The sequence below is a fragment of the Gorilla gorilla genome, chromosome 8 (assembly GCF_029281585.2).
Source record: "Gorilla gorilla gorilla isolate KB3781 chromosome 8, NHGRI_mGorGor1-v2.1_pri, whole genome shotgun sequence".
Taxonomy (NCBI): Eukaryota; Metazoa; Chordata; class Mammalia; order Primates; family Hominidae; genus Gorilla; species Gorilla gorilla.
Genome location: NC_073232.2, coordinates 113,471,011 through 113,541,426, shown reverse-complemented (window position 1 = coordinate 113,541,426; position 70,416 = coordinate 113,471,011). Strand labels below are relative to the sequence as shown.

Below are 70,416 nucleotides of genomic sequence, written 5' to 3'. Positions count from 1 at the left end.
TGTCTCAATTAAATAAAGAAATACATATTTAAAAATAAAAGTTATTTCAAAAAAAGAATAGGAGATCCTGGGGAAAGAGGCAAAAGGATCCTTCTGGGACACTAGAAATGTGCTGTATCTTCATCTGGTTAGAGGTTACAGTGTGTGTATAAAAATTCATTTAAAATTCACTTAAGGGCTGGGTATGGTGGCTCATGCCTGTAATCCCAGTACTTTGGGAGGCTGAGGCAGGCAGATCACCTGAGGTCAGGAGTTTGAGACTAGCTTGGGTAACATGGTGAAATCCCATCTCTACCAAAAATACAAAAATTAGCCGGGCACGGTGGCGTGCGCCTGTAGTCCCAGCTACTCGGGAGGCTGAGGCAGGAGAATTGCTTGAACTAAGGGGGTGGAGGTTATAGTGAGCAGAGATCATGCCACTGCACTCCAGCCTGGACCACAGAGCAAGACGCCATCTTAAAAAAAAATTCACTTCAGATTATTGTACTTTACTGTACATGTTATGCCTCAATTAAAAAATAATTATGCTACAACCTGACAGATAAAAAACATTATGCTATCAGGCAGCCTAAGATCAGTGCCCAGGAAGGAGTATAAAGGACTATGGACCTCAAAGGAAGAGATATGCCTGGTGGTCATTGTGCTTGGGGAGGATGTTCAGGAAAGGTTTTGTAGGAAGAGCCATTTCCTATAGGACTTGAAGGAAAGGTGGGGTGTTAATAAGGAAGAGCTGTTGAGAAGGAGTTTTCCAGTTGGGGTGTAATTGTGAGCTGGGTGGGCAGCAGAAAGAAGGCTGCAAAGGCAGTTTGAGTTTAGATCAGCAAGACCCTCTCTGAATGCCAGCCAGCTGAGAAGTTCTTACTTAACTGAGTGCCATGGCTTTTGAGCAGAACAGGGACGAAATGGAGTCAGCTTTAGGTGATTCATGTGGTCACTGGTGGATTGGCTGGATGGAGGGCAGAAAGGCATTTTGGCTGCTGCAATGATCCTGAGAATGAGCTTGCAGGCCTGCTGCAGCCCCAGGGCTGTGGGATCCAGGGTCTCAGGTCCTTTGGGTGTCAAGGCCATGCCCCAGGAAGAGATAGAATGCAGTGATGGGAGTTGGTGGGAGAAGTGGGCATTAGGTGAGGGCTCAGCTGAGAGTAGAATCCTCAGGGAACCTACTTCCCAAGCCCCTGCTGGCAGCATCTCTTGCTGCTTCTTCTGCATTGCTTTATCCCTGGGCAATAATTTTGTTCTCTGGTCCTTGCTCTAAAGGACTGCTGGCAGCTGGGCCCTGGAAAGCTTCTCTGTAGCTGCCTCCTGCCTCCCAGCAGGGCCCAGCATGATGCCCAAGACAGAGGAGGTGAGCAATAAATATTTGTAAAGTAAAGGCTAGAGATCTGGCTCAACTAAGACAGCAAGAAGCTATAGGAAGCCAGCAGGAAAGTCCTCAGAAGACAGAATAGCTAAAAGACTGGAAGGAAAGTGGAATTTGCCCAAGTCACATCCTTCTTATATCACTCACTAGCTGTATGATCTTGGGCAAGGTACCGTCCATGCTTCAGCTTCTGTTAAGTGGGGATAATCATGGTACCAGTTTCCCTGGGTTATTGTGAGGATGAAATGAAATAAAGCATCCGAAGCATTTGGATACAAAACTTGATACAAAGTGGCACTGAAGAAATGTTAGCAATTTTTATAATTGCCTCTGAGTGGTGGGATTAAAGGTTTTCTTTCTCCTGCTTCTTTACACTTATTTTCTACTTGGCTAAGCAGGAAAAAATAAAGTAAAAGAGAGAAGAAAAAAGAAACTGGTGACAGAAACATGCTTGGAGGGGCAGCCAGAGAAACAGACACTGTTATTCAGAAACATTTCTCCAGCCCCAGAGCAGGGAGAAGGAGCTGTACCCACAAGCCTGGGTAGGAACAGGCTGGGTTTTAATCTTACAGGGTGGGAGACGTGTAGATTGATCGGCAGGTAGATGATGTAGATCTATGAACAGATTCAATGTCTTTTTTTTGAGACAGAGTTTCACTCTTGTCACCTGGGCTGGAGTGCAATGGTGAGGCCTCGGCTCACTGCAACCTCTGCTTTCGGGGTTCAAGCGATTCTCCTGCCTCAGCCTCCCGAGTAGCTGGGATTACAGGCATGCGCCACCACACCCAGCAACTTTTGTATTTTTAGTAGAGACAGGGTTTCACCACATTGGCCAGGCTGGTCTCAAACTCCTGACGTCAGGTGATCCGCCCCCCTTGGCCTCCCAAAGTGCTGGGATTACAAGCATGAGTCACCGCGCCCAGCCTTTTCTTTCTTTTTTTGAGACAGAGTCTCTGTCTCCCAGGCTGGAGTGCAGTGATGCAATCTCAGCTCACTGCAGCCTCGACCTCCAGGGCTCAAGCGACCCTCCCACCTCAGCCTCCTGAGTAACAGACTACAGGCGCACACCACCATGCCCGGCTAATTTATGTATTATTATTATTGAGATGGAGTTTCACTCTTGTTGCTCAGGCAGGAGTGCAATGGTGCAATCTTGGCTCGCTGTAACCTCCGCCTCTGGGATTCAAGTGATTCCCCTGCCTCAGCCTCCCAAGGAGCTGGGATTACAGGCACCCACCACCATGCCCAGCTAATTTTGTAATTTTTAGTAGAGTTGGAGTTTCACCATGTTGGTCAGGCTAGTCTCGAACTCCTGACCTTAAGTGATCCACCTGCCTCGGCCTCCCAAAGTGTTGGGATTACAGGTGTGAGCCACCATGTCCGGCCTATAATAATAATAATAATTATTATTATTTTTGTAGAGACGGTTTTACCATGTTGCCCAGGCTGGTCTTGAACTCCTGGACTCCGGCGATCTGCCTGTCTCAGCCTCCCAAAGTAGATCCAATATCTTTAATAAAACATCATCATTCATTGAGTGCTTCCAAGGTGCCAAAGTTTTTATATGTTACTACTGATCACCACAACCCTGCAAAGTAAATATTATTACTCCAATTATTGCACTACTCTGAGAAGTAACTTGCCCAAGGCCCTACTGCAGAGCCGAGATTTGAACTCAACACTGAGATGACTTATTTCCACTAAACTTCAGGGCCATTTTCCACATATGAGATGCATGAAATATATGGACCTCATATATAAGGGTCCCTATATGAGACCCCTAAAAGAAGAGAGGCTGCGCAGCCACGCCCTCAGGCCCGAACTCCCTGCCCCAGGCAGGACTGAGCTGTATTGGGCATTCCCTCTCCCCATCCCTTTTCTTCTCTCAGGTTATTGCAGAGAACGGCCAGTTCCTGCACTTGTCCCCAGACCTCCTCTCTGAAAGTGGGCACCAGACACTGGTCCCTGCCCCCAGCCCAATCAAAATTCCCTCTTCTGTTCCCTCTCCACTGCTGCTGACATCTTCTCTCCCATGCCTGCCACCACCATCTATCAGCAGCACTTTAAGCTCTGCCACAGCCTCTCGAAGTTGCTAAATCCCCTATTTGGTTTAGTTCCACTCCAACTCCCCCTGCACAGAGGGAACCGATGGGACGCAGGGAAATGATACACATAATAAAGAGCCTGTTTGCTCCAATAATTCTGATAATGACACACACCTCACTCCTTCCCATGCACACACAGCTGTACACACACGCACATATCACACCCCATACCTCCCAATCCTCATGTCCACCAAAATACTTTCCAACCTGCTGACATGCAGCTCACATCCCAGAGGCGCCCCCCAGACCAGTGTCTATACTCATTCACTAAGGTACACACCCTGTTCTTGGGAAATTCTCTGGGTCACTTTGCCTGTTCCCAGCTCCCATAGTACATGGCATTCCCCCTTCACGGCATTTCCCAGCTATGTCCTCAGGGCCTGTCTTCTCTGGAGCTCATCAGATTGTGAGCAGTGATAGTGTCTGTGTGGTTCACTGTTTAACCAAGTGCAGTGCTTGGGACATGGTGGCGCCTCCATAACCTGGTTGAGTGAATGATAGAATGAATGAATGCACACTTTACTACATTCATCCCCTCACAGACACACATCACATCTTGGGGTATCCCCCATCCCCACCCACCCACACATCACCCCTCTGAATTGCATCTTACGTAGATACACACACATCGTGGGTAATCACACACATTCCTGGAGATCCAGGACTATTGCGAACAGCTTCCTAGGATTCTCCTGGGTGTGTGTATGTGGTTGGGGAGTGGCAGGGTAAGAGGGAACATGTGTTTAGGAGGGATGCCAGTATGAGTATGTGTGCGTGGCAAGGGAAGAGGCATGTGAATGAGGGCTGTGTGAGCATGTGTTCAAGAGGATGCGCGTGTGAATCAGTGAGTGCAGGTGTTCAAGTCAGCACAGGTCTATGTGGGTACCTGCATGCATGTGCGCCTGCGCACACGAGCCTCAGAGTCCACAAGCTTACCTTATTCCCCGCCTGCTTACAAATGTTGAAAAGCACGATGGGTGGCCAGGAGTGGTGGCTCACGCCTGTAATCCCAGCACTTTGGGTGGCCAGGAGTGGTGGCTCACGCCTGTAATCCCAGCACTTTGGGAGGCCGAGGCGGGCGGATCACGAGGTCAGGAGATCGAGACCATCCTGGCTAACACGGTGAAACCCCATCTCTACTAAAAATACAAAAAATTAGCCGGGCGTGGTGGCGGGCGCCTGTAGTCCCAGCTACTCGGGACACTGAGGCAGGAGAATGGCGTGAACCCGGAAGGCGGAGCTTGCAGTGAGCCGAGATCTCGCCACTGCACTCCAACCTGGGCGACAGAGTGAGACTCTGTCTCAAAAAAAAAAAAAAGAAAAAAAAGAAAAGCACGATGGGGTTCCTGTTCAGGTTTCCTCTTCTCTTCTCCCTCCCGCCCCTAAAGTCTGGCTCCTTCTAGAGAGAAGTTTTCTTCTCAGTCTCTCTATTTTTCTAAAGCCCAGGGATGCTTAGAAAGAAAAGGGGGATGATGTAGGGGTCAAGTGAGGGGTCCTCACTTTCAGGTCAGCTTCGTTCCGCCATCCTGGTCAGTGTTCTCCCACCGGCCTCCACCAACCTCTACTACCACTGCCTCGCCCGTCATACCCAGGAGAAGGTGAAAACAAAGCATGGTGTCTGCCCCCTGCAGACTGGGGGGTTGGACTTGCGGAGCCTCCAGGCTTGCCAATGACCCAGGCGGCTGTCCCTTCTCCGTCCCCACTTACAAACCCTGTCACTGCAGCTCTGTGCTCTTCCTGGTCCCCTTCCTGCTCCTAACCTTGTGTCTTTGCTCGGTCCATCCCCTTCCAGCTTGCCCTCAACCACTGTCCCTGGCTCCTTTTCCTCCAAGCATGCCAGGAGTTCCCCAAGGCCTCGTCCTTGGACATCTTTTCTCCAGGGGACCTCAGAGACCATTTGAGTCATTCAGACGTAGCCATTTTGCCAAGGTGGAGCCCTCTCCTGGGCAAACTTAGTTACTGCCGCAGCTTTGTGCCTCTGGGAGTGACTCCAGCCCTGCCTTCTCTTCCAGGCTCCAGCCTCTGCCCGCACTGCTTGCAGTACCCTACTCATGTGGCCTCTTCATGTGCCCCTCCCCGGTCATATGGGTCCCTTCTGGCCCCTGCCCAGCTTATACTCTGTCCGATCCTCACAGTCACCCTGTCCCCTTTGCTTTTCTCTGCTGCCACTGCAGGCCCACCTCAGCCTCCTGCACACTCTCTTCAGATCAGCCTCCCAATCTCCAGCGTCTGGAATGTTCTGGGGCTGCCTGAGAGAGAGAGACATGAATACATGTCACCCTGCCTTCCTCACATGTACCAGGTTTGATTTTTTTTTTTTTTTTTTTTGACTGAGTCTTGCTCTGTCACCAAGCTGGAGTGCAATGGCACGCTTGGCTCACTGCAACCTCCACCTCCCGGGTTGCAGCGATTCTCCTGCCTCAGCCTCCCAAGTAGCTGGGATTACAGGCATGCACCACCATGCCCAGCTAATTTTTGTATTTTTAGTAGAGACAGGGTTTCACCATGTTGGCCAGGATGGTTTTGATCTGTTAACCTCGTGATCCGCCTGCCTTGGCCTCTCAAAGTGCTGGAATTACAGGCGTGAGCCACCACGCCCGGCCCTGATTATTATTATTATTATTTTAAACAGTAATCTGGGCCAGGCACAGTGGCTCACACCTGTAATCCCAACACTTTTTGGGAGGCTGAGGCAGGAGGATTATTGAGCCCAGGAATTTGAGACTAGCCTGAGCAACATAGTGAGACCCTGTCTCTACAAAAAGTAAAAAATTAGCCAGGCATGGTGGCACATGCCTGTAGTCCCGGCTACTCAGGAGGCTGAGATAGGAGGATCACTCGAGCCCAGGAGTAGAGGTTACAGTAAGCTGTGATCTGGTCACTGCACTCCAGCTTGGGCAACAGAGCAAGATTCTGTCTCGAAATGTAAATAAACACTGAACTGACCATGTCACAGCCCTTTCAATGGCACCTCTCTTCTAGGATAAACTCCCAAACCTTCCTAGAGCCTGCGGGGCTCCAGCCTCTCTTCACACCATGTTCCCTGATACCCAGCCACAATGACCTTTTCCCTGATCCCCTCCTGCCCTCCTGGGGCTCCTGATCCCCCCAGCTTTCCTCTGCAGGCCACGGGGCTTTGGGGCATGCTGCTTTCCCTGTCTGAAATGCTTTTCCCTCTTCTCTTCATCCATGTAATGCCTCTTATCCTTTCAATATCAGCTCAGCTGTGGCTTCCTCAGAACAGCCTTGCCCTGACTCCTAAGGCAGGTAAGCCTCCCCACTGCTATATGCACTCCTGGCATCAGGAGCACCTCTTTAGTTGGACTTATTGACACTTGGAATTTTATGTTTGCATGGTTACTTCATTTAATGCCTGGCTCACACACTAGAGGATTGTAGGATGAGGAGTATGTTTTTGTGCATCACTGAATTCACATGGCAGTGCCTGGTACATGGGAAGCCTTTGATAAATATTTGAGAGATAAATGAACTAGTCAGCAGTCTCAGGCTGGACAAGGAGGAAATTTTCACCAAAAACCAAGTGGTACCTGCTCAAGATCTGAGTCCCTTCATCATGTCACTTACCTGCTCAAGAACTTTCTGTGACTCCCTATACCCTCACAACTAAGTCTAAAGTCCTCAGATTTTTTAGATTTTCCAAATTTATTTTATTTTATTTTATTTTTTAGAAATGGGGTCTCACTATGTTACTGAGGCTGGTCTCAAGCTCCTAGGCTCAAGTGATCCTCCCACCTTGGCCTTACGGGTGTTAACCACCATGCCCGGTGATTTCCTTTATTTTCTATCACTATCCTTTGCTTCCACCAAGCAAACTTATTAGCCCTTAAGCATACCTTGGTTAGTTTGACCTTCATGTTATTTTCTTTGCCTGGAAGAACTCTGATTTCATCTTTATCTTCACTTAAATCCTACTCATTCTTTAAGACCAAGATCGTGTCCCACAAAGCCTTCCCTGTCCATGTTAGCACTTGCTGAGCTCCTATGACCTATACTGTCTGTACATCCAGAATATCAGACATTGTTAACCTTGGAAGGGTCTCAGAGATCACTGGTTCAACAAGAGTCTGAGCAACCTCTAAATTCATGTTTCCCAAACTTTCCACATTCGAGTACCGGTGTCACAATTCATGCCAAATCCATATTCTACCTAAAATGTTATTTACTTGATATTTTTCTTTAAATCAACTTACTATTTCTTACTCAAGTATGTTTATTGTTTTTTTAAAAAAGCCTTCTAGCACTACAGTAACTGCAAAACCACCCGTTACTTGCCAAAATCAAAAGTAATTATAAAAATAAGTAAAACAATAACAATGTGTTTCGATTCTAGTTGGACACCATTGCCTGCTGAAAGCTCTTGCAGTTGAATCTTCCTCTCTGTTAAAAAGGGAAAGAAGAGACACACACGTTAGAGAGGTGTTAAAGACATACTAGCACCAAACTGAGACATTCTCTTCTAGGAAACTGGAAGAATCAAACAACCCAAATGCCCATTGATGGGAAAGATATGTTTTTGTTATTATAAAATGTACATAACATAAAATTTTACCATTTTTAACCACTTTTTTTTTTTTTTGATAGGAGTCTCGCTTTCTCACCCAGGCTGGAATGCAGTGGTGTGATCTTGGCTCACTGAAACCTCTGCCTCCCGGGTTCAAGCAATTCTCCTGCCTCAGCCTCCGGAGTAGCTGGTACTACAGCCGAACGCTGCCACGCCCGGCTCATTTTTTGTATTTTAGTAGAGACGGAGTTTCACTGTGTTGCCCAGCCTGGTGGCAAGCTCCTGAGCTCAGGCAATCCGCCCGCCTTGGCCTCCCAAAGTGCTGGGATTACAGGCATGAGCCACCGCGCCCGGCCCATTTTTAACCACTTTTAAGTGTACAGTTCAGGGGCATTAATTACATTCACATTGTTAGGCAGCCATCACCATCATCCAACTCCAGAACTCTTCCCAAACTGAAACTCTGTACCTATCAAACGATAATCCCCATTCCTCTCCCCACCCCAGCTCCTGGCAACCACCATCCTACTCTCATCCCTGTGCATTTAACTATTCTAGGCACCGGGTGTAAGTGGAACCATACAGTATTTATCCTTTTGTGACTGGCTTATTTCACTTAGCATAATGTCCTCAAGGTTCATCAATGTTGTAGCATGTGTCAGAGTTTAAGGCTGAATAATATTCCATTGTATGTGTATATACTACATTTTTTAAAAGTTTTTTTTCAAGACAGAGTCTCATTCTGTTGCACAGGCTGGAATGCAGTGGCATGATCACGGCTCACTGCAGCTTTGACCAGCAATGCTCAAGCAATCGTCTTACCTCAGCCCCCTGAGTAGCTAGCACTGCAGGAGCACACCGCCCTGCCTGGCCAATTTTTTATTTTTTGTACAGACGAGGTTTCACTATGTTGCTCAGGCTGGTCTTGAACTCCTGGGCTTGAGGGATCCTCCTGCCCTGGCCTCCCAAAGTGTTGGGATTACAGGCATGAGCCACCTCACCTGGCTATTTTGTTTATTCATCTCTTGCTGGGCACTTGGATTGCTTCCAGCTTTTGGTGAGTGTGAATAGTGCTGCTGTGCTCATGAGTGTAAGGAAAGTGATATCTTTATAATAGCCTGAGCTAATCTCACACAATGGAATATTATAGTGTAGTCAAAACAAAGGAACTTAAGTGACATGCAATAATATGGATGACTCTTAGCAATATAATATTATGTGAAATACCAAGTCAAAAAAAGTTATATATAGCCTGATACTATTTTTTAATAAAGAACAGTTAAAATTTAAAATAAACTTTAAAGGAATAAATAAAAGTGCTATAAAACTATTAAAAGGAAAGCAAGGGAATGATGACTATGGGATTCAGGGTTGTGAGTTGGCTGAGATGGGAGGCAGAGAATGGGATGTGGTACCATTTGGTTAGTTGTCAGTTATTGTCAACGTCTGAAATTTTGTTTTGGGTGATAAAGTCATGGATGCTTATGATAATATTTTAAACTAATTAAAAGAAAATCTAGGCTGGGCGCTGTGGCTCACACCTGTAATCCCAGCATTTTGGCAGGCCAAGGCAGGTGGATTGCTTGAGGCCAGGAGTTTGAGACCAGCGTGGCCAACGTGGTGAAACCTCATCTCTACTAAAAATACAAAATTAGCTAGGCAAGGTAGTGCACATCTGTAATCTCAGCTACTTGGGAGGCTGAGGCACGAGAATCGCTTGAACCCAGGAAGTAGAGGTTTCAGTGAGCCCAGATTGCGACACTGCACCCCAGCCTGGGCGACAGAGTGAGACTGTCTTAAAAAATAACAATAATAAAAGAAAAAGAAAAAGAAAAGAAAACCATGCAACGACCAATGGTGAGAGTGTATCATGAAGCAAGGAATGTGATTAATCCAGTTCTGTGAACCCAAGTTCCAGTGGAAAAAAAAGAGGGAAATAAAGAAAGAGAATTGACAAGGAAATAGCTTTCTCACTATGAAATTCAGAGTGATTTAATGTCTTGTCAATGCACCATTGAAAATCATCTGGCATTCTGCCAGAGGTCCAGGTCCCCCACTTGGGTAAGTAGTTCTAAAATATCTGTACCATGAGGCCTCCTGCTTCCTCTGCGGCCTTGCTTACCTCCAAAATGAGGGAACTCAGAACTTCTGGGGTACTTGCCTGGACAGATACTTGTGTCAGGAAATTTTTCCTTGCAGAGAGACAATTCAGCTTCTCCACAACTTCTGCCCTGCTGTCTTATTCTCGTCTTGGTGCCCGGCACAAGTTTGGGCACACAGGAACCTGGAATTTACATATCAATTGCTTCGTGCTTGACCCTGCAGCCCTGGAGCAGCAGCCAAGCCGGAATTTCCAACTGAAGACGAAAGGCCCCCAAGCTTGTCTGGGACACAGCCTTTTTGCCAAGTGTAATTCATTATTTCCTTCTGGGAGGAAATCAGCCTTGTTGTTAAAATGCTTAAGCAATTTTCAGATAAACTTTTAATAGGATTTAGATTTCTTCTCAGGAACCAGTTTCCTATCCACCCTGCCATTTGGAAGAGTTTTATATATTTTATTCAGACATTATTTTTGTATGTCCATTTTAACAATGCTGCTAACCACTCTTCTTGCCTCTAAATGTATCTACCAAGAAGTCATCTTGAAGCGGCTGGCCTTTTATAGGTCTCTTCACTTGTAGCAAGATTGAAATAAAATTTTGACACATGCTCATAAATAAATAGTCTAAAAAGCCTTTTGTGTGTGTGTGTGTGTGTGTGTGTGTGTTTGTGTGTGTGTGTGTGTTTTCCTTGAACACAGCTGAATACTTGAAGGTGGGCTAGAATTTCTTAGCCATATTTTTACTAAACCCCGGCTGGGATTAACTGAGACTCCTTGGTCCAAAACCCTGGGCCCAACCCTGTAGGACCCCCTCCCAGCTCTGATTAGTCATTCTTTCCCTGAGTCCATGGTCTTGGGAGGCCTGGGGTGAGAGAGGGAATGGGGCAAATCTAGGCCTAAACACAGCTCCATAAATCCTCACTGAGCCTCAGAACTGGGGATATGGCCATCTTCACCCCCTCTCCTGTATCTGTGGGCCAGAACCAGTCATCGGGGTGGTGGCTGAGGATCCTCTGGGCAGAAGCTGACTCTGAGGCCTCTGTCCTCTTTTTAGGCGCAGAGGCTGGGGAGGAGCTGTGAATACCGGTGCCCCAGGTTGCTGCTTGGCCCTAGACCTGGCCCCCATCCAGCTCGGAAATGAGCCCCCCACCTCCCATTGGACACGGATTGTCTCCAGGCACAGCTGACTCCCAGCTGGCAGGCCTCGGCCTCACGGGCTGCCATAGAAGGGGCCAGCCAGGGATCCCTGAAGCAGACCTAGGACTAGGCAGAGGGCCTGGGGTCTGCCAAAATTCTGGGTCTACTTTTAGGGTGTCAGCTTAATCCCAGAATTATCTTCTTAATCTTTTAAGTAATTTCTTAATTATAAATGTAAATGTTGATGGTAGAAAATTTGGAAGCTATAGAGAAGTATACAGAAAATAATATCATATGAAGTCTTACCACCCAGAAATTATCACTGTCTATATTTTGCTGATTTTATTCCAGTAGTTAAAAAAAAAAAAAAAAAAAAAAAAAAGCTGGGCATGGTGGGTCACGCCTGTAATCCCAGCACTTTGGGAGGCCGAGGCGGGCAGATCACGAGGTCAGGAGATTGAGACCATCCTGGCTAACACAGTGAGACCCCGTCTCTACCAAAAATACAAAAAATTAGCTGGGCGTGGTGGCAGGCGCCTGTAGTCCCAGCTACTCGGGAGGCTGAGGCAGGAGAATGGCGTGAACCCAGGAGATGGAGCTTGCAGTGAGCCGAGATCGTGCCACTGCACTCTAGCCTGGGCGACAGAGCAAAGACTCCGTCTCAAAAAAAATAAAAATAATAAAAAAAAGTAAATATAAAAAAGGCTGGGTGCAGTGGCTCATGCCTGTAATCCCAGGATTTTGGGAGGCTGAGGTGGGCAAATCACCTGAGGTCGAGAGTTCAAGACCAGCCTGACCAACATGGAGAAACCCTGTCTCTAGTTAAAAAAAAAAAAATATATATATATATATATATATATATACGCACACATATATATATACACATCATATATATATATACACACACATATATATATATACACACATATATATATATACACACACACAAAATTAGCCAGGTGTGGTGGCGCATGCCTGTGATTCCAGCTATTCGGGAGGCTAAGGTGGGAGAGTCGCTTGAACCGGGGAGGCAGAGGTTGTGGTGAGCCGAGATCACGCCATTGGACTCCAGCCTGGGCAACAAGAGTGAAACTCTATCTCAAAAAAAAAAAAAAAAGCAAACTATAGGATTATTTTTGCTCCATAAATGGGATCATTCTATACCTAGTGCTTTGTATCATATTTTTAATTTTCTCTAAAAATGTTCCTGTGTGATTAAAAGTTTGAATTTTTAGTGGGCATTAAGGTGCACAAGCTCCCCTCTCTTCCAATTGCAATTCCCTCTCCCCCGACAATCCCCCAGCTTTCAAGGGCTCCTAGTACCTGGTCTATGGAGCTGTAGCTGCATACTCTTCCAGGGGTTTGGGATCTCTTTGGGGGCAAGAGGAGGACCAGAGCCAGGCCACAGGGACTCTCAAACTCATGGTGGGGGCAGACCTTTTAGCTCTGACTGGAGCCTGCTGCACCCACTCCCCATACCCAGGCACAGAGAAATTGGAGAGATTCTTTGCTTTGGGTTCATGTTCCCACCCTAGTCATGCAAGAAATATTACCCTGTCTCCTTTCACCTCCCATTTTCCTTGGGAATTGGGTCTCTAGGGTTTCTGAGGCTGCCCAGTAGCTCCAGGCCACTTTGAGCAGCCTCAGCCATTCCCCACTACCTCCCCACTTCCCCTTGGCTCTGGCAGCCCTGGGCTTGAGCTGACTTTCCTGGGAACCGTTGGTGGGAACAGTTAAATGGAAGGAAATGGTGGGTAGGGGTCAGAAGACAAAAGGGGACTTAGGGCTAATGTTTGATGTTTGAGGTTAAAGAAAAACTCTCACCCCTCCCCTTCTGGGGAGCTGCTGGGAGCCTTAGAATGGCCCCTGCAATGACACAGGGTGGGATGGGGAGGGAGAATTGGTAAGACCTGGAAAGAAATGGGGCACAGCTTTGGTGCCTTGACTTGGTTAAGCAGAGACAAGGGGCCCTTCCCTTCCCCCTCAAAAGCTCCTCCCCTCCCAAGCCCCCTTCCCAGCCCCCAGGCCCCTGTCCTTACTGTGCATGTCCACCAGCCCAAAGCCTTTCCTGGAGTCATCTCCACATTGTGGATCCTTTGCACATCTGGCAGCTGAGAGAAACGTGCAAATTCCTTTCTTATTCCATGAGGAATCTCTAAGCTCAGACTCCAGAGGCAGGCCAGTGACAGTCGCCCATCCTTGTTGTCCAGTTTAACCTGACCCAGAGAAATAATGGGGCTTTGAGAGTTGTTCCCAGAGCTCCTTCCTTCGCCCAATTCAGTAATAATTGTATCCATAGCTCATCTTGTGCAGTACTTTATTTTATTATTATTAGTTTTTGAGACAGGGTCTCACTCTGTCATCCAGGCTGGAGTGCAGTGGCATGATCTCAGCTCATTGCCAACCTCCACCTCCCGGGTTCAAGTGATTCTCCTGCCTCAGCCTCCCAAGTAGCTGGGATTATAGGCGCCCGCCACCATGCCCAGCTAATTTTTGTATTTTCAGTAGAGAAGGGGTTTTGCCATATTGGCCAGGCTGATCTCGAACTCCTGACCTCAGGTGATCTGCCAGCCTCAGCCTCCCAAAGTGCTGGGATTACAAGCGTGAGTCACCGTGCCCAGCCTTGTGCAGTATTTTAAACTGCGTGTTCACATGTATCTTCTGACTTGATCTGCTAACCTTGCTCTCAGGTAAGTAGAACTGGTCTTATTTTCCTTATTTTATAGCTGAGAAACTGAGGTCTGAAGTCAGACTGTTGGTAATGTCAAAACGTGGATCCCCTGATCCTCAGACCCCAACCCCAGCCCTCCTGCCTCTATACTCAGCTCTCCGGGACACTGAGAGGTCAAGTTACCTCTGTCTGTGGTTTCCATACCTGCAGATTTCAGAGTGAGACAGCCTCTGGCTCTTCCAAATCTAAATGCTGCTGAAATCTCCACCCAGAAAAACCTTTCTGTCTCCAGACATCTCTGTCTTAATCCGTTCCCCTTGGTGGATCGTGGCTGGGAGGAGGGAGGAGGAGCTCTCGTTGTGAAGCCTCTCCTAATTGATTTCTCTCTGATGAGGTGACATAATCCTTTCTGGCTGCCCCTACAGCTTCTCCAGTTTCTTGAAACAGCTCCATATTCTTTCTCCTGGCCTCCCACATATTCCCTGGGCTAGAAATCTCTTTCTTGATTTTAATCTTGGCAGCCACCCTCCATGACAGCCTTAGGTCTGCACATTCATCGAGAGAGCCTTGCTTCCTTCCCAGAACCCTGCACACAGGTGTACATGGGTACACATACATGCACACACACATGCACACACGTACACACTTACATGCACGCGCGCACACACACACATATACACACACACGTCCTTTGTTAGGAGTGAGTTTACTACTACATTCTGGCCTGTCTCCCACGTTCAAGTCAGGCAAAGGGGAACAGCAGCTTTGAAGATGGATTTAACCAGTTCTTCCTGAGGTGAGGCCTTTCTTGCCAAATCTATCAATGGCTTGTTGGGGGTCAAGGGAAGGTTCGAGGCCTGCTGTTTGTTCTTTGCTCAGTCTTGGGACAGCTCGGGGAAACAGGCTTGCCTGGGCGGTCCTGACCCCATGGCTAGGAAAGTCAACATCATTCTCCTAGACCACTGGCTGCCTTTTCCTTCAAGACCCCCAACCCCTTTGCCAAGCCCCTCACCAGGAGGAGAGCCCCAGAGACCAGGTGGGCTGAAACAGAGGCCTGTGGCCCCAGACCCTCTGAGCCAAGCTGGGTCAGAACTCAGGCCTCCCACCCTATCATTCTTGTCCCCCACTTTCATCCAGCCTGCTCTGGGGGAGGGAAGAAGGAGATTGGCTGGGTGTAGTGCAGTGTTTCTGGGGACTGGGGGGGCAGGGGAGTCCATTCAAATTGACAAAAATAGAACATCAGCCTCATATCATTTTTCTCAAAACAAGATTTATTGAAGTTCTGTCGGTGAAAATCGCTGCTGTGTGGAACGCTTAACTTATAGATTAGATTACTCAGTCGTGCCTTACTACATTTTTCATTAGAAAAATATTGGCTAGGAGAGTTTGACCTCATAATCTCTGCATTTTAAACAATAACCAGAGGAAAACCAAATAGAAGGCACAAGTTAACGGTTTTCTCCCCCCAGCACTTCCCCCTGGGAGAGATCGGAGCGAGAGCCCGGGAAGGGAACAGGAGTGGAATCTGCTGTGTGAGCAATTCCCCATCTCCCGGCCCAGTCCCCAGAGGCGGCGGGAGGCGGCTGGGGGTGACAGGAGGCGGTGGGCTGCCCTGAGTCCTTGGGGCTTGGGCCCTGCCAGATCCCTGCCTCAAGTGGCCCAGAGCTCTGCAGGGACCCAGCCCAAGGTAGGTTAGCGTACATGAGGGGAGGAGGGGCTGGAGCATCAGGAGGGAGAGGGCATTTTTTCTGTCCCCCAGGGAGAGCTCAGTCTAGGTAAGGACACAGGAGCCCTAAAGATTCAGGTGAGTGTATCAAATCCTCACATTGTACCCTGTGAATACGCTCAATCTTTATTTGACAATTAAATACTTAAAAAAAAAAAAAAAAGTAAAGACCCAGAAGAATCCAGAATCCCAGGGCCACTCCGGAGCTCTATAGGAAGCTGCAGGAGTGGAGAAGTGAGGACAGAACTACCCCTTGCTTCTCCACCAGAGGGGGAGAAGTCTCCTTACAGGGGGATTTTATGAAGGAAGGAGCAACTCCAAGGTGAGGCTGAGCTGGTGCAGTCTAGGCTGGCCTAGGGCATTCTGCCCATTCCTCTCAGCCCAGGGGCAAAGGTACCTAAGGCACCCTAGGCCTGAAGCCCCCAGGCTGAGCCTGCAGGTGCTGGCTGCTGGCTCCAGGGAACGCAAGGGGGCCATCCAGGTGCAAGCAGATCCCAGGCCACTTTACGACTGCTGATCTGATTCCTTGGAGAGTGGAACCCCCACCCCCTACTCGGTTTCTACTTTCCGAGGCTTTGGTGATTTCCAAGTTCTGACACAGTCATTAGTTACAAAGAGCAATTATTTTTTCTTTGTCATTAAGTCATTTTTTAAATGGCTCCAGGCGACATCACAGAACAAAGAAACAAAATATCCATGAAAAGGCTTAATCACAAATTACTAATTATTTAACCCCCCCCCCACCAAATCGTGAAATCTGAACCCCATGAAAAAAGAGAAGGTCTCCCGTCCTTAAGCTCGCCATGGCTCTTAGGCACCTAATTCATCATGATGGGGGGGGGCGCTTCCTGGCCCCCTCTGAGCCCCAGGGGAGGGGGTGGTAGGGAGTCCCCAATTGCTGACCTTTGAAGTCACCTTCTGCCCATAGATACAGCCCTTCAGCCAATGGGGGGGCAGCTTGAAAATGAGTGGGGGACCCAGCCAGAGCCCCCGTACCTTGGGCTTGCGATGCCTCTACCCCTCCTCCCAGGCCAGCAGCCTCTGGCCGCGGCATTCCACTCTGGGCCCTTTGAAGCCTTTGGGCCACAAGCGGAGGAGCCGCCCCCTGCCGTGGGGCTCCTAGAATCTCCAGCTGGAAAACAAACCGGAGGAGGAAGTAATCCTGGAGGGGAAGCTCCAGGGTCCCCAGACGTGAGGAAATAAAATGTGTTTGACACCAAGATATATGGGAGGAGGGGGGACGTCCGGGGTTTGGGCCCCTCTATCGGCCAGGCTTTCTCCTAGGGCAGATTGCGGTCTCCTTATCTGACCCTTGCTGAGAGAGAAGGAGCAGCGTGGAGGAGGCGGCAGTCGGGGAAGCCTCGTCTCAGTCCAAGAGCAAAGGTGAGTCTGCCAGGGCAGTGGGTTCTGAGGGAGGGCCGGCCTCCGAGGAAATGCCCACACTTGCCTCACCTTTCTGCCCACTACCTCCAGTTTCCCTAGAGCAGCCTATCCCGAGCTTGAGAGACCAGCAGTCATGGAGAGAAAGAGCCTGGGAGGATGGGATTGAAGGTTCAGATGCGGGCCATGGAAAAGGAGGGGTAGGTGGGAGGGCGTGGTGGAGCCCCAACCTCAAAACCCACATAATCTCTCCTCACAGCTCAACCTCGAACCTGACTTCAGAGAAAATCCACTCCTCTTCATTCATCTGTTCAGCAAACTCTTACCAAACGCTTGTTCTGTGCCAGGCAACAGGAATACGTTGGTGGACACGATAGAGCTAGGTCCTGTCTTCATGGAGATCAACTTTACTTGAGTATTTTTTTGTTGAGATCTGGGTCAAAGAGAAAGTCAGAGCTATGCCCAGTGTGTCTGTCCCAGCCTTTGCCCACTGTGGCTGTCTGGATAATTGTCTTTGGCTGTTTTCTGACTCCCAAGTCACACTACTCTCTTAAGTACAGGTCTTGTAGGTCTCCTGGGTTCACTTCCGTGCCTGTCCTGGGCACCTGATAGAGAGGTGGGGAAGGTCAAAAGTGGAAGGAAGAAGGTAGGCAAGCAGGAGTTTAATAAACAGAGCCTACTTAACAAATGGTTGGAGCCATTGTTTCTATATCACATGACCTATGAAGACCTTGAGTATAAATGTCCGAAGTACTGGAATCACAGGCGTTGTCCCAGCAAGAGAGCTTACAACTCAAACAATAGTCCCCAGCCATGCACCGTCCTCATTCTCCCTCTTTCATTTTCTTGTCAAACTGTCTCCTTTCTTCCCTCTCTTAAAATCATGCTGATCAAGGAACATCTGAAAATATGCTGGGACTTGGGCTGTCTTTATTTATTTATTTATTTATTTATTTATTTATTTATTTTTTGAGATGGAATCTCGCTCTGTTGCCCAGGCTGGAGTGCAGTGGCGCGATCTCAGCTCACTATTCATTTATTTTTATTTTATTTTATTTATTTATTTTTTTTTTGAGATGAAGTTTCACTCTGTTGCCTAGGCTGGAGTGCAATGGCACGATGTCGGGTCACTGCAACCTCCGCCTCCCAAGTTCAAGTGATTCTCCTGCCTCAGCCTTACACGTAGCTGGGATTACAGGTGCGCACCTCCATGCTTGGCTAATTTTTGTATTTTTAGTAGAGATGGGGTTTCACCATGTTGGCCAGGCTGGTCTCAAACTCCTGACCTCAGGTGATCTGCCCTCCTCAGCCTCCCAAAGTGCTGGGATTACAGGTGTGAGCCACTGTGCCTGGCCTATTTATTTATTTATTTATTTATTTATTTATTTATTTATTTATTCTGAGATGGAGTCTTGCTCTGTCGCCCAGGCTGGAGTGCAGTGGCACAATCTTGGCTTACTGCAACCTCCTCCTCCCTGGTTCAAGTGATTCTCCTGCCTCAGCCTCCCGAGTAGCTGTGATTACAAATGTGCACCACCACGCCCAGCTAATTTTTTATTTTTAGCAGAGACAGGGTTTCACTATGTTGGCCAGGCTGGTCTCCAACTCCTGACCTCAAGTGATCCACCTGCCTAGGCCTCCCAAAGTGCTGGGATTGCAGGTGTGAGCCACCGCACCTGGCCTATTTATTTACTTTTTTTGAGAGAGTCTCACTCTGTTGCCCAGGCTGGAGTGCAGCAGTGTGATTTTGGCTCACTGACATGTCCGCCTCCCAGATTCAAGCAATTCTCCTGCTTTAGCCTCCCACTAGCTGGGACTACGGGCTCAAGCCACCACCACACCCGACTAATTTTTGTATTTTTAGTAGAGATACGGTTTCTCCATGTTGCCCAGGCTGGTCTTCAACCCCTGACCTCAGGTGATCCACCCGCCTTGGCCTCCCAAATTGCTGGGATTACAGGTGTGAGCCATGTTGCCAGCCCAGGCCATCTCTACTAAAAATACAAAAATTAGCCAGGCATGGAGGCGGGTGCCTGTAATTCCAGTTACTTGGGAGGCCAAGGCAGGAAGAATCGTTTGAATCCAGGAGGCAGAGGTTGCAGTGAGCTGAGCTTGCACCACTGCACTCCAATCTGGGTGACAGAGCAAGACTATGTCTCGAAAATAAATAAATAAATAAATAAATAAATAAATAAATAAATAAGTAAATCTCTTTAAACGGAACAGGCTTTTTCTTGGAGATTATCTGCTCCATCCTCCTGCTGCCAGTGATGGCAGCCACTCCTCAGACCTGTAGTAGGTATGAGCCTTGGGTAATAGCCCTCCTGTCCCCCAGCAGCCATTCTCCCTTTCTTCTTTTAATAATAAAATCCCCAAGTGTTAGCTGGAGCATGGCCACCTGGTTTAGGACTACATTTCCCAGACTCCCTTGCAGCTAGGTGTGTTTGGATAACCAGATTCCAGCCAATGAGATGCAAGCAGAAGTAATGTGTGCTTCTGGACTCTGCCCATATGAAGGAGTTGACACCCTTTTCTCCCCTTTTCACTGAGTGTAAATGGTTATAGAAACTAGAGCAGTCATCTTAGACCTCAAGATGGAAGCCATGTGTTGAGAATGGTGGAAGCACAGTAAAGAGAGACCCTGGAGCCCTGACATTGGAATGGAGCTGCCACATCTGCCCGGCAGCACTTCTGCTTAGATTTTATGCTAAAGAGAAACAAACTTATTAGGTGCTTAACTTACTATAATTTTGGAATTTGCCTTATTTCTTTCCTTTTGTTTCTCTGAGCAAACGAAAAGCAAATGAGCTAAGGCAGCACCATCTGACATAATGTGAACCACATATGTATTTAAAATCATCCAGTAGATAGCACCACTGCATTCCAGCCTGGGCGACAGAGCAAGAACTTGTCTCAAAAAAAAAAAAAAAAAAAAAAAATCTTCTAGTAGACACATTTAAAAAAAATAAAAAGAAACAGGTGAAATTAATTTATATTACATTTAACTCCATATTTTCAAAATATTACTTCAGCATGTGAACAATATAAAAATTTATATTAAAGAGATAAAGAGGTCCAGGCTCAATGGCTCACACCTGTAATCTCAGCACTTTGAGAGGCCAAGGTGGGAGGACCACTTGAACCCAGGACTTTGAAACCAGCCTGGGCAACATAGCAAGACCCCGTTTCTACAAAAATTTTAAAAATTAGCTGGGCGTGGTGGTACGTGCCTATAATCCCAGCTACTCAGGAGGCTGTGGTGGGAGGATCACTTGAGCCCAGGAGTTTGAGGCTGCAATGAGTTTTGATTGCACCACTGCGCCCCAGCCTAGGCGATAGAGGAAGACCCTGTCTCAAAAAAAAACAAAAAACAAAAAACAAAAAAACAAAAACAAACAGAAAGAAAGACAAAAGAGAGATAAAGAGTTTACATTCTTTTTTTCATGCTAAGTCTTCAAAATCCAATGTATATCTTACACTCACATCTGAATTGGACTAGCTGCATTTCAAAAGCGCAATAGCCACATTTGGCTAGTAGCCAGCGCAGATTAAGGGAATTGCCAGAGGTTGAAACCAATTAGAGATTGAGGACCAGCCGTGAGTTAAGAATAATAGTTACAGTAACCACTGTTCTTACTGCTGCAAGGGCCTTTTGGCAGCATTATTCCTTTTGCAGCCAGATGCTTGGCATACCCAGAGTGCTCTGGCTTCAGCCCACGAGGAACAACTATGCCTTAGTTTACTATATTGGACCCTGGAGAAGGACTATCTTAGGAAGCAAGTAGGCCCCTAGGAAGATGGAGAAACAAAAGGAAAAGCTAGGGTATGGGTTACCCTCCAATTTCCACTTTGGCTTCAATCAGAATGGAGTGGACCAGGAAAAACAGTGCAAGTCTGATCACAGAGGTGTTATGTTCAGGGAGACCCAGGGCCATGACATATGCCTCCTGAGCTCCTCTAAAGGATCAGGCTTATCTCATATATTATGTGGCTTAAAGAAAGAACAATGATACCACATGAAGAGTCCATATTTACCAATGTAATATTTATCACCTTATCACTCCCTCATCTGGATAACAAGTCAACTTCTCCACAACCATCACAATCACCTCTTCACTTGTGACCATAATTATTGTCACTATCATTCACTGATACTGCCATCACCCCTAAAATGATTGTTTCTGTTACTCTAGCTTCAATATCACCATGTCTTTCCCCATAACAATAGTTATCATCCTTACTCCCTTTATCCCCTTGGCAACAACCATTAACCATGGCAACACTATGACCACTCATCACTCCATTCCTGCTATTACCATAATTACTACAATCTCTGTCACTATCAATCTCACTACAACAACAACTTCCACCATCACCATAATAATGAAATTAGGCCCTGCAGCCTCTCTACCACCTCAGTATTGTAAGGACACCCCCAGATCCCTTTTTCCTGTCTGGAAGTCTCCGAGTATACCCAAAATTTCCATCTGGTCAAAATAAGCTCTTGAACCGCTTGTCCCCTGGCAGCCCCCTCACTCAATCATTCTTGCCTCAGGCTCAAGTTTGCATTGCTCTGTTTGACCTTTTAGATTCTGGACTCCTTGCCTGTCCTGACCACAGTCCATTGAAATCTGCACTGTCTTTCTGCCTGCTTGGATGCTCTGGCTTTGGGGCCCTTAGTTGATAACTAACTTGTGGCCACTTAGCTGTAGGCATTCTGCCATCAGTTATAGATGCCTGCCTGGCTGGGCCTGGGGAGCTCAGCAGTGCCTTGCCCTCTCAGGGGGACTAATATCCTGCCAACATCTTTTCTTGGATTTTTGCTGAGCACAAACAGGCTGGGTTTGTCTAGTTGATCCCTGAAGGCAGGTTGGTCCCTGAAGCCCAAAGGAAGCAAGGAAAGGGTATTTCCTGGCAGGACTTACCAATATAGAAAACCTGTCCTAGTTAGTATAGTGGTGAGTAATAAAAAAGGAAGAAGGCCAGGTGCGGTGGCTCATGCCTGTAATCCCAGCACTTTGGGAGGCCGAGGCGGGAGGATTACAAGGTCGGCAGTTCGAGACCAGCCTGGCCAACATAGTGAAACCCCGTCTCTACAAAAAATACAAAAATTAGCCAGGCATGGTGGCACATGCCTGTAGTCCCAGCTACTCGGGAGGCTGAGGCAGGAGAATCACTTGAACCTGACAGGTGGAAGTTGTGGTGAGCCGAGATCATGCTACTGTACTCCAGCCTGGGCAACAGAACGAGACTCCATCTCAAAAAAAAAAAAAAAGAGAGAGAGAGTAAAGGCAAAAAAAAAAATCCTGATGCATGGAAAGTGCCACAAGAAGGAGAAGAGGTTAGGGGCAGGAGATAAGCTCTGCTCCCCTGCTGTCTTGTCCAGTGGAGATCACAATGGTCTTGTTCTGGCTCATGTATTTTCCAGAAAGCTTATACCCAGAAAGAATGGAGACACGTTGCTCTTTTGTGGAAGGTGTGCTATAGAGAGAGACCTGGATATCCCACATCTCTTCCACGGACAGTGAGATCTTGGGCTCTGAAGCATTTGGGGAGAGGGACCTCCTCCAGGGTTAGCGATGGTAGTGACCATGTTAGAGGCAGCAGGAACTGTCACCTCTCCCCACCCCTGGACTCTGGCCAAAGCCCCTCCAGTCACTCTCTTGTCCTCTCAGGGATGCATAGGCACCTATGTTTTCTGCAAGCAGTCAACTCCTCCAGTTACACATGGTTTGAGTCCCTGCATGCAGAGAGAAAGGACCCAGTATATGCATCGGGATTGAGTTCAGATCCCAAAGCGCATCTCTTGACCTGATCATGTAATCCAAAAGGAATTGCTCTCCAATCCCCAGATCTGAATAAATTTTACCAGAGTGCTATGGCATGGAGGGGTGAAGTAGGAAGAAGGGAACTGGATTCTTGTTTGATGTTTTGAGACCAGATTCCTTCTCAATGCCTGGCACAAGGCTCTGCCCAAGGCAGAGACTATCTACAGAAAAAATGGGGTTGGAGGCTCCCTGGCATGTGCACAAGGCTGCTTACACTTTGAGGACAGCCCAAATGCTCAGTAGTTACCCCCTACCTCACCTCCAATGCTGGGCAAACAGATGATGGAGTGACCCTGGGAGGTGGCCAGGTGGGAGGGAAACTAGTAGCTTCCCCTTGCCACCACCAGAAGACATAATGGCCATAGACATACCAGTTAATAAGCACAACCTCTCCCCACTTCCATCACCAGAGAAAAGGGATACAGTCCTCCCTTTCCCCCTCTTCCTTTCATTCATTTGTTCCACTTTTAATTTAGTGACTACCGTGTGCTGAGCACTGGAGCTTGGTGACCCAAAGATGAATAAGACTCGACTCTTATCCTTAAGGAGCCTGCAGTCTGATCAAGTCGTTACTGAGAAGAGAGGAAGGAAAAGATACCCTTGGCCTTTCCAACTTGTCAAGGGTCAACTGAATTCCTGAGCCGGTCCCCCTGAGAGGGCAGTGGGCGAGATTCCAGCAGGTAATGGATGAGCACAGCTATGCCCTGACAGGGACATTGGCTGCAATTGGTTCCAGTCATATATGGAGCCAAACTGCTTTGAAAATTGGGGGGGATGGTGACAGAAGAGAGCAGGCCCGCCCCTCCCCCATCCCCTAGGAGCCTTGGGCCCTGTCTTGATCCCCCTTCTGGGAGATGAAACGTGTGGTTTCCCAAAGCTAGGAGCAGAGCAAATATCTTCTGCCTCGGAGGGGTTGGTCTCTGCACAGGCTGGGAACCCCCAGGGAAGCAGCACTGAGGGCCCTAGGAGAGAGGGCAGAGGCCAGAGGCAGGGTACTGCCTGCTCAGAAGGTCAGATTCCAGAGCAAACAGCAAGCTGTCTGCCTTTTCAGACTCTGAAAGGATGGGGGTAGGGGCAGGAAGGGAGGGTGAAAGTTTAGAGCCCCTGTGGGTAGGGAAGGGGCCTCCAGGGTCTGACAGGCACCCCCAGGACACTGTGTCTGCCCAAGCGTTTGCTGGGAAAGTGGAGGCCAGTGCAGCCACCGGTTGAGTGCAGCCACTGGGTCAGTGCAGCGGCTGGGTGAGTGCAGCCCTCGGATTTTGCCCCAATAACCAGAGTCCCATTAGCACAGTCTGAGCAGGGGGCCTGGCAGAACACTTCGTCCTCCTCTGTCATTTAGAGGGGAAACAGTTCACACAGGGACACCTACCATCTTGAGTCTCTTCTGTCAACTGCCCTGTGGTCTCTCTGGCCGCACTGAGACAGAGCATCACTCCAGTAAACCCTCTGAGCTCATTTCCCTAGCTGAGCAGGTTCCCGCCTCTGTTTCTAGAGCACCAGCATGAGTGAGCCTCAGGAACCACCCCAGATTTTAGGAGTTAGGAGTGGGTCTAGCTGTGCTGATGGCCACCTGGGGCTCTGGTGAACTCTAGCCTCCTCCCATCCACCCACCAAGGGCATCGTCAGGCCTCTGTGCTGAGCCATTTGCCTCCTGCTTTGCCCCAAACCTGTTCAGCCCCCAACATTCTCACTTTCCTGTCCCCTTCATGCTTCTTAGGTCATTTCTCTCTGCTTCTGCAAACCTCCCTGCCAAATGTTCCCCCACCCCAAACCGACCCTTTTCATCTCTATGTCCCCCCGTGTACACCTCTCTCAAAATGCAGGGTCACGGGGCCCTCCTTCTTAGGGACTAGGCCATGCCTAGGGGTAGGGCTGGTGTGGCATTAGTGACAAAAAACTGCTATGTCTACCCAAGTAAATCACATAAATATACAAGCAGGGGCCAGGCATGGTGGCTCATGCCTATAATCCCAACACTTTGGGAGGCTGAGGCGGGTGGATAACTTGAGGCCAGGAGTTCAAGACCAGCCTGGCCAACATAGTGAAACCCTGTCTCTACTAAAAATACAAAAATTAGCTGGGGGGGTGGTGGTGCACGCCTGTAATCCCAGCTACTCAGGAGGCTGAGGCAGGAGAATCGCTTGAACCCGGGAGGTAGAGGTTGCAGTGAGCCGAGATCTTGCCATTGCACTCCAGCCTGGGCAACAGAGTGAGACTCTGTCTCAAAAAAAAAAAAAAAAAAAGCAAAAATTAGCCTAGCATGGTGGTGCAGGCCAGCTACTTGGGAGGGTAAGGCTGGAGAATTGCTTGAACCCGAGAGGCAGAGGCTTCAGTGAGCTGAGATTGCACCACTACACTCAAGCCTGGGCGACAGTCAGACCCTGTCTCAAAAAAAAAAAAAAAAAAAAAAGAAGCCGGATTGGTGGCGTGAACCCCAGCGTGGAGCAAAAAAAAAGGGCTGGCCCTGGGACAGAGGCCTGAAGAACATGGACCGGGTTCTCTCCTGAGAAATGCTGCCAAGGCCTGTCTAATCGCAGGTGCCTGTGGCCCAGCTACTATCCAAGTGTGTCCCTCCCAAATTCATGTGGAACCCTAATCTCCACTATGGTGGCAATAAGAGGTGTGGCCTTTGGGAGGTGATTAAGACTCGAGGGCTCTGCCTTCATGAGTGGGATTACTGTCCTTAGAAAAGAGGCTGAAGGGAGCTCCCTAGCCCTTCCCCCCACATAAGGATGCAGCAAGGAGACATCAGGCTGGGCGCGCTGGCTCATGCCTGTAATCCCAGCATTTTGGGAGGCGGAGGTGGGCAGATCACTTGAGGTCAGGAGTTCAAGACCAGCCTGGCCAAAATGGTGAAACCCTGTCTCTACTAAAAATACAAAAATCAGCTGGGTGTGGTGGTGCGTGTCTGTAGTCTCAGCTGCTTGGGAGGCTGAGGCACATGAATCGCTTGAACCTGGGAGGCGGAGGTTGCAGTGAGCCGAGATCTTGCTACTGCACTCCAGCCTGGGTTACACAGTGAGACTCCGTCTCAAAACAAAAACAAAAACAAAAAAGAAGAAGACATCATCTTTGAAGCAAGACCTTACCAGACACTGAATCTGTTGGCGCCTTGATCTTAGACTTCCCAGACTCCAGAACTGTAAGAAATAAATTTCCAGGCTGGATGCGGTGGCTCATACCTATAATCCCAGCACTTTAGAAGTCACAGGTTGTACAGATAGCTTAAGCCCAGGAGTTTGAGATCAGCCTGGACAGCCTGTATCTCAGAGAAACCCCGTCTCTTAAAAAAAAAATACAAAAATGAGCCAGGCATGCTGGCATATACCTGTAGTCCCAGCTACTTAGGACACTGAGGTGGGAGGATGGCTTGGGCCTGGGAGGCAGAGGTTGCAGGTGAGCTGAGATTGCACCACTGCACTCTAGCCTGGGTGACAGAGCAAGACCGTGTCTTAAAAAACAACAACAACAACAACAACAAGAACAAAACAAAAAAAAATTCCCTTGTTTCTAAATTACCCAGTTTAAGCTATTTTGTTAAAGCAGCAGGAGCAGATGAAGACAGGCCCAATTCCCAGAACTCTTCTCGGGACCTCAAACAGGCCTGGACAATGAGTCAGGAGAACATCTAGGGTGGAGTGGGGAAGGATTTGACCCCTTGCTGTTTCTCCAGCCAGTAAACCCAATCTCACTGCTCCTGCCACTCTTGCCCAAACACAGTGCAAAGAGGGAGCTGGTCTCCTTCTCAAATGTCCTCCTGTCTCCAGGCCATGTCTGTCTGTAGCCTATTTGGGGCTGAGGGCTTAGCAAATAGGAGAGGAGCTGGGCACAGTGATTCATGTCTGTAATCCCAGCACTTTGGGAGCCCAAGGTGGGAGGATCACTTGTGTCCAGGAGTTAGAGACCAGTGTGGGCAACATAGTGAGACCATGTCTCTACAAAAAAGAAAAAAGGCCAGGCATGGCGGCTCACACCTGTAATCCCAGCACTTTGAGAGGCTGAGGCAGGCGGATCACCTGAGGTCAGGAGTTCAAGACCAGCCTGGCCAACATGGCGAAACCCTGTCTCTACTAAAAATACAGAGATTAGCCGGTCATGGTAGCATGTGCCTGTAATCTCAGCTACTCGGGAGGGAAACCCTGTCTCTACTAAAAATACACAAATTAGCCGGGCATGGTGTCGTGTGCCTGTAATCTCAGCTACTCGGGAGGCTGAGGCTGCAGAATCACTTGAACCCAGGTGGCGGAGGTTGCAGTGAGCTGAGATAGCTCCGTTGTACTCCAGCCTGGGCTACAGAGCAAGACACCATCAAAAAAAAAAAAAGAAAGAAAAAACTAGCCTGGCATGGTGGCATGCGCCTGTGTTCCCAGCTATTCCAGGGCTGAGGTGGGAGGAGGGAGGATCACTTGAACCCAGTGGGCAGTGAGCCATGATTGTGCCACTGCATCCCAGCCTGGGCAACAGAGTGAGACTCTGTCTCAAAAAAAAAAAAAAAAAGGGAAACAGGAGAGGGAGGTCTTCTGGGAATGACAATGACATTCACTCACAGGCACACACATACAGCGAATGCACACGGACGCCCTGGCTCAGGTCCACACTTCTATATGCCTGTGCATCACACTTGTATGTGTGCGCCCTGTCTTATCCATTCAGTCATCCAACAAATATTCATGGAGCAACCGCTCTGCCCCAGGCACCGGGCTAGAAGCCGGTGTGACAACAATGAATGAGACAGACCTAGACCAGTGGTCCCAGCCTCCATGGAGCTTACAGCCTAGCAGGAGAGAGATATATATATTAAATGAATATTTACACAAAATTGTTAAAGACAGTCAAATCATAATAAGGGTCGTGGTGGAGAAAATTCCACTGGACTCTAAGAGAGCAGGGGGTCCACACGGGGTCTTCACTTGGAGTTACGCAGGCTGCACCACACAAGAGAGCTCCAGGAGAGCATGACCAGTGTCTGTGTCTTTGTGACAGAAGGGGTGCCTCTTTTTAACTCTCTCAAAGCCATCTCCTGCGCTGGCGGTGTCCTGAGGTGGCGGTGGCTAGCTTAGTCTGGGGGTCAGTTTCACATCTACTATCCCGTATGCCCAATCTCATAAGGTCTCAAGCCCAATTTCAGGATCAATCTTGCTTTCATGCAGAGTATTGCAGAACACCCTATCGTACGCTCGCACAATCATCCACACTGCTTGACATCACACACAGGCTCCAACACCCTATTACAGACATAGCTTTCACACACACTTGAGGATGCTCACAATCACACGAAGATCCTCACACACGTACTGTCACGTGCATACACAGCCTCATGAAAGTCACACATAAGCCTTCATATCCCATCACACATGCGGTTCCTTACACACCACATCACCCGTATACCCTTTGCTTCATTACAGCCACACACAGTTCCTCACACTCTGTTACACACACACACGTGCGCACACACAGTCTCTCGTACACGCAGACGGTCACGCTCCTGTTAGGCTTCTGGAGACAGGCATGTGCAGCCCCTGATCACAGCTAAATGTCAGCGAGTCCCTCTCCTCCCAGTTAGAGATGAATTGTTGCTCGGGAGATATTTCATCCTTAATGCCTCCTGCTTGAACTGGAGCATGCATCTCGGGGAGGTTACGTTTCTCCCAATCCGTCTGCTGTCCCCTGGCTGGCTCAGGGAGCTGCCCTCCTGCCTCTCAGCTTTCATGAGGGGAGAGGAGAGCTCCCCCTCTCCTTACAGCCTCTGCCCAACCCAACCCTTCCCTCCCGCCAGCTCAGCTCCAGGAAAAAGACCAAAGCCCAGGCAGCCGCCCAGTCCCCCTTCCCAGCTCCCAGCTTAGGAGATGTCCCCAGAGCCCAGGGGCCATAGCCTGGCCACACCCAACCCCTACCCCAGCTGCTAACTGCAGTCCAGGCCAATACAGACTCCGTGGCCTAGAGAAGAGCTGAGGATAGAGAGACAGGATATGGTATTGAGAAGCCTGGCATTGAGAGACAGCCACTCTTAAGAGTTGGTCTGCACCCACATCCCTCCTTGTCATAAACAAAACCAACAAAAAGCATGATTGATGCCAATATGAGGGTAAATTAATACAACCTTTCAGGAGGGAAGTTGGGTAAGAAGTATCCCCAGCCTCCACAAAGTATACCCCCTTAGCCCTAGCAATGTCTAGGACTGTACTGTAAGGAAATAAACAGGAATAGTCCAGACGATTTAACTTCAAGGGGCTCATTCCTGCCTTGTTTATAAGAGTGAAAAATTGGAAACGACCTAAACATCCCACAGTAGGGATTGGCAATGGTACAACCATCAACAGAATACCATGTAGCCATTAAAATGATGGTGTGGAAGAATGTTTAGCATCATTGAAAGACATTCACAATGTAACGTTGAGTAAAACAAGCAGGTTGCAAAACAGTGTGTATACTAAATGCAATGTGGTAGCCTGGATTGGATCCTGGAATAAGAAAAGGACATTAGTGAGAAAACTACTGAAAGCCAAATAAAATCTGAAGTTCAGTCAATAATAACATACCAATGCTGATTTCTTAACTCTGATAAATATACCTTGGTAATGTAAGATGTTAACATTACGGGAAAGTGTATAAGGGGTGTATGGAAACCCTGTACTAGCTTTGCAAGTTTTCTGTATATCTAAAATTATTCCAAAATTACCAAAATTCCAAAATGGTTTATTTTTAAAACCATTATGTCTATATAATGTAATCCTCATTTTGGTTTTTAAAAAAGCATGTATAGCCCTTCCTCCATGTGAAGACACAGCTAGAAGCCTCCATCTCCGAGAAAAGGCCCCTCCCAGGCACAGTGGCTCATGCCTGTAACCCCAGCACTTTGGGAGGCCGAGGTGGGCAGATCACTTGAGATCAGGAGTTTGAGACCAGCCTGGCCAACATGGTGAAACCCCGTCTCTACTAAAAATACAAAAATTAGCCAGGCATGGTGGCAGGCACCTGTAATCCCAGCTACTCAAGAGGCTGAGGCACGAGAATCACTTGAACCCAGGAGGCAGAGGTTGCAGTGAGCTGAGATTGTGCCACTGCACTCCAGCCTGGGCGATAGAGCGACATTGTCTCAAAAAATAAATAAATAAATAAAAGAGAAAGAAAGAAAGAAAGAAAGAAAGAAAGAAAGAAAGACAAAGGGCCCTCACACAACACCAAATCTGCCAGTGCCTTGATTAGAAAGGATACCTGTATCAAGATCTGGGAGAGTATTCAACAACATATTACCATTGGTAATTTCTGAGGAGTAGGATTATGGGCCATTATTTTAATTATTTGAATGTTCTTTGTGTTTAATAAAGGGACATATACCACTTGCATGAATAAAAAAGAAATCAAACCCGAACGTCACTGGGGATGCTGAGAGTGGCTTCACTCCCGGCCACCCCAGCCAGCCTCCTTTGCCCCCCAGCATGGGGTTACTGAAGACCTGAAGGTCTTGAGCCATTCTGGACGGGATCTTTCACTTCCTGTCCAGCCACTAATTGGCATGACCCTCACTCCCTTCACTCCTTGGAAACTCCAGAATTTCAGGATCTGAACTTCTCTTATTTGAGCCCAATCCCTTATCTTCTCACCTCATTCATTCCTGTTGACTTGCTCTCTAGTCCCTGAAACCGTCTGCTTTCTCCCAGTCCCTCACCCCCATTCTGGCTTTACTTTCTGCCTTCTTACCCTGGTTCTGTATCAGCCACTTCAACCCTGTGCTTGCTTCCATCCTGCCCACCCTGCTCCAGCCCTAAGCAACACCACCATTTACTTTTCTGGCTCCCATTCCTGGGCACTCTAGAGCAGGTGAAAAAACTGGCTCATTCATGCTGCCTCAACTAATTCCTTGTCACCACGTGGAAAACACTTTCTCTGCATCTGTAAGTGACTCCCTGTTACAATTCCACAACCACTACAGGCTTCCTTCATGAGCTTTCAACTCCCTGCTCTCCTCTCTTAGAGGACTGTCCCTCTTACTTGACCAAAAATATGGAGCCCATTCTTCAAACAATGTGCCCCACTCTACTTGTCCCCAAACCTGCCAGTCCACCTCAGAATCTCCCTGGATCATCACTTATCCTTTCTTCCCTCCTGTCTCTGAGGAGGAAGAGTTCCTTCTTCTTACCAAAGACTCAACATCTCGGGTGCCTTTCCAGAACTTTCTCCATCAAGCATCTTCTCCTATACATTGTCACTCTTGGTTCTCCCTCCCTCCTTTCTCCTGGAGTTTTTGTTTTTATTTATTTATTTTTTAATTTCAATTTTAACTTTTTCAGGCAGGGTCTCTCTCTGTCGCCCAGGCTGGAGTGCAGTGGTGCCATCTTGGCTCGCTGCAGCCTCCACCTCCCAGGCTCAAGTGATTCTTGCGCCTCAGCCTCCCAAGTAGCTGGGACTACAGGCACATGCCACCATGCCTGGATAATTTTTTGTATTTTTGGTAGAGACGGGGTTTCACCATGTTGCCCAGGCTGGTCTCCAACTCCTGAACTCAAGTGATCCTTCCGCCTTGGCCTCCCAAAGTGCTGGGGCTACAGGCATGAGCCACCACACCCGGCCTCTCCTGGACTTTTTGAATGAGTAATCGCCGTAATCACCTCTAGTTCTTTGCCATTCAACTCTTCATTCAATATCCCCACCACACTGTAGTCTCTTACAGTCGTCTGCGACCTCCAAATAACCACCCACTGGCCTTTTACTCTGTCTTCTTCACTGATTGATCTGCACAATTTGATACTAATTCCCTCCTAAAAAACTTCTATTTGGGAGATTGAGGTGGGCAGATCACTTGAAGTCAGGAGTTTGAGACCAGCCTGGCCAACATGGTGAAACCCCGTCTCTACTAATAATACAAAAATTAACCAGATATGGTGGTGTGCACCTGTAATCCCAGCTACTCAGGAGGCTGAGGCAGAAGAATTGCTTGAACCTGGGAGGCGGAGGTTGCAGTGAGGCAAGATCGCACCACTGCACTCCAGCCTGGGCAACAGAGCAAAACTGTGTCTCAAAAACAAAAACAAAAACACAAAAAACCCAAAACTGCCATGATCTCCAAGCCACTCACTCCCCTTCATTTCCTCCCTACTTCCCAACCACTCCTTTTTAGTCTCCTCTGACTTCTTTCCTTCCTCCAACTTCCTAAATATGGGGATCTCCCAGGATTCTGTTTCCAGTCTTGAACTACCATTCCCTCTCTCTAGCAAGCTCATGACTTCCCTGGTTTCAACGAGCTATCTGCTTGGAAGAATCTCTAACTGACAGCTTCTGACTTCCACTCTGGAATGTCCAACTTCCTGTTGGGCATGTGTGAGTGAACGTCCCTGGAGCACCTCAGACTCATCGTAAACATAATCATGATCTCTATCCCCTAACCCCAACAAGCCCTGCCTCCAGACTTCTACCTTCTTTCAAACAATCAAGCCTGGCCAGCCATGGTGGCTCATGCCTGTCATCCCAGCACTTTGGGAGGCTGAGGGAGGAGGATTGCTTGAGCCCAGGAGTTTGAGATCAGCCTGGGCAACATAGTGAGACCCTGTCTGTATTTAAACAAACAAACAAACAAACACACAAACAAACAAACAAAGAACAATCAAGTTTAACACCTAGGAGTCATTGGACTTCCACCCTTCTCCTTCCTTATTTCCCAAGTCCATTCACCCACCAGGTCTGGCCAACTTTCCACTAACCTCAGCTCTTGCCCACACACCTTTGTGTTCTGTCCTCTCTGCCTGCTCTGGTTCTGCCCTTCCTTACCTGAACTATGGCAATACCCTCATCCATGACCCTCCTGCCTCCAATCTTGTCCCACTCATGCTATGTCCCACTCATGCTATTTCTACCATAGCAACAGCCCATAGCCCCTAAAGCTAGGGTGACCATATACTTTAGTATTCAAACCAGGAGGAGTGAAAGGAGGATCTGTAAAATAATAATAATTTAAAATAAAAAAACAATGTCAGAGGAACAGCAGGCATAAACTGGAACTATCTTGGGCATATGGTTATCAGAACTAAAGCATGTGCCTGATCACATCCCTCTCCAGCTCAGAGACCTTCCATGACCCCCACTGAATTCAGTTCAGACTCCTTGTGCTGGCATTCTAGTCCCACCTTTCCAGCTCTGTTCTACCTCTCTCTCCTAGTTTATACAGAACAACTCACTGGCCTTTGAACATGACTCATGCAATCCTACTCCCGTGCCTGTGTTCATGCTGTTTCCTCCTTCAGGAACTCCTTGGCTCCAACTCTGCTCCTCAAATCCTATTCTTATTTCGAGACTCAAACCACAAACTATCCTCCATGAAGCCTCCTCTCATCCTCTTTTTGCACCTCACATTTCTTCCTGTAATCATTTGCATTTCCTCCTTACTGTATTATTTCTGTGCTTTGCTCTTTCAAAGATGCTGATTGGTGACTGCGCACGGCTCCACTCCCAGCCAGCTCTTTGGCTGGGCAGCTGTTTACAATGTGTCCTGGCGTTAAAAGATGAGCTGGGCCAATCCGATTTCCTCTCCTGGGAATTTGAACTATGAAATACTGAGAGACTAGAGCAGTTAGCAGAGGTGATGTAGAGAGAGACTCAGAGAGGCCGGCTGGTCAAATGCAAGTCACGGTTATGAGAAATTATGAGGAAACCCAGGAAGCTCTCGGTGCTGCACGGGGGTCAGAAGCAGTTATGAGCTGGAGCCTGGGAGGCTGACCTGAGTGAGAATCCTTACTCTGCCACTTCCTGGCTTGAACCTGGAGCAGCTTACCTAACCTCCTTGAGCCTCAGTGTTCTCATATGTAAAATGGGGGTAACGATATTAACTAACTGCACAGTGTTCTAAAGAGGATTAATGGAGATAAGCATGGAAACCAATAGATCTGGCTCAGAATTTGTTAACAATTATTCTTCCTCCACTTATTATGATAATAATTGTTAATTTCATTAATAATAATGAAGAAAGAGATAAAGAAGAAAGAGACCCTGTGGGGTTCCCTTCCACCTGACCAGGAGAGAGAAGTTGGTCCCCAGAGCTTCTTTGGTCCCTGCGTGCTTTCTGGGCCCAGTTCCAATGACAAGCCATGTGCTTCAATACAAAAGGCCTTCCTTTTTCTTGTGATTACTCAAGTGAACCTCTGTTTCTTGCAAACAGAAGGACCCCTGCCCAGACCCCTGTCTTCCTCTCATGTCTGGACTTGAGCTTCTCGAAGTCCAGCACAATAGTCTGTCTACCTCAGTATCCTGCCTGGGCGTTGAAGACAGCTGATGCCCAATGCTTGGTAAATAAAAGAATGAATGAATGAATAAGGTTCCAAAGCCTTTGTGGGGAGCCTACAGAAATGCTGTTTTTAGGAGACACAGAAGTCCATTGGGTAGACGGTTAGGGGAGAGTTCATTGACAGCCCTGTCCCTCAACGCAGGACAGAAGGCAGGCCAGGACTGGAGCACTCTAGACCACTTGCCTACACCCTGCTAGGCCTTTCCTTCCCTGTGGCACCAGGATAAGGGGCAGAAGGTGACAGAAGGGCCAACTGGGGGAAGACACCTGCTGGGTCAGGTTGCCAGCCTGCTGAAACAGGGTTAGGCCTGCCCCCTCCCCTGCCCAGCCTCATCCCCTCCACTCCTTCTCCCAAATCCCAGACCCCAGTTCCACTCACATCTTTTCAGACACTTCCCTTCACCATGTTTTCTTACCATGTCTTTGCTCATGCCATCCCTTCCCTTTCCGATGCCCTTCGCCCTCACCTCCCATGAAAACTCCTACCTGTCTTTTAAAACCCAGCTCAGAACCAGCCCCCTCCTGGAATCTTCCTTGGATCTCTCAGGCAGTTAAATGCTCTTCTTCTGTGCTTCCGCCATCTTTTTGGAGATTTTATGGGCCCCAGTTCATTGCTCCAATTACCCGTGTATTGTCTGTCTTCCTCCAAAAAGGTCTCAAGGACAGGAATTGTGTCTTATTCATCATTGTGTCCTCAGTGCTTAATAAAGGTCTTAGCTCACAGTAGGCTTTCACTAAGTGTTTGTTGACTGTACGAATATAATAGTAGATTAATCCACAGTTTCTCTCAGCTCTGGGATCCCTGGCTCCTGCTGTTTTCTCTTCTTCTTTGGCTGTCTTGGGCATTTCTTGAAGCCTTTCACAGTCCTGTGACTATTTCTCAATGGCATCACTACCCACCCCCAGTCCTGAGCAATGTCTGCTGTCCACAACACAGGACACTACAGGGCTATAGATCCAAAGCTTCTTGAAGCTAGAGATCTGGGAGTTAGGTCCTGAACAAGGACCACAGGAGAATGAGGACACAGTGGAGTGAGTTGGCACCTTGATGTACTCATTGGCCATGTGGGGTCTGACGAGTGGTTTCAGGCTCTCCCTCCCAGGTAGGCCTCCGACCAGGCTCCAGGCATGGCTGCCACTTGCCTGCCCTCCTACCTCCCCAGGCCGATGGCTGAGCGGCTGGCGGAGGCTGCACTGGGCCAGCCTGAGCAGACAGCCTTGCGCAATTGCTGGCTCCAGGCCTCCCAGCCCAGCTTGTAGCTCCCCCCAGAGTGACGGGATTGATTGGCTGCAGCCGGAATGGGCACCAGTCTCCCTGGCTTGGACAGAAACGGGGCCATCTGTTACACCTCTAGTTAAAAGTACATAAAGTTGAGCATTTGTGCGCCGACAATACCACCCCTGACACCCTCCACGCGGCACCGCGCTCCGGCTCCTTGGCAGGCTTGCGCCCCGCGACAGGCCGGCGCAGTAACGCCTACACGCTGGCTCGTTTGGCACTGCTGCAGGCACCATGGCTCCACCCTCCAGAGGTCTGCCCCAGCTGGGTCTAGCCTAAAATCTCAGATCCCACCTGTATTAGAGAATAAAAGGGAGGATTGAGGGGTGTGAAGGTGTATATTGGTAGGCAACACCTGCTCCAGCTCAGGGTGCTTGCTGGGCTGCAGATAATGCCAGGCTTCAGGCTGTGATTTGGGAGGACCCAAGACAGCTGCTCATGCCAGTCCTGGGGGGCAAGTCTCAGGCAGACCCAAGTTGCTCCTGTGCTTGGGTCAGGCCTCTGGTTTCCTGGACTAAGCCAATTAGAAGAGTCCACTTTGTTTCCCAATAAGATCATGCCCCTTGAGTTTGGAGTCCCCAAGGCATCCTGTTACAGCAGCTAATGGGACCGCCCTAGACAAGACTGGGTCCTGAACTTTGCCCCTGCTTTCTGAGTTCTAGGCTTTGGTTTCTAGGCTCTAGGATGTGGATTCTGATTTCTGAACCCCATTTTCTGTTATCTGAGTCTGGGCCTGGAGATTCAAAGCATTCCACAAATGCCTTTTCCTACTTGTCTTCTTCTGGTACTCTAGCCAGGCTAGCCTGCCTGCTCCCCAAAACAATTGTGGCCATTCCTGCCTCTGTCCCGTTGCTCTTGCTCCCCATCCAACCTAGGATGGTCTATTTCTTTTCTTCTTCTTCTTTTTTTTTTTTTTTGAGATGGAGTCTCACTCTGTTGCCTAGGCTGGAGTGCAGTGGTGCGATCTCAGCTCACTGCAACCTCTGCCTCCCTGGTTCAAGTGATTCTCTTGCCTCGGCCTCCCAAGTAGCTGGGATTACAGGCATGTGCCACCACACCCAGCTAATTTTTGTATTTTTAGTAGAGACGGGGTTTCACCATGTTGGCCAGACCAGTCTCAAACTCCTGGCCTTAAGTAAACCTTGGCCTCCCAAAGTGCTGGGATTACAGATGTGAGCCACCACACCCGGCAAGAATGGTCTATTTCTTCCCTCCAACCATTCAATTCTTCTCATGCTTCAAGGACTAGCTCTAGTCTCAGCTTTGCCAGCCAGGCTTCTCCGGCTATAGGCCCTTCTCTGCTCTGATCTGCAGAGGCTTCCCTCACCATCTGAATGGTTTCTTAAGAGATTTGTCCAGTATGAGTCTTGAGATCCTTCTGCACAGGCAGAACCTGGGCTGGCCCTTGTCTTATCCACAAACTAGCAAAGGGCTAGGCATGTGATGTCAGGGGAGGCTCTAGACATGCCCACTTGAACTCAGCTCAGCTGTAGATTAAGGGGGATAATGACTGCAGAGGTGGTTCTTGCTCCCCCAGTGGCCACCCTAGTGGCTCTGTCAGTCACAGCCCGGAAAGCAGATGGCCAGGTAGGCAGACAGCTTTTAGACATTGGTTTACTCATGTGTTTGTTTGATACACATTTATTGAACAGCTTCTATGTGCCCCAGGCCCGTGGTCAGCATGGAACAGGAGAGGGAATCATTTAAAAAAATGTGATTAGACACAGTCCCTGCCCTCAAAGTCTTATCCATTAGTATAAGACTATAAGTCCACAAATAATGAGAATGCATTGAACCAACAAAAATCAACAGAAGTGCTCTTTGTCTTATGCAACAATGGACTCTTGGAGCTGGAATGGACCCCAAAGTCAGAGACTCTGATATCCCATATTCAGCTAAAACATATTTATATATATTAAATGAAACGATGTGATGAAAGCTTTGACTTGACACAAAGTGATGGTCAAATGATGACAATATTGGTGATGACAATAAGACCGTGATTATTTTCCTTCTTAGCAAGCGCTAAGCCCTGCTTGCATACTCCATGTGTTGGGGGAAGCTCATTCTTCCATTGTTTCCACTTTGACCCTTCAGAAAGCCATTCTCAAGGATGAACTGAAATCAGCCTCCCTGTCCCCTCTCAGCAATTCACTGGACTTGATTCTAACTCCCAGACCACACAGTAGAGCTGGGACTAGGGTGAGGCGAGTGAGATGCCCAAGGCACAAAACCTAAGGGATCTCACACACAGCGCTGAGAGCAGATGCCTTCCTTAAATATGGCACCTCACATGCCTCACCCTAGTCCTAGCCCTGCCACACAGTCTGTGCCTCCTCCCCAGCCAGCCCCAGGGGGGAACTGTCAGATTTCTCAAGTAACTTAAGTCTCCAAAGGAGCTCTGACCAGCAGCCTACAGGATGTGTGTTGAGCTTGTGCAGCCCCCACTCCCAGGGATGGGGTGATGGGGGCAGAGGAAGACTGAGATTTCTAGGAGAGTATGGATTCTAGCCAGGGAGACTCACCTGCCCACTTCAAGCCTGTCCTGCACAACTCCTTCTGCCTGGCTTTGCCTGGTTACAGCCAACTCCCTCTCCCCTACAGCACAGGTACAAGCAGCCTAAGTAAGAATGGTGTGCCCAGATCTGGGCTCTATAAGAAGCCAGGTGGTGGGCTCTGAAAGACACTGAGCAGTGGGCCTGGATATAGAAAGTTAATGAGGGTGTTTCTCCTTCCCATGGGCATCTCCAGGTAGGGATGTGTGTTTGTGTGTGTGTGTGTGTGTGTAGAAGGCAGAATGTAAGGTTTACAGAAAAACCCTGGAGAATGGGGGCGGGGAGGGGCATGGAGTATGGAAGACAGCGTGACCAGCTACACTACTTCCTAGTTTGTTCACCTCAAACAAGCCACGTGATCTTTGTGAGCCTCAGTTTGCTAGCTGTAAAACTGGACTTAAAAAGACTATTTTCCTACCTAGAGGGAGGATTATGAGAGGGCCAACTGTGACAGGCCGAGATCCTGACTAGGTTCAGCTGTCTTCGTGGGCTGGGGTGAGGCCCAGGCATGCCGAAACCTCCTGGGTTCTGCCCAAACTGGAGTTGCACCCTGTCTGCTCACCTGGGGTCCAGCTCGCTCTGTGTTGCCTGAAACCACTCCTGCAGCCTCTCTATTTCTCTCTGGCCCTCATTGATCCTGACCTTACAAATTCTCGATTTCTTCTTTCCTGTTTAAAAAATCCTGTCCACCTTCAAGGCATCTTCGGCCCCTCAAGATCCCTGAGAGGGAGGCAGTGATGGAATTCTTCCCATTTCCATAGATGCAAGCCAAGGCCCACAGCGGATTCGAAATGCAAGGTGTGGCAGGGGAGAGGAAGGGTGCTTGAATTCGGCTCTTCCAAACCCCTCTTCCCAGGCTGGCGGCCGAGAGGTCACAGAGAGACGCGCTAGGATGGGCGTGGGGGCTTCAACGCGCAGGCGAGAAGGGCACCCAGGGCGTTGGACCCGCGCGGGGAGCGCGGCGGCCAGGGCCTGCGCTTCCCGCGACCCGCCGGCAGCAGGCGCTGTGGCAGCGGCGTCCTCAGTCCAGGAGCATTAACTTAAGAATAGCTCACACTAATATCCCTGGCTGTGTGGAAACAGCGTTTTATTAAATGCTTCACACAGATTTGGTATAATAAAGATGAATATATTATATCCTTTGCCTCCCCCAGAGTGAGACAATAATAAGGGAGGAGGAAAAAAAAACTATAAAATGAAACATAAATACAACGTAATGGGACTTGTGGAGAGGGACCCGTGGCCTGTCCGGGCCGCCACGGGCGACCCCGCCGCTGGCACTGGGGACGGGGTCGACGGGAGCCGGACTCCAGTCCCTCCTTGCCCAGCCAGAGGGTCCCAGGCCCTGGCTTCCACTCTGCTGCCCTGCAGGAGGAGGACCCGATCTCAGAGAGAGGCCCCTAGAGAGGGAGAGAGTGGGGGACTGGCTAGGGCTGCTGTGGGTCCCGGGCTGGGGGTGCGCCCTCTTCCCCCAGCCCCTTCTCCCGTTAGGTCCAGGACTGCGGCTGGGGACTAGGCCCCACAGGACAGACGCTTGAGGAAAAACAGATCCAAGAGCGATGGCTGCTCCCTTGGCCTGGGGAAGGCTGCCCTCGCCTCCTCGCCCCAGGGGCTCTCCCATAACATGCGGAAAGTTCGTCTTTAGGTCTTACTTCTGTCCTTCTCCGGGCACTGCCAAAATCATTTACCTGAAAATAAGAATTTCAAAGCTTTCCTAGGGCAGAAACAAAGGAACGCCTGGAGATTCAGCCCAGCTCCTCTCGGCTTAGGTCACTCCAGGCCCTGCGAGGGCTGGATTCACCCGTCTAACGTCAGACTGTATGGCTTAAACACAAGAGCCGCTCCAAACCCCATCTGCGTTCGAATCCCACCTGTGATGCTGGCCAGAGCATCGCGACCTTAACCTCAGTTTCTTCTTTGGCAAAATGGAGACATGGTGAGGATTGGAGGGAAGGTTTCTAATGCCTGGCACCCCAGCGGCTGTAAAAACTAAAAATAAAAATAAAAAGCAGTTATCAGCTGCTCCCAAAATACTCGTTAAAACAAACGGCCATTTCAGATCTAGAATTCTCAAGAACCTCACTTCCTCCTCAGGTCCCAACACAGGCGACTCCCTTTCTCAAACGAATGAAAAGATTTAGTCTCCCAACACCTTCTCTAAATCTCCTGCCTTTTACCAACGTCAAGACTCAGAGAGGTTGAAAGACTTACCCAGGATCACAGAGCTGGCTGGTGGCAGAGCCATCTGAGGCTAGGGAATCGCCAGCCCACCTCACCTGTCTCTGCGAAGACACCCGAGCTGCCTCTCGGAAGCCGCTCGAGACTCACAGTCCGGGCTAAGGCCACGAGGACGGCAAAGTTAGTCCAGGCCTCTCCCTAGGGGACAGGGCTGTGGCGGGTGGCACCTCACCAAACGAAAAGAAACGAATAGAAAGAAATACGTAGAGGCGGAGGGAAGAGGAAAGGAGAAGGAGGAGGAAGAAGAAGATGGGGGAGGGCTGGTGGCCTCCCTGGAGGCTTGGGATCTGGCTATGCGGAATTCCCGCGAAGATCCCTTTTGAGGCCTGGTGCATGCCGGCCCCCGCAGGACTGGCGGAGCCAGGGCGGAGGTCTTGGCCCGAGGCTCGCAGCATAGGTGTAGGGAGGCTGCATGGGGACAGGAGGGGGCGGCGAAGGAAGGGAGTCGACCTAATTAATGGAAGTGAAGGGGCTGGGGAGGAACTGGAGGGATTGAGCGTTGGTGGGTGTGAGATGGGATGAATGCAATCCCTCAGGATCGGGAACCCAGGGACTTGTGGGAAGTGGGAAGAGCCAAAGGGGCCGGGTTTCGCTCAAACGAAATAAGGTTTCGGAAGTTACGGAGTGTACCTAGGGGGCCGCGGGGAGACAGGGGAGTCTGGTCCTGCAGGAATTGCATCCACAGGTCCAAGAAAGGCTGGGAGAGGCCCAAGTACGTGGGAGTTCAGAGAGGGCGGAGGGCCCTGCAGCTTCCCTGGCGCCTCACTTCAGGGTAAGGAAAGTCCTGGCCAGGACGAAGCAGCCCGGAGGGATCCCGGCTCTGAGCACAGATCCGAGCCTGGCGTCTTCACTTTGCTTGGAACCACGCCGCCCACGTTCCCTGTGCGGCTGGGCACTGCAGATGCTGGGGTTTCCACATGTCAGACGTCCGCATGCCTTATTCTGGCTCCGTCTCGCCGCCTGTCTTCCCTTGCCCGGAGTCTCGGGACACCGGAGCGGCTTAGCTGAGGTAGCACTTCCCAGCAGGCGGCCCCCTGACCCATAGGGCCCGAGGGGGTTGGGACCGGGGAGGCTCTCTGAACTCGACCTGGGTAAATCCAGGATACTGGTGGGCGGGGGATCTTCTACCCGACTCCCTTTTCAAGTGCCTTAATTGGCTACTCCCCTCCGCGGGGAATTGGGCGCCGCGCGGCGGCGGCGGCGCTAATGCAACCGTCCCCCGCGCGACTGCTGAATTATTCACGTGCAGTTTATTTATTATGAGAAGCCTGACTCAGGCCTTTCCTGTGTCCGTTTAGCCGGGCGGGCGGCTCCTCGGTCTCTTCGTCTGTCCCAACTAGGTCCTTCCACCTTTCCACCTGGCCTAGCTCAGGCCCCATGCCCGGCCTGCGCCCGGCGCCCCCCGACAGTAGTGAGACCTCTGTGAAAGGGAGGGAGCTGACTACCATTAACGGTTTTTGGTCAGACTTTGATGTTTCTGGGCCGTTTGAGTTAGTAAGACAGAGGGTCAGCTCTTGGAGTTTCTGGGGATGGCAAGGAGAAGGGAACTCCAATTGTAGGCCCAGGAAAGCAGCCTCTCTCATCCCATCCCCACCCCTCACCCCACCCCATAAATAAATAAATAGCCATCCCAGGAGTCCAGCAGCCCCTGGCTCTAGGCTGCAGACCTGCTGCCGATAAACAAGAGACTAAGGGTTTCACCCTTACCCAGTAGCTCACCGCCAGGACAACAGAGGGAGGAGCTATAGGGAACTCTGGAACCTCTCTTAGGGTGTCATCTTCAGCCTTGTGCTCGGCTGTTCCCTTTGCCTCCAGGATGGTCCCTGCTCCTGCACCTATTTACATGCTCCTGGTTTTACAAAGTTCAACTCAAATGCCACCTCCATCAGGAACAGAACCAGACTCTCCCCCCACACCACGCCCACCCCGACACACACACATGCTCACTTAGGTTCCTTTATCCTCTTCACAGACCCCTGGGCTACTGGAGTGGCGTGTGGGTGTCTGTTTCCTGCCACTCCTGCCTGCCCATCACCTCCCATCTTCTGTCCATTCTTCCTCTCTGCTTCTGGGCCCAAAGAATGATGGGGGGTCAATCCTATTTTCTTTCTTTCCTTTTCTTTTTTTTTTTTTTTTTGACAGAGTCTTGCTCTGTCACCCAGGCTAAAGTGCAGTGGTGCGATCTCGGCTCACTGCAACCTCCAACTCCCAGGTTCAAGCAGTTCTCCTGCCTCAACCTCCGAGAAGCTGGGACTACAGGAGCATACCATAACACCCGGCTAATTTTTGTATTTTTAGTAGAAACAGGGTTTCACCATGTTAGCCAGGCTGGTCTCAAACTGCTGACCTCAAGTGATCTGCCCTCCTCGGCCTCCCAAAGTGCTGGGATTACAGGCCCAGCCACTGCACCCGGCCTTAATCCTATTTTAAAAAAAATCCAGCCTGGGCAACATCATGAAACTCCATCCCTACAAAAAATACAAAAATTAGCTGGGCTTGGTTGCATGCTCCTTTGGTCCCAGCTACTTGGGAGGCTGAGGTGGGAGGATCACTTGAGCCTAGCAGGTAGAGGCTGCAGTGAGCCCAGATTGTGCTACTGCACTCCATCCTGGGTGACATAGTGAGACCTCATCTCAAAAACAAACAAAAAAAGCAAATGAAGGAAGTTCATTACTAAGTCAGACCACACCACCACAGCTGGGTCCACAACCCAGGAAACTCACTCCATAGCCAAAAAGCATTAGAGAATGAGGTTTCTGGGCCCCTCTGAGTATATTGGTGTGAGCAGCAGGAGCGCCGCACGCATCTGCAGGCAGCTGGCAAAACCAATACACCTACCCCTGGTCCTCTCTCTGAGGCACAGGCTAAGTTCCCTGTCTGGCTCCATTTTTGTCCCTTGTTTATTTATTTAGTTTATTTACTCAACAAATGCTTGGACCCCGTGGTGTATGCTGGGCTGGTATAGGGGCATGGAGAGGTGATTCAGGTCCTTCCTTCCCAAGTTCACAACAGATGGAGAGAGAGAGGCAGGACAGACAGACAAAGCAACACATTCTTGGCAATATGACAGTGACATCCAGGGGAATGTGCTAAGAAGCGCAGAGGAGCTGAACAGGGCAGAGAAGGTTTCCCCCAGGAAATGAGTTGAACACTAGAGACAGAGCAGGAGGTGCCAGGAAAGGAAGGGACACAAATCATCCCAACCCTTGGATGAGGGGAGCAAAAGCTTGGAACCAAAAGAGAAGGCTGTCTAGAGGCTGCAGAGAGTGGGCACCCAGGACTTGAGCATCTCTGGGAACTTGTCTCTTCTCCTCCCTTCCTGTCTCTGTCACTCAGTGGTCTGTCTATGCCCCCCAATACTTCCAAAGGGCAAGCACTCCCCGCTCCTTCCATGCAGGATTACAGTCCCTGGAGGAGGCTGGTGCATGTGGTATGGTCACCTTGTCACGGTGCTCTGAAGGAATTCAGCTCACAAAAGAAGTAGGGAAGGGGAGAATCAGGGAGGGGACCAAAGGAGTGTCCTGCCCTCAGATGGTGCCCCACGTCTTCCTGCCAGCTGAGGTCCTAAGAGCTGGGTGTGGCCAGAGAAAGCAGGGCAGGTCCAGGAGCAGGCTTGGAGCCCAGCCTGAATTTTGAAGCAGCTGCCTCCCTGCTCCCCAGGCCTGGGAGGAGGCCACTTCCCTCCCTCTTCCCCAGTGGCTTGCCTTCCTTCCCTACAGTGGCCTGATTCCAGCCTTTACCTTTTCTGGATCCCCACCCGCTTTGAGAATCCTGGGTGTTATATAATATTGCTCCCAGAAAAATGTGCCCACCTGGGTACACATATAAATTTCTGAGATTTACAGAGCCCCTGAAGCCCATTCAAAGAGCCCTTGGGGGACCTCTGGTTAAGAACCCCCTGGTTCAGGAATTAAGGGGACAGACTTGAATAAGAAACAAAACAAAACAAAAGGACAGTGTTCCAATCCTGATTACTCCAAAACAGGCTGTGTGACTTTGGATGGGTTACTTAACTTCTCTGGGCCTCATTTTCCTGTTATGTAAAATCAGGGTAAGAGCATAGCTACCTAGAAAGATTGTGAGTAATAAATGAAATGAATAAAACTCTTAGCCTGGAGCCAGGCACAAGGTAAGGGCTTATGGTATTTATTGTCATGGTTATTGTTGCTGTTACTGCAGACAGTGGCCCAGGGCAAAATGTAAAAACCAAGTGGGCAGTCCTGACTTAGCCTGGGTGGCAGGAGGCCATTTATCATAGTCCACTTCCATAGTAGAAGAAACACTCTGAATTCCACACAGAGTGTCAGAGTAGCAGGTCTTCATGGGACAACAACAACAGTAAAATGATCTGCACTGCTGGCCAAGTTAACTTGTTTCAAGCAGTGTCAGACCCTTTTCTCTAAAGGAACTCTGGCCTGAGAGTCAATGCTGGTGCTTACACAAATAATCTGGAAATGAATGGGGTTACCAAAACAATCCAGAGTGAATCCAATGGAGTCTTTGGGGGTTTAAGCGAATCCTTCTCCTGTGTTAAGGTTTAACCTGTTTTGTTTGGGTCTGCAGGGTCCCCTTATTGTGGCAATTCATGAAATGCTGTTTCCCTCTTCTTTGTCTGGAATATTCCCTAAACTGAGGGAAAGCAGATTTTTGGCAGAATGATCCCTTCCCTATCCACTGAGAAAGAATAAACCTGGACCCTGGCTGTTTAAGCAGCAAACAGGAATTTAGGATCAGGGTAGCATATAGATTATGCTCTGAAGACAGGTATTCCCTCTGTGGAGCAGACCCTGGGAATCAGCTGCTTTCAGCTCCAGGTGAGAAGATGCTGGCCCAGCTGACTGGGGGTGGGGAGACCCCCAGAGTGTCTGCCTTGCCCCAGCATGGGGGCTCAGTAGGGGATTGGGCAGAAAGATTGGAGCCCAGAATGTCAGGGCTGGCTCTACCCCCACTGACCCTGTGTTACTCATTTCTGGAATCCTCCTAATCTCTAAACTCCTCTGAGGGGCCCAAACCATTCCCCTCCACATTGCACAATCATGTATACCCCATTTGCTCTATGGAAAGTCATTCAACCGATATTCAGCGGGAGCCCGGTGTCTCCTAGGACTTCGAAGGTCCGAGATGAACTGGAATACCCAGAGGAAGGCTTCTGCCCTCAGGTCTGGCAGAGGAGGCAGGTAGGGGTCAGTACACAAACCCAAAATATATCTCATTGCTCTGCAAGAGGGCTACAAGAGGCAAGCGGATTGGGCTCCCAGGAGTCCAGAAGATTCCAGACCCCCACACAATGCGGTTTTTCGGCAGCGGAGGTAGGGGTGGGACCACGGCGTTGGGAAAAGGTTGGTGTAGCAGGTGGGCTGGTTTCCAAAGGTGGCCTGGATAAGGGGATCTGGGTGAATCAAAACAACAAAACACAGGGTGATACCACAGACTTCCCCACATCCCTGCACCTCACACTGCACTCCACACCCCAGCCATATGGTGTGCCCAAGTGTGTTTAACCAAGAGGCCAACCAATTAGGCCAAAAGAGCCAAGCCATAGGATTGGACAGCAGGTACAGGTCAGCCAGGGAAGAAGAGGTTTGGTGTTGGTGGTGGAGGTAACTCAGCAGATGATTGTGAAATGTCATGTTCCTTTTGACATGGTGTGGCTGAAGACTAAAGATCTCAGTACTAGCCAGCAGGATAAGACATTAAGAACACGCCAAGCAGAGGGACCCCTCTGCTCCCCAGTTCATGTTCCCCTTCCTGTCAGCTTCCCGGTAACCCTGAACTCCGCTGGTCTTGAGGGTCTGGGAGATGGGCAACAGCAGGGGCTTGGCTTGTCCTTGAAGTCCTATCCTGTGGGCTAGTACCAGATGCGATGCAAAGACTGAAGAGGACAGGAAGGATGTGGAAGTATGGGAGGAACTCTCTCTCTCTCTCTCTCTCTTTCTCTTTCTCTCTATTGGGATCCAAGGGTCCTGGTTCCTGGATCTAGAGGGGCCTCCCTGCCTCCCTGCTAGCCTCACTTGCCTGAGGCTCTGGGTCAGGGGGTTGGGGTTATGGCAGGAAAAGGCTGAAATGGGATCCTGAGGGCAGGAAGTGAGAGGACTGACCCCTCTTGGCCCCAGAGCTTCCAAGCCACCCAGATTCAGCTCCCCGACACCCTCTCCCACTGGTCCGTCTCTGCCAGTCTCTAGGCTCTGACTCCTCTGTTGCTAGGCCCAGCATCACCTCGTGGCTCCCAGGGCAGCGCAGAAGAGTAGAGACAGGTCTGCCCTGGAGTGGGTCTGCAGCTCTGAGGGAACTGTGATTCCCATTCTCACCAATCCTGCCTCTGAGCATTTGTCTTCCCCCCACTCACTTACTCCCACCCCGAAAATGCAGGACAAAGATGAGTTAGAGGGTAGGGGTTCTTCCCAACACTCACAGCACTGGGGCACCAAACAAGAACCCTTTCTCCCTACACTGTCCTTTTTACTCCAGAGAGCTGCCAGCCACAATTCCAAACAAACAACTGAAGGTGAGATCATGAAACCTATCTCTGCTGTGCAGAGGCCCCCTACGCTGAGGCATCCAGAGAAAGAACCTGCTTCCCGCCCCGGAGCCCAGCTTAGCTCACTCCCTCTCTGGGGTTAGGTATGAGGGGAGAGGGGGCAAGAAATCCTAATCTTCCCATTCCAACCCTTGGCCTGGGCCACAAATCCTCACTTTGGACTCTCTGGGCCCTTTTCTGGTCCAAGCGGTGCTGCTGCCCAATGCCCAACCTCACCGCCCACCCAGGAGTTTACAAACAAAGCCAGGGCCGGGGCTGTGTGTGTGTGGGAGGGGAACAGCTCTTCTCCCTGGACTCCAACCCCCTCTAGGTCCTCCCCTCCTTTCTCCAAGGGCAGAAATGGAAAATTAGTAAGGAGGCCAGTGGCCCCACATAAACAGAATGGGGTAGCAAGACAGGAAGGCCTGAGAGCACAGCCCTTCTGGAACGCCTCAGGGAAATGAAAGAAATAGCTGAGTTCAAACACACCTATATACCCACAGGTTCACACACATTTACACAAATATACGCATGGAGAACCACACACAAACACACATTCAAAAACACAAACACCTTCAAGTAACAATGCACACAACATGTTCTCCCGATATTCACAGATCCCGGGCCCTAAGGTCTTTAGCCCCAGCCTAACTGGAAGCCTGGCCTCCCTGCGAGTTCCTGAGAGCAAAGCCCCAGCCGCGGCCTGGCTCCCGCCGGGCCCCCGCCCCGCATCCGGAACAGCTGGAGTCGGCCTGGCCATGCACTCAAGCCGGGCGCTGGGCTAGGCGGGGCCGGCAGCGGGGCCCCGGCCGGGGCCCGGGCGGAGCGCAGCAGGGAGGCACGGAGCCGGCCCCGTTAGCCCCGGCACCTGGCCTGGCTACTCTTCAGACGCCCATCATCAGGCCGACGGTGGCCCCAGCCAGCCTGGGGAGCGACTGCCGGAGGAAAGTGAGCAAGATTGCCGGAGGAGGTAGGGCGGCCGCTTCGGAATCAGGCCGGGGAGAGGCGTCCAGAGCCGCCAACAATTCCCTCCTCCGCCTCTCCGCGTGGAGAAGGCTGAGCTCTCCGACTAGCCCCCTCCCCCAACCCCTGGGGTCCTCCACCCCCTTCCCGCGTCGCCCACCCAAGGCTGCGCAGCCGGCTCTGACCTTCTGCGGGCCAGCGCAGGAGGGCTTCAGATTCCCTCTCCCCAGGCGCGTCGCCCAGGCAGTGGGGTGAGGGGCAAGAGGGTCAGAGGTAGAGGCGCTGGGCTCTTGATCTCAGCTCCGCAAAGTCCACGCTGAGTGGCAGCGGGGCCCACCCGGGCTCCTGGTCCTACCTGGCCCGAGCGGCGGCCGCGTCCCTCCCGGGCTGGGGTTCCCACCACTCTTTCGGGCTCCACATCCCGGGTCGGAGAGACCGAGACCTTCGGGCCGGTGCGGTCATTGCAGCTAGGCCGGCGGGAGGCGGGTGCGCCAGGAGCGCGGCTCGCAGTTTGGGGTGGGGGCGGTGGCTTTTCAGTCGCCCGAGGTTCGGGTGCAATAAAGGAGCAGCTAATGTAATTTACAAACAGCTCGGGCCGAGCGCGGCGCAGCGCCCGGACTGACAGGCGCATTAGGCAGGCTAATTCCAGCCGGCTCCTCCTACCCCCGGCCCGCTAATTAATGAGCTTCCCAACTTACAGCCGCCTGCATTGGACAGACAGAGAGTGAAAGAGAGGGCGAGGGAGAGGGAGAGAAGGAGAGAGAAGGGGGGAGCAGAGAAGAGAGAAGAGAGAGGGAGGGAGAGCGAGAACAGGAGGAGAGAACAGAGAGAAAGAAGAGAGGAGAAAGGGAGAAAGGAGAGAGAAAGAGAAAGAAGTGCCGCTGCAGATAATTGATTACACCCCGATCAAGGCTAACTTGTTAGCAATAGTCAATTGCCCCGTCTCTCCGCCTCCCTCGCAGTCCGGGATCCGCGCCCTCGCCTCGGCTCTTCCAACTGCGGCCGCCAGGACCCGGGGCCAGGAGCCACTGCCGAGCCACCTGACACCTTTAAATAGCACCGGGGTTGGCGAAACTGGAGCCCCGCGCAGCGCGCCCCGGCTCCGGCCCCGGATTGCTGGAAGCCCCAGCAGCAGCGGCGCCCGTGTCAGCGCCCTCTTCCCGGGGCCCCGCGCCGTTCTCCCCTCCTCAGCCGCCGCGCTAATCGGCCCCGCGCCCGGCCCGCGCCCTGCCCAGTGCGGCCTCCTTTCCACCCGCCGCTGCCTGCCCGCGCCGTCCGGCGCCCGAGCTGCCCGCGGGCTGGGTCCCCGCGGCCCGAGCCGCCCCAGCCGGGCCCCCGAACGAGGCCGAGATGACTTCCAAGGAGGACGGCAAGGCGGCGCCGGGGGAGGATCGGCGGCGCAGTCCGCTGGACCACCTGCCTCCGCCTGCCAACTCCAACAAGCCACTGACGCCGTTCAGCATCGAGGACATCCTCAACAAGCCGTCTGTGCGGAGAAGTTACTCGCTGTGCGGGGCGGCGCACCTGCTGGCCGCCGCGGACAAGCACGCGCCGGGCGGCTTGCCCCTGGCGGGCCGCGCGCTGCTCTCGCAGACCTCGCCACTGTGCGCGCTGGAGGAGCTCGCCAGCAAGACGTTTAAGGGGCTGGAGGTCAGCGTTCTGCAGGCAGCCGAAGGTAGGCGCAGCTGCTGGGTTCCCCTGCACCCAGCGCCTCGCGCCCTGTGCCCTGCGCGCTTCGTCCCCTATACCTCTGCTCGCCTCTGCCCTCTCCGGCCGCCAGGGCCTTCCAGCCTGAGCAGCTGCTTATGGGAGTGAAGATATGTGGGACGGGACCCAATCCTTATTTCCTAGGGACCTCTGGGTAGGCCAGAGCTGGGGGGTGGCAGGAGAAGGGTGGCCAAGCTCTTTCCGCAGGCTGCTTGCTTTGCCGGGCTCCCTTGCGTTCCCAGTGTCCTGGGCGCTCTTAGCCCGGCTACTCGGCCTGGGGAATCGAGAGTCTTTTGCTGGGGACCTTATGGGTAGGGTAGAGTTGAAGTGATTGGGAAGGGATGGAGAACCAACATTCACACCGCAATTAGGGTGTTTCTGTCTGGCTTTCTCACACCCTTAGAGACTTTGGGTCTTTCAAACCAACTCTTAGGTAGGGGGCAGAGACCAAAACAATTTTTCCTAGGGACTTCTGGGAGACCAAAGACAGGAGATGGTTTGCCATAGCCAAGACTTGCCCTGGTCCTGGAGGCTGAATTAAATCTGAGAGGGGAACATTGGTAGACTGCAGGCCGGACAGGCCTGGGTGGGTTACGGAGTTACGGGGGCGAGAGCCAGGGTGGGCTTCCTCTCTCCCAACGCGAGCCTACACTGTCCTTTCCTCCCAGGCCGCGACGGGATGACCATCTTTGGGCAGCGGCAGACCCCTAAGAAGCGGCGAAAGTCGCGCACGGCCTTCACCAACCACCAGATCTATGAATTGGAAAAGCGCTTTCTATACCAGAAGTACCTGTCCCCCGCCGATCGCGACCAAATCGCGCAGCAGCTGGGCCTCACCAACGCGCAAGTCATCACCTGGTTCCAGAATCGGCGCGCTAAGCTCAAGCGGGACCTGGAGGAGATGAAGGCCGACGTAGAGTCCGCCAAGAAACTGGGCCCCAGCGGGCAGATGGACATCGTGGCGCTGGCCGAACTCGAGCAGAACTCGGAGGCCACAGCCGGCGGTGGCGGCGGCTGCGGCAGGGCCAAGTCGAGGCCCGGCTCTCCGGTCCTCCCCCCAGGCGCCCCGCAGGCCCCGGGCGCTGGCCCCCTGCAGCTCTCGCCTGCCTCTCCGCTCACGGACCAGCCGGCCAGCAGCCAGGACTGCTCGGAGGACGAGGAAGACGAAGAGATCGACGTGGACGATTGAGCGGCGCCCCGGGTCTTCCGCCGCCCTGGGCTCCTAGCGCTCGAAAGCCCAACGCCTCCCGGACCGGACCGCCGAGGGGAGCTGGGACCTCCTCTGCCAACTCCCGCCTCCTCCCCTGTCCCCGGCCCCGGACTCGGCTCCTGGCAGCCGCCTCTTCCCTCTCGAAGCAATAAACCCAGGCTGGCCGGCCGGGCCGGCCGCCACCAGCGGCCTCCGCCGCCCCGGAAGCCCTCGCCGTGCAATTCTGTATGGCTTCTATATAAATATTTAAACCTATATAGCGGGTTCTTCCCACCGCAGCCTGATTTTTCCTTTCTTTTATTATTATTTTTTAAATCTCGGAGATTTCGATGTTTTCAAAGCTCTCGGGCTGCCGGGTTTGCTGAGGGCGAGACAGAAACCAGGACGGGGAACACTAACCCTGCGGTCTAGAGGAGGGGCAGCTCCGGCTGTTTTGATTTTTCTCTGCATGTGGCGAATGCACCGGCCCGCTCCTTCCTAGCCTCCCTCGGCCTTATTGCAGTTGACTTCTATTTCCTCGGGCCTTTTTTCCTCATGTGGGAAGGGAAGAGGTGGGCAGTCGGGTCCTGACTTGCAAGTTTCAAAATCGATCTTTCCTCCCCACCCTCTGAGAGAAAAGTCTGTTTTCGATGCCATTTCTGCCTCCTAATGCCCACTAATGCTGTTTTTAAGATTCCTCCCTCCCTCCCGCATTTCCTCGGACTGACTGTTGGAGTCCGGCTCTTAGGGACAATGCAGGGGGAAATCCAACCAACCAACCATCGAAAACAGAACCCAAAGCCCTATAATTATTTTGTACTCTTTTTAGAATTTTTTTGCATGTGACAGAGACAGAGAGGAGGCCGACCCAAGCCCTCACCTCACCTCCTCCACAGCTCTGGGTCTCTCTTGCCACTTCGAACACCCCACTCCTACCCGACTTGGCCAGAGGAGGGTGGCTGGATGTGAGTGGGCTGCGAGTGCCCCTTCCCTGCTCCTCTCTTCCCCTCTCCTCCCTAGACTGTACCCAAGGCCTCTTTCTCCAATAAATAAAGTCTTTGCCATTTTACTAGAACCGGCGGCGACCGTGTCTGAGTGGTGGGCCCGTTTCCGAGAAGCAGCGGCAGGCTGGGCTTCTTGCCGCTCTTCGTGCCGGTCGCCCCAGCCTTGGAGATTTGGGGGGGATTTTCAGGACAGGCTTAAGAGTGAAGGGCGAGGGGGAAGCAGCAGGAGGAGGCGCTTCTTGCCCATAAACCTGAGGCAGCTGCTAAATCGGGAGAGAAGCAGACTTCGCCAGGTCGGGGTAAAAAACGAGCCGTGAAGTGCTGGGAGAAAATGCCTGTGTATGTGGGAGCACACCACAGTACAACATTAATTTGTGTTGAACAAAGGGTGGGAAGGGGTCTTGCCCTGCATTTCCTGCATCCCACCCCAGACCCAAGGGCATTCTCCCTGCACTCCCCGAAAACAGGGCTGAGCCCCGGGAGCTCTGCAGGTATCACTCAGTCAGACGCGGGGTGGAGCCTTGGGTTCCCAAGTTTCGATTCTAGCCCCGAGGGCCTCATCCTTGGGGAGTAGGGGGCCAGAGGCTAAAGGCATCAAGGCCAGGCTGAATTTCAATGTGGGCACCTGGAAATGTAAGCCCAAGCGTCTGGGAGCTGGTGTGAATTTCTGGCAACATTAACCAATTCTGCCTCCACTCCCCGGCACACCGCTGGGGGCAGAGGTATGGATCTTGCAAGGACTCTCTCGGGTCTGCGGCGCCCCAAGGCCGGCTGGGGCGGGGGCTGAGGCCGCTTTCACTTTCCTGGACAGAGCGGGTTTCTCTCCGGGCTTTTGTTGTCGCTGGGCTGGCGAGTAGCCGCTGTCACCGGAGTGGGGTCCCGCCTCCGGGCCGCTGGGCTCTCTTTCTCCGCAAAATTGATGTGAGAAATGCGCATCTGGTCTCGGGCGGCGATGGGGCCCCCGGGCCCCAGCCAGGAACGTGCATGTCCAGGAGGAAACGAAGAGACAGAGAGAAACAGGAAAAAAAAAATAGGAGCACAGAAAGACACTCCAAAAGCAGAGAGAGAAAGCGGAGAACCACAGAGACAGGACGGAGAAAAAGAGGAAAAGAGAGAGAAGCAGAGAAACGGAGAAAGGGAGACAGAGACAGAGGGAGAAAAAAAGAATGGGAAGAGAGGAGAAGAGAGAGAAGGAGCAGAGAAGGAAGGAGACGGCAGGGCAGCGGGGCAGGCGTACGGCTGGTTCCTCCCGGGCGACAAAAATTGCCCTCTCTTAGGATGGATGGGTCTGTAATTCGGAGCGCGGACCATGAAGGCCGGGACGAATGGGCCTGGGCGGCCGCTGACAGGCGACAATAGCCGGGCCCAGCCCCCCGCGGCTCCCGGTGCGGGCACGGCCGCGGCCCTCCGCAGCCCAGAGCGCGCCGGCGCTGGCGACCATATGGTTTTTGAATTTTCTTCACAATTTGTAGACAATTTGATGGATTAGGTCCCCGCGCGCGCCTCCTCGGCACAAAGGCGGCGCAGGGACCGCGGCGGGGCGGTCACCCGGGCATCTGCGCCCGCCGTGCTCACCCCCCCACTCGGCCCCCGCCCCGCGCCCGAAGCCCCAGGCCGCCCGCCCAACACGCTCATGAATCCCAATGAAGCGGCCCTGGCACCTCCGGCCGCTCTCTGCTTCGCGGCCCTGGGCCTGGCCCCGCTGGGTCCCTTTGGGCTGGGGGCGGCGGCCCCAGGGCTGAGCCCACCCGAGCTGCGGCGCCCGCGGGGCGCGCAGCTAAGCAGGCGCGTCGGGGCTGAGGAGAAACGGGGCCATTTATCCGCCCGTCTAGTTAAAGCGGGTTATTTGTTTGCTTCTCCGGCCTGCCCCCTCCCCTCCCTTCCCCCTCTCTGCTCCCCCGCCCTTCCCCTTCTGCCTTTTATTCTTTTGTCTCTAAATGGATTTAATGAGCCTGAAAAACATGACAATTGAATATAACCAAGAAATAAAAAATAACGAGGGAGGAAGGAAGGAGGAAAAGAAAGAATGAAAGAAGGAAGGGGAAGGATTAATAAAATAAGGAGAAAACGCAATTCAATTCAGCAAATGTTTATTGCGCGTCTTTTCTGCGCCAGGCCGCGCAGGGGGGCTGGGAAAATTGAAACGAATCAGATTCGGTTCCTGCCCTCAAGGAGCTCCTAGTCTAGTGGGCAAGACTCGCAGCACCCCCAGCGCTAGTAGAAGCGGACCGAGGGACAGGGCCGTGCCAGTTGCAAAACACTGAGAGGCAGCTACCAGGGTGTTGGCGGCTTCACAGAAGAGGTGGCTTGGAAGCCGGGCCTTCAAAGGCGAAAAGTAATTCGTTGTTTCCATAGGCCAGAGAAGAGAGCCAGCGGAAGGAAGGACCAGAGCTGCGGCGGGGGGAAGGGGTAACGAAGTGTAAGTGGGAGCCTCGGCTGAACCCGAGCTAAGGAGGCCACGCGAGAGCGCCCTGCGCGCTCGGTTCCGCACAATGTGGGAAGTGGTTTCGAGCCACTCCTCAGTGTCCTCAGGACAGTGTCCTCAGTGTCCTCAGAGCAGAGCTCTGAGGAATTCGCTGCCTCCATCAGGTTCCGGGTGGGCTTCCGGAGCCCAGCCGACAGCTCTGTTGAGGCCGCGGACTAGCACTGGACTCTGCTTGGACTAGCACCCGACTCTGCCTGGACTAGCACCCGACTCTGCCTGGACTAGCACCCGACTCTGCCTGGACTAGCACCCGGGCTTGGGGCTTATCTCTAGGTCCCATTGCGCAGGGAGGCGGCGAGGAAGTCAGCAGCTCTGGGCAAAAGCTGAGGGGCTTGGCTGTAGGCGGAGGCGAGGATCTGGGATCCAGGGAGGCCTGGGCTCTAAGCCCACTCTCTCTTTAGCTCCCCCAGTTCTGAAGAAGTCTGCTACCTGCGCGCGGCCCGGGGACCTCGGATGGTCTTGGCTGTGCCTCAGGCGCTGCCGCTGGGACCGGCGATGTGAGAGAGCCTCAAATCCCAAGTGCGGGCCCGAGGCCTCTTAGCCCACGCCTGCCGGGCCTGTCTCGGGATACTGCAAACAGCAGTGGTGTGTTCGCCCAAGTGTAGGCTCCAAGGGAGCGGGGCTTGTGTATTGCGTGTCTGTGTCTTCTCCTGGTCTGAGTGTACGAGTGAGCTTGGCCTGGGTTGTGTGAGGGGCTGTGGGCCCTACGCCCATTCTTCTGGCGTAGTTCGTTAAGGCTTGGTATCCTGTGGGCTGCCTGCCCTTCGGGCCTGAGTTCCATCACCTCCTAGAGCCCTTTGCCCATCTGTTCCCCCAGGACTCTGGGCTCTCTACGGACCCACTTTCGGTTCCCGGCTGGCCAGGAGAGGCGGCTCGGCTTTGTCTCTCCCTTCCCCGTTGTGTCCCGGGGCTCGGCGGGGCTTGCCAAGTCCCGGGACGCGGGTAGTTTCTGCTCTCCAGTCTGGGAACCCCTCGGCGCGCGGACGGCCGATCCCGCTTGTTCGGCTTCCCCTCGCTCCGCCTTTCCCGGCTTGGTGGCCTGGCGAGCGGCGCGGGGTGAGGCAGAGAGGAGCAGTTCCTTATTTTACGAGGTGTCGGGCCGGTGTCAGACGCAGCTCCGATAAGTAATACTCCAGTCTGAGGGACCAGAACGTGGTAATTAATCCCAAAGACTTAAGTGTATTTTAGTTCAGGAGAAAAAAAATCACTAATTCAATCGTCCGGAAAATTGAAGTTTGATGCATGAGTCCCCCCTGAAAGGGACGAGCTGGGGCCGCGCGCCTACCCTCCGCCCCTTCCCGTCGCCGCGGGGACCCCCCCCCCCCCCACCTCTCCATCCCTCTGAGCCGCCAGGTCCGGGGAAGTCCACTCACCCTGCCCTGGCTTTTCCAGTCACCTGAACCCGGAGGCACCTGGGCTTGGCTTCCCACCGGCAACAACTAGTCCCTCTTGGAGCCCAGAAAGTGATTTGTGGGGACAATACATATGCTCCCCAAACACATGCATCTGAGAGGGCACCACAGAAAGCCCGGGGATATAGAGAGGGCAGCCAAATAAGGAGCAGGGTAGTAAGGTCAGGGGCTACAAAGCATGTGGAAGAAGGGATAGAGAATCTGAATGGGCTGGAGTCACAAGGGTCAGCGAGTAGGAGGCTGCTGTTGTAAAGTGAAGTACATGTGGCTTTGAAGTGGGTGGGAATGGAGGGGAGTAGAACTGGTTGTGCTGGGTAGTGGTGGTTAGGCTGTAGGTGTGCAAAGGGGTGTGTGGGAACTGGCTGCATCCCTGGGCTGTACATGTGCGGAGTGGAGGTCCCTGGCAGACACTGACAGGTCTTGGAGAGTCTAGAATCTGACCCCTGGGTGTGTCCACAGGCCACATCTCCTAGAGAACAGGCTCCTGGGACTGGGGCAAAGGAAGGTGGGGGTTCCTGGCGACCAGCACCCTGGAGGGAGGAGCATTCCCACCTTGAGTGTTCCTGGGGCCCCACATCTGCACTTCCAAGTCCAGGACTGCCGTCTGCAAATCACCCCATCTTCTCCTAACAGCTGCCAGTTCTGGGAGAGATTTGGGGCTGTGGGTGTGTGTGTGGCAGGCTGCATGGGGACTAGCAAGGGCACGTTCCTGAGTGTGTCATCAAGTATGTGCAACTGAGAAACTGAGCATGTGCGGCTGATTGATGGAAACGGAGCGTGGGACTGGGTGTGTGATGCTGTGTTCCTGCAACTGATTGTTGCAAACTAGTGTGTGTGCAGCTAGGTGTGACTAAATTTGCTCAATGGAGAGGAAAAGAGTAAAGCTGTCACTGAGTGGGTGTGACCAGCAGGTAAACGATGCCCAGGGTGTGTGAGGTGTGCAGGGAGCTGGTGTGAGCAGATAGCTGGGAGAATGAATATTGATGTGGAATTGAAGCTACAGGCAGACAACCAGAATCCTAGCTCCAAACATTTTGGCCAAGCTGGCTACTGAAATTTACATTTACAATGCTGGGGGCAGGGACCACATGGCCTGACAGGAAGAGGACTCAGGAGAGGACTAAGTAGAAGATGGGATGGAGAACTTTCAGCCTGGGTTGAAGTTTATTCTGAGGGCAGCTGAGGCCGTCGAATAGGCACTATATAGGCATGGACTCTGCTTCTTTGAAAACAGGTTGCGGGGGTAGGGGCATCCTCTGTTGTGCAGTTGGGTGATGGCCAGGCTGCCCTGCCTGCCTTCTCCCATTCAAGCTGGTCACCGGGCTGAACCTTTGTCTTTGGAGTGACCTGTAGACCTGCCCTTGGCTGCTCCAGTTCCAGGTAGCGCTTGAAGGCCTAGCTTCCCCCAGCTCAGTCAAAGGAAGTTCCTCCTCCCCTTGGGGGCTCAGCCCTGCCCAAAGTGGGGAGGGTACAAATGGCAATATGTACATGGCTGCAAGCAGAGTTGGGAGTGAATGAGTCCTGCCCACTTTGGAATCTGGTTTGTATGTGTGCAAGTGTGTGCAAGGATTGCTGTGCATTGGTGTGTGCATGTGGGCATGTGCAGGCTTCCCCATGGAGAGCTGGATGTGGCTATTTGTCTGTGAATGGGGGTGGATGAAGTGGGGAAGGGAGCTTAGTTACCTGAGGGTATCCATGTAACCAATGGATCTGAGTGTGGACGTGACATCTGAGCACATGGGATGGAGGCATCCCTGAGTGTCTGTACCCCAACCCTTCCCAAATTCAGGGGCCCAAGGCTCTTCAGAAAGGGAGATCCAAGTTGGGAGACTCCTCCAACAAGAAATGAGAGCCTTCTTCTCCCCTTTCTCACACACCTCTGCCAACCCAGAGCTGGGATAGGGACCAAGGTAGGGAAGAGGTGACCCCTTCCATCTCCCAGAGGCTGTTCAAGGTGAAGTGTCTGGGTCTCTATAGGGACTGTCTCCTCTCTCCTGATGTCTATAATGGGGCCTATTGATCCATCTGCCTGAGGTCTCCCTGGGACTGCATGTCCACATGGAAATGAAGGGTAAGCCCAGACAGGCCCACAGGCCCACAGGCCCACACCCAACACAGGCACACCTCAGAAACAATCCAAACACACACAAGGCAGGCACCCAGTTACACAGACCAACACTGCAGAAACCCGATACACACCCACAGTGACCCACAGACACACAGGATGCCTGGAAAACACAGTGCAGTCACATAAGACACAGCAAACCTGCCCAAATATGGGCAGCTAGTAGCATACATAAGAATTAAGCAGATAAACCTTGGCTGTTAAACATATACACCATCCCCACTTTATACATACAACACAGGCAAGTGACAGAGGCACAGCTCACAGGTGCCACAAGCACACAGGGCACCGGCTTCCTGACAGTTTATGCAAACATGGGAGTAGGGCAGGGGCTAGCTGGTTTAGGTGACTTCAGTGGAAATGCCGCTCGTGTTCTGATGTTCTGAGAAGAGTCCATTTGCAGAGAGGGCAGCCAGTAGCAGACAAGAGTTGGTGGGGAAGGGAGGCTTCCACCGTCTGGGGAACCTCCAAACCGATGCCCCAGTGAAAAACCAAGTCCCCAACCACCCCGAAATGCAATCAAAGCCGCGGCCGCCCACCCGCCCTGCACAATGGCTCTGGCTGGAGTCGTTATCATTTTTGTTAACTTTTTATCGACTGTTTGCTAGATGGCGTGTCAGTAAAGTGTATGATTTGAGATGAAAAATTAGGCAGATTAACCTGAGGGGAGAGCCTGATTGATTACTAAATAGGATCAATTTGAAAGTTTTAGTCCTGGCGTTTCTGCAGAGCCTCTTAATACTTCAAACTTCAATTTTACGGGCGATTGAACTAAGCATGTTTCTGACAAAATTGATATATGTATTAATTTGCTTTAACTGGTGATTAATTACTCTCCACTGAAAGAATTATATGGAGCTGTTTGCCTGCGATTTACATATTAATCAAATTCTAGTTGATAATTCCTCCGGTATGGGGGGGGGGCCGGGGCGGGGCGTGGGGTCCAAGGGTGTGAAGGAGTGTTTGCGCCTGTGCCGGTGTATGCGCCCGTGTATGTGGGGGGGGGGCTTCCCACCCCCCTTTTGCTCGCTCCCTGCTTAGCTGCCAGTTTAGTGCATTAAAACCAAAGATGCAGAACGAGTTTGCCCGGCTATTTGGCGAGAGCAGAAATTGCCTGTCCGGTTTTATGATCTGCTCAGCCTGAGCAGCCGGGTCCTTAATGTCCCCTGTCAAAGTGTCCGCGATTTAAAGGGAAAACGGCCCCCGCTTTAGCGCCGCGCGGGGCCTGACAAGGGACGAGACAGGGACAAGCACCCCCTCAAATAACTCCCTCCCCTCCAGGACCATGGTTTCCCCGCGGCGTCCCAGCTGTGGGGACCCTGGAAACCGAGCCATGTCCTTGGAGTAGTCCAGCTCCTGGGATGCCCCAGCCATGGACCCCCACCCTGCCCCACAACATTCATCTACATGGGGATATATGCAGAGACCCAGAGATGAGGTCACTGTCACTTGAGCTGACGGGCAGGAAGCCACCGTCTTAGACACCACAGACACAGTTACCCAGTCACATTGCTGTTCACTTAGACCCCTGCTCGGGCCTGTCTATAGACACACTCAGCTACCCATATGTACATCCAGACACAGAACTACACACAGGCAGGGAGCACACATAGACACCCAAGTCACGTCTACATGGCCTCTCAGCCGCACGTGGTCACACACACGCAGACACACGGAGGTCCATACACACACACCCAGGCATGGAGACACGTCGCAAAGGGATTCTTGGCCGGATATACACCAGACTCCTGCCCACACCCTCCCGGGAGCAAGCAGTCCCCATGCAGCCCCTCCTGGTCCCCTAGCCAGGCCGACCCTTTAAGCTAAAGGGGGCGGCGCCACCAAATCAACTTTTCCCATCTCCGGATTCAAAGGGTAGGAGTGTAATTAAAACCAGATAATTAATGAGACAATATTCTTCCAGCTACATCTTTAATGAACAAACCCCTTCAGGGCAGCCTCTTCTAGGCTCATTAAAGAGAAGAAAGTTGGGCGGATTGCGGACTTCCCAGCGCGTTAATAACGAACCCGTGGTGGGTGCCTCGGCCCGAAGAGCGGGAGCCACAGCGGCCCTCTCTGGCCCTGGTTCGTCCACCGCCACGTTGTCCCTTTGTCCGCCCCTACCACCACTCCTCACCCCCCAATCCCTTCAGTCGCGTGGCCTCATCGTCTCCGGCCGCCCCCCAGCGGCCCTGAAAGTCTCTGTTCAGTGACCCCCGGCTCCGCCTGCACTTTCTCTGGCGGCCTCTCACCGGTACCAGGCCAGCCATGCGCTCGGCTGCAGCCGGGTGTTGGGCCTCCCAGTTCCCCCGGCTGGGCGCTGAGTGCTCCAGGCCGTTTGGCTGGATGGAACTGGCTCTGTAGAAGGGAATTCGAGGCAAGGTAGGGGCCCGAGTCTCCCTCTGAAACTCAGTGCCCTAGGTGGGTGGCCTAGGACTGACGTTTGAGCGTCGTCCTGGGAACCGGTGGGCTGCAGGGAAGGGGAGGATGGTGATCAGCTCGTTTTCCACGCGCCCCTTCGCGCTCTCAGGAACGCGCACTAGCAACCATACTCCTGTGCACTCGCGCGCACGTGAGCGTGCACACACAGAAGCGCCCACTCGGTGGTGCATACACGTGCGTGGTCGCAATGCCTGGGGTCCAGACGGCGCGGCCCCAGCCTGGAGAGCCTAGTCTGGGCCTTCCCCAACCGCACGAGGTCGCTCTGGCGTCACTCGTCTCCAGGTCTCCAGGATGGAAGCCTTTTCGTTCCGTGTTCAGCGTGTGGGGCCTGGAGCGGACAACTCGGGCCGGAGAGACTGGGAGCGGGCAGCGCAGGAGGGGAGGGGGGCTCGGGCGGGCAGCGGCGGTAGCTGTGGCAGCGGCTCCGCCGGCGGCGCCTGCTTTCGCCTGCGCCGGCTTTTAGGGATGAGTTATGTGGCAATGAGAGAAGTAAATCTGCATGCGCAAAAGATGCTAATTACTCTTAATAGCCTACCCAGACGCCCCGAGACTGGAAACCCAGAAACGTAAATCTGCTCCCGATAAATATTTTTAATTGTGAAATTTCCTGGAAAGAAGGCTTTTGGTTCGCGGGCCCGAGGCATCTGGCTTTGGAAGGAGGAAAACGGCTCCCACCTGGGAAGCAGGGTCCGGAGTCAGGGTCCCGCTCGAGGGCGCCAGGCGCTGGCCGAGCGACCTGAGCCGGGCCGGCCTGCCCTGGGTAAGGTTAGTGATGTATCGCATTAATTACCAGTGTGAGCTGCAAATGGTTCGAGGCCCAAGGAAAATTAATGGGAATCCAAATTCTAATTATGTAGCTGTTGTTAAAGAGTTTAACTAGATAGTCACGGAGAAAATTGGATTATGCATAGAAATATGCAGCCAGCGCACGCGGGCCGGGCGGGCGGTCAGGGGACTCCTAGCCAGCACCCCCCTTGCCTTAGAGGACGCTCCTCCTCTGCGAGGAAGGAAAAGACCCACCCCAGCGTATAAATAAAGATCCCGCGTATCCCGATGGCAACGGCAGGGCGGGTCTCTGGCTGGCAGGAGAGGCCGAAGGTTTCAAAGGCGCGCGCTTGGATACGGGGCTGGTGTGGAAGCCCGGGACTTCTGGGTCCCTTGGTCTGAGTAAGCGTTTGTGCCTGCCCATTTCTCAGACTCTAGGTCGTTGCTCGGCTAATCCATCCCGCCCTCCTTTTGATAATCATATAATGACATCTGAGCGCTGTGAGTTTACATTTTTTTCCACTCTCAGTTTAAGGAAATAGCCACCAAACGGAAGCCCAATTACACCGAAGCCTCGTCATTCACTTTATTAAGGACCCTGGATATGTTTCCATTTTCGCAGGAAATGAGGTCTGATCAAGCAGCACTAATACCTTGGGCCTCGGGGAGGGGGCGGGGACTCTCAGGGGCTGGCTAGATTCCGCGCGAGGCCGCGCCGCCCGCAGAGCCGAAACTGCGAAGCGGATGGCCCCACCTTGGGGCGGCAGATACCCAACTCTTCACGTCTCCCAATTCCTCCCAGGACCTCGGATTCGTTCTGTCGGGGCCACCCACTGGGCAGACCCACACCTTCCCACATCTCAGCGTGCTAGGCTCGGGGCTACCACACGCTGGCGCGAGTGGGGGGCGGATGGGAGGGCCAGGAGAGTTGAGGGGACTTTGCATTCCCAAAGAGAGACCCAGAGTCCTTTCAAGCTCCACCTACCCCCTTCCCAGGTGTTTGGCAACCTCCGAGGATGCTGCTAAGACCTCCGGAGCCGGGCAAGCAGGCCTGGAACGTCTGGGAGGCATCTTCCGGGGTCCCATGCCCCGCCTCCTTCAGTCTCTGATTCCAGTTTTCCATCGCCCCTTCAATGGGAACGTATCCTTTCCCCGCTGCCACCCTGTGCTTTTGAAGGAGAAGACGGTGGGTCCAGGTCTCACCAAGGAGCTCGGGTCCACCAGGCCTGACCCCGGCGCCGGCGGCTTTTGCCCCTCCTCGGATCTCGAGTTCCCAGACGGCGGCCAGGCAGGATCCATGCCTGCGCGGTGGCAGTGCAGCCACTTGGTCTCTCCAGGTTTTCCTTTCCCTCCACACAGGCCCCCGACTGAATTCAGGGGGTGAGGAGTGGCAGGGATGGGGCCTTTAGGCCAAGCCTCGGGAGAGGGGGATGAGCTGGAGGCAGGACCCCACAAATTTGAGGCATCAGAGTCTCTAATTTGCAAGCGCCGTGGAAGCCAGTGGAGGCCCTATGGATCGGTCCAAGAAAGGCCCCAGGCAGAGAATGGCCCGCGGCGCGGAGGTGTCCGCGAGAAACTAATTCCAATCTGGGGAACGAGTCTGAATTAGACATGTTTACAGCCCCATTCCCCTTTCCTCCTGGGCGCTGGGGGGCAGTTCCTCGAAACTTGGGGGCAGATTCCCCAGGAGCAGCTGCTGTGGGTGTCCGAAGGAAGAGCGAGGAAGGGAGCCCCGGGAAGCGGGAGTCTACACCCTCTGCCCTCCCAGTCGCAAGCTCAGAGCAGCTGCTCATACACAGACCCGCGTATCCTGGGAGAAAAACAGATGAGCGTGCCCTTGTATGTTTGACTCCTGGGCCAAATGTGGCCTGTAAGACCCCGAATTCTTCTCCTAGCAGCCTCAGAACGGAATCCATAAATTCAGAGAGGCAGGTGTGCCGACTACAGTCTCCCACCCCTCCAGGTCCTGGGGAAGGCCGGGGGATGCCTCCTGTCTCCCTCGCAGCGCCTGCCACGCTTTTGCCCCCCTCTTCACCTCGCCCCTTTTAAGCCTCCGGAGAACGATGGCTGCCCAATGGCCCCGTGTACCCAGGCCATCCCGCTGTTTCAGGGAGGATCCTAGGGTCCAGGCTCTTTCTTCCTGCAGCCCTCTCGGGTCTCCAAGCCCGCCCTCTCGGGTCTCCAAGCCCGCCCCCTCTTGAGCACAGGTATTCGAAAGGCCGCGCTTCTCTGTGACGCGGGCTTCGAGCGCCACCTAGCGGTACTTGACGCTCAGCAGCAGTGCCAGCCCTTAAGCCACCCCTTTCCCCACCCACCCGGAGCCCGGATAGCCACCCTGACGCGGTCCCACTCCCAAACTACAAGCTCCTGCGTGAGCACGCTTCACTCCCACTTTATTATTATTATTATTATTATTATTATTATTATTATTATTATTATTATTACTATTATTGAGACTGTATCGCCCAGACTGGAGTGCTGTGGCGCTATTTCGGCTCACTGCAGTCTCCACCTCCCAGGCTCAAGCGATCCTCCCATCTCAGCCTCCTGAGTAGCTGGTACTACTCAGACGCGCACCACTACGCTTGGCTATTTTTTTTAACTTTTAGTATAGACGAGGTCTCACTATATAGCTCAGGCTGGTCTTGAACTCCTGGGCTCAAGCGATCCTCCCACCTCGGCCTCCCAAAATGCTGGGATTACGGGCGTGAGCCACCGTGCCCGGACTTCTTTTTAAAAATAGACACGGGTGTCTCTGTCTGTCACTCTGACTCAGGCTGGAGTCCAGTGACATGATCATAACTCACGGCCTCCCAAAGCTTCCGCATTACAGGTGTGAGCCACCGCGCCCGACCTCTCACCCTCACTTCTTGGAACGGAGCCTTTAGTAGAGGGCCGCAAGGAATTGCAGGGGTGTGGCTAGGGGACTCTCACTTGGACCCGGCAGATGTGCGGGACACTGTTTCAGGGTTTGGGTTTGGCGTGGGGTTGAGGAAGGGACCACCCCATGTCTCTGCTGGCGGGGAGCAAAAAAAAAAAAAAAAAGGGTTCTCTGGCCGCGTGCGGTGGCTCACGCCTGTAATCCCAGGAGGCAGAGGTTGCAGTGCGCCGAGATCGCGCCACACTGCATTCCAGCCTGGCGGCAGAGTGACACTCCGTCTCAAAAAAAAAAAAGGGGGGGGTTCTACTTATGAGCCCCTCTCATCCCTATTCCTACCCGAGCCCGGCCCCCAGCTCAATCCCCGGTACACTGCGGGCAAAGATCAGAACACTGCGGGAAAAGATCAGAACTTTCTCGGCTCGCAAAGTTCCGGTCCTCGCACCCTCCGCGGCATGGGAAAGGTTAGGTAGGAGCGCCCTCTGCCGTCTGTTATTTGGCACTGCGGCGGGCTGCGGGGCTGGAGGCTGCGAAATTCCTCTAACTGGCTCGCGGTCATCTCAGCTACCCTCCTGCCTATAGGGAGGAAGTCCCTTTCCCAAAGGCGCACAAGGGTTCCTCCGATCTTCATGGGATTGCACAGGGAAGGGAGACTCAGTGTTGCTGAGTTCCACCCGCACTGCGAGTTCTGTGCTAATCTTACCTCTTTCCCTCCTGCTGTGGGGTCAGCTTCCTCCCAGCTGATAGGATACCTGGGAGGTTAGAAATTTCTTCCCCTGCACCACAGTATATACATCATATTTCACAGCATAAATATATACAATGTTTACTTGTCACTTAAAAGTAACAATGCAGAAATTGCCGGTCGCAGTGGCTTATGCTTGTAATCCCAGCACTTTGGGAGGCCGAGGAGGGTGGATCACCTGAGGTCAGGAGTTCGAGACCAGCCTGGCCAAAATGGTGAAACCCCGTCTCTACTAAAAATACAAAAATTAGCCGGACGTGGTGGTGGGCGCCTGTAATTTCAGCTCCTCGGGAGGCTGAGGCAGGAGAATCACTTGAACCAGGAAGGCAGAGGTTGCAGTGAGCTGAGATCGTGCCATTGCACTCCAGCCTGCGTGACAAGAGCAAAACTCCGTCTCAAAAAAATAAATACATAGGCCGGGCACAGTGGCTCGTGCTTGTAATCCCAGCACTTTGAGAGGCTGAGACCGGCAGATCACCTGAGGTCAGGAGTTCGAGACCAGCCTGGCTAACAAGGAGAAATTGCCTCTACTAAAAATACGAAAATTAGCTGGGTGTGGTGGCGCATGCCTGTAGTCCCAGCTCCTCTGGAGGCTGAGGCAGGAAGATCACTCAAATCTGGGAGGCAAAGGTTGCAGTGAGCCGAGATCACGCCACTGCACTCCAGCCTGGGTGACAGCGTAAGATGCTGTCTCAAAATAAATAAATAAATAAATGTAACAATGCATAAATAAAAATAAATTTCTTTCTCTACAGTGTGATCATCAGGCTTGACGGACGGGCCACGTTCCCCAGCTAGCACACTGCAGATGGAAAGGTCAGGGGAAGAGTGAGTGCCAACCCAGGCTCAGTCCATGGGTCTTGCGCGAATTGTTCAGAGTAGATAAAAAGTGGTGAGAGGTGGCGACAGCCCTGCCTGGCACTTCTAGAAGGGCCAGAGATCCCTGAGCTTCTGGTGACATCCTGGCAGAAAACCTAATAGGTAGTGAGTGCAGCAGGAAGTTCTGTGCCCCATGAGGGCCCTCACATGCCTGACATACACACGTACTGACTCTGTGGTGCACCAAACACTCCCTTACACAGGCTCAGGCTGCCACCATGTCTTGACACTGAACTCCTGACCCTGCAGAGCCACACTCACCTAAGACCCACTCCTGAGACCCGCTCCCACCCAACTGCAGGACCTTCTCCAGCCCTGAACGTTTCGGAGAAGCAAGGATCAGAGTGGGAAGAACCCCTGGGCAGGTGTGGGAGGAGGCAGTCTGTTAAGGTCGCTTTAGGTCTTTGTCCTCGATTTTGAGACTGTCCTTAGAGAAAGGGGAGTACTGTGTCTTACCGTGTGACAGGAGGGGTACTGGGCTTCAAAAGTCCCTTGCGACCTGAGATCTGGTGACAGCCTTTCATTCGAGGCAATGCTCTGTGATTGTTTATAAGTCTCCCAGAACTCTGTCCCCAATCCCCTCTTGCCCACCTGCCATGTCCAGAGAGCAGGACTCCCCCCTAGACACAGATTAGCCACAAGTATTGGTAATTTCCACTTACTGTAAGTAGCAGGAAAATGAGAATCCTGAGCCCCAAGCCTTAGGTGGGGAAAGAGGTGAAGGAGATCCTCTGTCCCCCTTCCATCTGTTTCCATCCTTTTTCTCTTGGGGTCTTAAGTAGTTTTCCCTGGCAGAGTGTCCTCCCAGAGTGGACATCTTGGGGTCCCTGGAGTCACTGCACTAGAGCCAGGATACCTCGTGTCCCTCTTCCCTTCCCCCAGGATGGGAGAGCAGCAAGGGAGAGCTGTTGATGGGCCCAGCTGTGCTAGTCTGAGCTTGAAAACACAGATTTCAGGTCCTCACTTCATAGCCACTGAAATAGAATCAGTGGGGCCTGAGAATCTTACCTTTATGAAGCAGCCTGCTCCTTCTTTCTCCTTCTTTCCCTTTCCCAGACTCTTCTGGGAGAACTGCAGAATCTCTCCCCTTCCCATCTACTCCTCCCCAGCATGACTTCCAAATGAGGAAATCCACCTGACATGTGGGATCAGATATCCTGGGCTTAAGTCTGTAACTTCCTAGCTGTGGGACTTTGGCAGGTCACTTCATCTCTCGAAGCCTCAGTTTCATCATCTGTGAGTTGGCCATAATATTCCCTGTCTCAGGGGGGTGCACTCAGGGTCAGATGAGCTAATGTCTCCACAGAGTGCTTTGCAAAAGGTACATTTTAGTCCAAATGCTGGTGACTATTCAAGAATTTCAGTGCCAGATGTAGAGGTGTTGGTAAGCCCAGGAAAACCTTCTCCTGGCCTGAGCAGTGAGCTCTGGAGACAGAAGGGGGAATGATCCCAAGATTGGAGTCCAGGCAGGGCAGTCCCCTCCTTCAGAGAGCTCATCCTTGTGGGCATGTGAGGGTCTCTTATTTGCAGCTCCCCAGGGCTCCACACTGAGTGGCCTTTTCTTCCCAGCTCAGCTTTCCCACCAAAGATATGTAACTGATCTCTGTGGGGGAAGAAAGAAGGAAAATATCCATGCCAATTACCTTCTTCAAAAAGAAATTGGGGCCAGGCACAGTAGCTTATGCCTGTAATCCCAGCATTTTGGGAGGCTGAGGCGGGTGGATCACCTGAGGTCAGGCGTTCGAGACCAGCCTGGCCAACATGGTGAAACCCCGTCTCAACTAAAAATACAAAAATTAGCCGGGCATGGTGGCTCACACCTGTATCCCAGCTACTCGGGAGGCTGAAACAGGAGAATTGCTTGAACTTGGGAGGCGGAGGTTGCAGTGAGCTGAGATTGTGCTACTGCACTCCAGCCTGGGTGACAAGAAGGAAACTCTGTCTCAAAAAAAAAAAAAAAAATTGGGCTTACTTAATATCAGTTTCAGTCACTGAGAAACTCACATCAAGTTCTGGGGAACGTGTTAAAAATACACAGGCTGAGCTGTAGTACATTTCTGTCATGGTCTCCAGCTATTGGGATTTCTTTGTCCCTGGGGGTGAGACCTACTGCCTTGGAATACCTAGCGTACTGATCATAAGCAGCCAGTGAGGCCTCCCAGAATAGCCCTCCCAGAGATGCCCCCTCCACATCCCTGGTTTTCTTCCAAAGATGCGGCAGGGAGCAGTGAGCTGGGCTGACTATGGGGACAATAAGCTAGAGTGACGTGGACTTAGAATGACAGGAGATAGGTCTAATAGAAAGAGCAGGGCTTTGAACTGTGGGGCAGGGGAGCAATGCATGGGTCTCACTCCTTCTATCTGTTCCTCAGCCTCGCTAAGCCAGTTTCCTTATCTGTAAAGGCGGGTGATACTAAGACCGGTTCCATCTCCCACAGTGGTTATGAGCAGCCACTACTTCCACAGACAGAGCTGCATTTTTGCAAACATATAGATGTGTGCATATATGTGTAGAAATACGAACAGAGCATGTGTCCTATTCTGAAATTTACTTTTTTCACTTAATAACATTTCTTGGTTACTTTACCAGGCCCTTTTTCCATGGCGATAGCTTGTAAACTGCAAAACTATTGAAATGTTAGTTAATTTAAAGAACTCAGAGAAAACACTATCCTTTGGAGACGAAGGGCTGTTTTCTCATTGGGGTGTAGCGTGTGTGTACCCATGTCTTTGTGTTGCTAGGTTGGAGGAAAGGGAGGGCTTGTGAGTGTGCATGGTACTTCAGCAGCTGGAGGCCCAAGTGGGATGAAGACTTTTCTGATTTTTGGGAATATAGAGTCTGGAGTGAAAACTAATTGAACCAATTAGGAAACTTCATCCCCTAGGGAGCCCTCTCAGAAGCCTCCCAGGAGGCTGCCTGCTTGGTTACTGGCCCTAGGGGGAGTGTGGAGAGGGGGAGACCTATGTTTGCCTCTGGGGTGACACAGAGGGTATGTTAAGGTATATTTAAGCTGCTGTGACAAAGAGGTCCCCCAATACATAGACTAACAGGGATAGGTGTCTATTCTTTTTTCACATAACAGTTCAGTGTATAGATCTCTGTTCTATATGTTGTCATCACTAAAAGCATGGACTCTGGAACCTGGTTGCCTGGAATCAAATCTTGCCCTTGGTGACCTTATAGCAATTACTCAACCTGTGTCTCAGGTTCCTTACCTGTAAACTTGGTTGGACTTCATAGGATTATTGTGAGGATTAAGTGAGTTAGGACCCTCCAAAATTATTTATTGAGCACCTACTACAGTCAGTCATAGTCAGTCATTGTTTGGGGCTCATGGTAACTCCCACTGGTGGGCTCAAAGTGGCTGCTCTAGCTTCTGCCATCATGTCTGCCTCCCACTCAGTGGGAAGAAGGAAAGGGCAAGGGGAGCACACACCCATTCCTTTAAGGTCATAACCCAGAAGTGGCATACATCTGACCTCGTCCTAACCAACAATCAGAATTTGGTTGTATTGACTCAATAAGCTGCAAGGGAGGCTGGGGCGTATAATCTTTAGTCATGTGATCATGTGCCCAACCAAAACTCAGGCATACTAACAAAACAAGGAAGGAATGGATACTGGTGGGAAATTAGCAGTTTCTTCTCTCTTCCCCAGGGCAGCTGCATCATTCTCATATACAATTGTTATGAGCCAAAGGGGGCTGTCTGCCCAATGTGCCAGGTTTTGAGAAAAGAAAGGCTTTTATTGCAAGTTGACTCACAAGCAGACATGAGTGTGAAGCTCAAATCTGTCTCCTCGTCCTGGCTTCAAGGCAGTATTTTTATTAGAAAAGGTTCAGGGGGTGGATTCTGAGATGAACAGATGATTGGTGAAAGGAAAGGGGAGATCTGGGAAGTCCCTGGGCATGCGCAGTTATCTCTTCCTGTGATCTCATGGGTCGCATGTGCAAATTCAAGGGGAGTTAGTATGAAACATGCAGTGGAAATTCAGTCGGTGCCATCAGCAAGTTCATCCTGCGCAGACTCCAGTTGTCCATGTTGGTTCCAACCAGTGTTAGCCAGTTCTTTTGATCTCATAAGCAGAGGGAGTTTCAGTTGTTTCTTTTCCTTTTTTTTTTTTTTTTTTTTTTTTTGAGATGGAGTTTCTCTCTTGTTGCCCAGGCTGGAGTGCAATGGCGTGATCTCAGCTCACTGCAATCTCTGCTGGGTTCAAGTGATTCTCCTGCCTTAGCCTCCTGAGTAGCTGGGATTACAGGTGTGTGCCACCATGCCTGACTAATTTTTGTATTTTTAGTAGAGATGGGGTTTCACAATGTTGGCCAGGCTGGTCTTGAACTCCTGACCTCAGGTGATCCACCCACCTCAGCCTCCTAAGGTGCTAGGATTACAGGCATGGCGTGAGCCACCATGCCCGGCTGGTAGTTGTTTCTTTTTTTAACCTCCATTCTGCAAACTCAAGAATTTCTGTTAGCCAGGCGCGGTGGCTCATGCCTGTAATCCCAGCACTTTGGGAGGCTGAGGCGGGTGGATCACCTGAGGTCAGGAGTTCGAGACTAGCCTGACCAACAAAGGAAAACCCTGTGTCTACTAAAAATACAAAAAAATTAGCCGGGCGTGGTGGCACACGCCTGTAGTCCTAGCTACTTGGGAGGCTGAGACAGAAGAACTGCTTGAACCCAGGAGGAGGAGGTTGCGGTGAGCCAAGATCGCGCCACTGCACTCCAGCCTGGGCGACAGAGAGAGACTCCATCTCAAAAAAAAAAAAAAAAAGAATTTCTGTCATTGGCTTCCTTAACTCTTTGGGGGCATGGTTTTACAGCTCCTGAGGACAGGGACAGAGGGAGGAGTGGGAGAGACTATGAGGAAAAAAGCAATAAAGGTCTCATTTAAGAAGGAGGGGCCTGAGACAGGGACAAGGAGCTGGGAGAGGAAAAACCAAGACCAGGGCTGCCAGCTTGTGCCAAGGATCTGGGGTCAGGGAGAGGTCCTGGGTGCAATGGACCATTTTTATGCCTTTGGATCTTCTTGGGTTTCTGTTTTTTTTTATAAATAAAGATGGGGTCTCACTATGTTGCCCAGGCTGGTCTTGAACTCCTGGCCTCAAGTGATCCTCCTGCCTCAGCCTC

General features: G+C 51.7%; 1 protein-coding gene and 2 long non-coding RNA genes across 3 annotated transcripts; 2 read left to right on the top strand and 1 right to left on the bottom strand.

Moving 5' to 3' along the window:
• Positions 1 to 14,328: 14,328 nt before the first annotated feature.
• On the top strand, positions 14,329 to 25,073 carry LOC109028539 (uncharacterized). The gene is made up of 3 exons (XR_002007550.4): positions 14,329 to 14,692; positions 16,907 to 17,005; positions 23,307 to 25,073. It is a non-coding gene; the product is annotated as an uncharacterized lncRNA (long non-coding RNA).
• A 13,932-nt stretch (positions 25,074 to 39,005) lies between these two features.
• LOC109028495 (uncharacterized) lies at positions 39,006 to 41,584 on the bottom strand. The gene is made up of 3 exons (XR_002007506.4): positions 40,151 to 41,584; positions 39,811 to 39,928; positions 39,006 to 39,627 (listed from the first exon to the last, which is right to left on the bottom strand). It is a non-coding gene; the product is annotated as an uncharacterized lncRNA (long non-coding RNA).
• A 6,779-nt stretch (positions 41,585 to 48,363) lies between these two features.
• On the top strand, positions 48,364 to 50,852 carry LBX1 (ladybird homeobox 1). The gene is made up of 2 exons (XM_004049981.4): positions 48,364 to 49,332; positions 50,033 to 50,852. The coding sequence occupies exons 1-2, from the start codon at positions 49,008 to 49,010 to the stop codon at positions 50,551 to 50,553; spliced, it is 846 nt and encodes a 281-aa protein (XP_004050029.1). The 5' UTR covers positions 48,364 to 49,007; the 3' UTR covers positions 50,554 to 50,852.
• Positions 50,853 to 70,416: the final 19,564 nt, after the last annotated feature.

What these genes read in the sequence shown, in the direction of transcription:
- LBX1 (XM_004049981.4), top strand. Translation starts at nt 49,008, where the DNA reads ATGACTTCCAAGGAGGACGGCAAGGCGGCGCCGGGGGAGGATCGGCGG. An exon ending in CGTTCTGCAGGCAGCCGAAG is followed by an intron (nt 49,333 to 50,032) that starts GTAGGCGCAGCT and finishes CTTTCCTCCCAG; the next exon opens with GCCGCGACGGGATGACCATC.